The sequence below is a fragment of the Lactuca serriola genome, chromosome 5 (genome assembly GCF_051521515.1).
Source record: "Lactuca serriola cultivar US96UC23 chromosome 5, Lser_US96UC23_V15, whole genome shotgun sequence".
In the NCBI taxonomy this organism is placed as follows: domain Eukaryota; kingdom Viridiplantae; phylum Streptophyta; class Magnoliopsida; order Asterales; family Asteraceae; genus Lactuca; species Lactuca serriola.
This window is the reverse complement of record NC_136412.1, coordinates 331,946,110-332,018,198: the sequence shown is the minus strand read 5'-3', so window position 1 is coordinate 332,018,198 and position 72,089 is coordinate 331,946,110. Positions and strand designations below refer to the sequence as shown.

General features: G+C 39.7%; 4 protein-coding genes, 1 long non-coding RNA gene and 1 other non-coding gene across 6 annotated transcripts; 3 read left to right on the top strand and 3 right to left on the bottom strand.

Annotated features, from left to right (window-relative positions):
• Positions 1-39,905: 39,905 nt before the first annotated feature.
• On the bottom strand, positions 39,906-40,851 carry LOC145055226 (uncharacterized). The gene is made up of 2 exons (XR_013685108.1): positions 40,714-40,851; positions 39,906-40,556 (listed from the first exon to the last, which is right to left on the bottom strand). It is a non-coding gene; the product is annotated as an uncharacterized LOC145055226 (long non-coding RNA).
• LOC145055225 (UDP-glycosyltransferase 76H1-like) lies at positions 40,069-41,888 on the top strand. The gene is made up of 2 exons (XM_079003525.1): positions 40,069-40,552; positions 40,657-41,888. Exons 1-2 carry the CDS (start codon positions 40,069-40,071, stop codon positions 41,520-41,522), a joined length of 1,350 nt encoding a protein of 449 aa, XP_078859651.1. The 3' UTR covers positions 41,523-41,888.
• Positions 41,889-44,247: 2,359 nt separating this feature from the next.
• On the top strand, positions 44,248-45,579 carry LOC145050993 (uncharacterized). The gene is made up of 2 exons (XM_078999156.1): positions 44,248-44,882; positions 44,966-45,579. The coding sequence occupies exons 1-2, from the start codon at positions 44,321-44,323 to the stop codon at positions 45,577-45,579; spliced, it is 1,176 nt and encodes a 391-aa protein (XP_078855282.1). The 5' UTR covers positions 44,248-44,320.
• Positions 45,580-52,650: 7,071 nt separating this feature from the next.
• Positions 52,651-53,533, bottom strand: LOC145050992 (uncharacterized). Its single transcript, XM_078999154.1, has 3 exons — positions 53,174-53,533; positions 52,845-52,928; positions 52,651-52,737 (listed from the first exon to the last, which is right to left on the bottom strand). The coding sequence occupies exons 1-3, from the start codon at positions 53,519-53,521 to the stop codon at positions 52,651-52,653; spliced, it is 519 nt and encodes a 172-aa protein (XP_078855280.1). The 5' UTR covers positions 53,522-53,533.
• A 3,486-nt stretch (positions 53,534-57,019) lies between these two features.
• Positions 57,020-58,606, top strand: LOC145055224 (UDP-glycosyltransferase 76H1-like). Its single transcript, XM_079003524.1, has 2 exons — positions 57,020-57,563; positions 57,675-58,606. The coding sequence occupies exons 1-2, from the start codon at positions 57,080-57,082 to the stop codon at positions 58,538-58,540; spliced, it is 1,350 nt and encodes a 449-aa protein (XP_078859650.1). The 5' UTR covers positions 57,020-57,079; the 3' UTR covers positions 58,541-58,606.
• A 2,554-nt stretch (positions 58,607-61,160) lies between these two features.
• Positions 61,161-61,267, bottom strand: LOC145056016 (small nucleolar RNA R71). Its single transcript, XR_013685557.1, has one exon. It is a non-coding gene; the product is annotated as a small nucleolar RNA R71 (small nucleolar RNA).
• Between the last annotated feature and the right edge of the window lie 10,822 nt (positions 61,268-72,089).

Sequence of the window (72,089 nt, the reverse complement as noted above, 5' to 3'; positions counted from 1 at the left end):
CCTTGGTTCCTTGGCTAAGGCAACAACACTTTTACTATCAAAAAAATTTTCCATTGGCTCTTTAATAGTTGGTACAACTCCAAGGTATCCGATGAAGTTCTTCAACCATATCGTCTCCTTTGCTGCCTCGCTAGTTGCAATATACTCTGATTCGCAAGTTGAATCAGCCACTGTCTCTTGCTTGGAACTCTTCCAAGAAATTGCTCCTCCGTTTAAGGTAAAGACCCAGCCTGACTGAGAGCGAAAATTATCCCTATCAGTCTGAAAGCTAGCATCACTATACCCTACAACTCTCAACTCATCACTCCCACCGAGGGTAAGGACCCAGTCCTTAGTCCTCCATAGGTACTTAAGGATATTCTTTACCGCAGTCTAGTGTGCCTTGCCAGAGTTCCCCTGATATCTGCTAACCATGCTCAAGGCAAAGGCTACATCAGTTCGAGTACACATCATAGCATACATGATCGATCCTACAGCCGAAGCATAAGGTATTTGACTCATTTCTACTATCTCAGCCTCAGTACTAGGGATTTGTGTCTTACTCAATCTGGCGTTACTCTGGATGGTTAACTTTCCTTTCTTGGAGTCCTGCATGCTGAATCTCTTCAACACTTTATCCAAGTAGGTACTCTGACTAAGTCCAATTAGTCTTTTACTCCGGTCTCTAAAGATCCTTATCCCTAGAATATAGGCAGCTTCTCCTAGGTCCTTCATAGAGAAACACTTCCCAAGCCAGGACTTAACTTCCTGCAGAGTTGGGATGTCATTTCCTATGAGTAGTATGTCATCCACATACAATACCAAAAAGCTAACTATACTCCCACTAGCCTTGACATATACACAAGATTCATCTTCACTCCTAGAAAAAGCCAAATTCCTTGACTTTCTCATCAAAGCAAAGATTCCATCTGCGAGGTGCTTGCTTTAACCCATAAATGGATTTCTCAAGCTTACACACTCGATTAGTGTACTCTGTATTGACAAAACCCTCTAGCTGACTCATGTAAACCTCCTCAGCCAACTTTCCATTAAGGAAAGCGGTTTTGACATCCATTTGCCATATTTCATAGTCATGAAATGCGGCTATGGCTAACAGAACCCTAATAGACTTAATCTTGGCCATTGGAGAAAAAAGTCTCATCATAATCAACTCCCGGAGTTTGTGAGAAACACTTTGCAACCAGTCGTGCCTTATAAGTGTGTACCTTACCATCCATGTCATTCTTCTTCTTGAAGATCCATTTGCACCCTACAGTCTTACGACCTGGTACATTCTCAACCAAGTTCCAAACTTGATTGTCATACATGGATTGTATCTCGCTGTCCATTGCCTCTTTCCACTTGGTTGACTCAGGGCCTGCCATGGCTTCCGCATAACTGTTAGGTTCATCCAGACCTATCAGTGTCTCATCACTGATAAGTGTATCACCTTCCGCAGTAATATGGAATCCATAGTAATGCTCAGGTGCATTCCTAACCCTTGTGGAACGCCTCAGAGGTACAGACTTGTCAATTGGCTCAACATGAGTTTCCTCCTCAAGTTGAGTGTTAGGGTTTGAAGTTCCTTCACCGCTTGACTCTTGAATTTCTTCAAGGTCAACTTGCCTCCCACTGTTTCCTTGGCTTATGAACTCTCTCTCTCTCTCTCTCTCTCTCTCTCTCTCTCAAGACAACCATCCTTGCTACAAAGACCACATTTTCACTAGGTCTGTAGAGGAGGTAACTAAAGGTTTGTTGTGGGTAGCCGATGAGAATACACCTCTCGCTTCGAGGTTCGAGCTTATCATGAGTCTCGCGTCTCACAAAAGCCTCGCAACCCCAAATCTTGATGTTGTCTAGTTTGGGTACTTTACCAGTCCACATCTCATGAGGAGTTTTGGCAACTTTCTTTGTAGGGACTAGATTAAGGATATGGGTGGCAGTCTCTAAGGAATACCTCCAAAATGAGATTGGTAGCAAAGCTCGACTCATCATGGAACGAACCATATCCAACAAGGTTCGATTATGCCTCTTAGCCACACCATTCAACTGCGGTGTTCTGGGAGGTGTCAATTGTGAGACAATCCCACATTCCCTAAGATAATTGGGGAACTCTGAACTAAGATACTCACCACCTCGATCGGATCGAAGCATCTTAATGTTCCTGCCCAATTGATTCTCGACTTCCTATTTAAATTCCTTAAACCTTTCGAAATTCTCTGACTTATGCTTGATTAAGTAGACATATCCATATCTACTGTAATCATCAGTAAAAGTCAAATAATTAGCATCCCTTGTGGCATGTTTGAAGGGTCCACACACATCCATGTGAATAAGATCCAACAAACCTTCACCCCTCTCACAAGAACCTGTGAAGGGTGACTTTGTCATTTTTCCAAGTAAGCATGATTCGCAACTATCATCTGACTTTAGGTCAAATGACTCCAAGACTCCATCCTTTTGGAGTTGGCCTATGAGTTTCTTGCTTATATGTCCAAGATGACAATGCCATAATGATGCTTTATCCAAGTTATTATCATTAACAAAATCAATACACAATACATTATTTCCTAAGTTATCAACCACAGATACAGTTTCATACACGCCATCACAAGGTAATGCTTTAAAATAAAGAACATTACTAAAGAAAGCATTAATCGAACCAACTTCATTATCAAATGAAAAGGTAAAACTTTGTTTATACAATGCATGAAAGGAAATAATGTTTCTTTCCATTTCTGGCGAATAACAACACTTATTCAAATCTAAACTAAACCCACTACTTACCGATAAAGTATAAACTCCAATCTTGGTGACAGGTAAAGCTTTCCTATTCCCCATGATTAAGTTTACTCTTCCATGCTCCACATTCTCACTTCTTCTTAGTTCCTGCAAATCAGAACATATATGAATACCACAACCGGTATCAAGGACCCAAGAGTTAGAATGGGGTGAGTTATTAGATAAGATAGTGTAAATACCAGCATGGTTGGGTTTAACTTTCCCATCCTTCACATCTTGCTGGTATTTTGGGCAGTTCCGCTTCCAATGTGACTTTTCATGGCAATAGAAGCATTCAGCCTCTTTTGGGTCAGAAGAAGGAGTGATGAAACCTTTCTTGGTTCCACTTGAAGAAGATCCATCAAGGTTCCTAGCCTTGGTACCCTTCGAAGAGCTCTTCCTCTTCTTCCCTCGACTTTTCCGATTACCAAAACCAGGGTGGATTTTGGAGTAGGAGTGTTAACAACTGACTTCCCCTTAAGACCTATTTCTAGGGTCTTGAGAAGTCCCTGAAGTTTGCTGAGTGTGACCTCTTCCTTATTCATGTGATATGTCATGCGGAATTGATCATAGCATGATGGTAAGAAGTGCAAAATGATATCTATCGCAAGCTCCTCAGGAAATTTCACATTAAGCTTCAGCAACCGATCCACATACCTTTTCATTTTCTGCATATGGTTCGTAACGGATTCCACGTCCTTCATCATGGTTGTTATGATGGAGCAGATGATTTCATACCTCTCTTGTCTTGCACTTTGATGGTATCTTTCCATCAGATCTTGGTGCATTTCAAAGGGGTAGAAGTCCTCAAAGGACTTTTGGAGTTCCGCTGTCATGGTGGCCAACATGATGCATGCCACTTTTGTAGCATCCCTTTCATGTGCCCGGAAGTCAGCGATCTCCTAGGGAGTTGCAGTGGTCTCATCAATCTCCTTAAGCTCCTTGTCAAGGACATATTCTTTGTCCTCGTAGCGGGGTAATCATCCTGATGTTTCTGGTCCATTCATTGAAGTTGGATCCATCAAAAGTGACTTTCCCACACAAGTTCATAAGGGTAAAGGAGCCATTAGGATTAGAGCCAGAAGCAACAATGTTTGAAGACATCTGAAAGAAGAGGACGAAATTAGTTTAGATATTAAGAGAGTCCTTAATAAAACACCCAAATGTAATATTAGTTGGACAAGCATGATCATTACCATATCAAAAAACAGATTTCATGGTTCAAAAAACGATTTGGGGTAATGATCCAAATCCAATTCTAGTCAAAAACTCGAAATTATGCACATAGGAGCACCAACTCGGCGAGTGCATGAACTGGACTCATCGAGTTGGTCAGTTTCTGAGTGGACTCGTCGAGTCAGCCAGTGGAATCATCGAGCTCACTAGTCAGAATGCAGAAAATCAATGTTGGACCGAAAAGCGTTCCCAATGTCTATCTTTCAGAAGACAAGATACAATCCTGACCTTCACCTCCTCGGGATAGATGCTGGACTGAAAAGCATTCCCAATGTCTGCCAACCACCGTCTGCTAGAAATGGGTCCTTCTTCCTGAAGAACTCAGGATCTCCACATGCACGAAACTCTTGAAAAGTGAAAGAGCGTGCACCCACCATAGCCACCATCTCAGTACGGAATGCGCCCAGACACTCATCCATCAACTCCATAATGCCCTCCTTAATCATACCAAAGATCACAGGATCCTGCTCCAGAATCATGCGGTTAATCATAGACGAAATGAAATCTCGTATCTGGTCATCCAAGCTCCCTACTCCAGATCCCGAACTCGATCCCTCACCAGGACCTAAACTACCTCGAGTGACCACCGTACTGAAAATAAACAACACAGCCATCAGAAAACACTCGAAGAATTTCAATACATAGCGAGTCCCTTAGTATCCTCGTGACTTCTCTTGTCTCGAGTACGGATATTGTGCTTTCAGTAGTACGCGCCCAATACTACCTTCCACACCTATCCATGCTTTCCTCAAGAGCCATCCCAATTCCTAAGTGACTCCCTGCTACCAAACATTCTACACTACCGCCAAACAACACAACTGCTAAGCTAACATGCTTCATAGGTTCTCCTAGGATTCCTTCTAGCCACTCTCCACCATCAACTACAGAAGAAACTCCCAGTAGCACCCTCTAATTACTTTACGAATATAGTTACATGCAACAGACACTAGATAATTCTTTGACTGCAAGTTCTCACACTAAAACGATTGGATTCAAACAAGATTTGCACAATATTATTAAACCTAAACTTATCAAATTATCTAATTTCTGTAACATGTAACCTATAATATTCGCTTGATAGTTAACTAGTATTAATAGTATTTCCTAAAATCACAAAGCAAGCAACATTCAAGCATCGAGTTCTAGCTAGCGCACTGCCTAACATGCCATCCTATTATATCATCTACAATCAAAACTAGCATGTTATTCTAAAGGCTCATATAATAGGCATACACAGGCATCTCTTCTAACATACAATTCTGAGAAAACCCTTGTCCCTAATCTAACATGTTAATTCATATATTCACATACTAAATCAATAACCATGTATGGATATTTTGGGAAGACTTAGTTGAGCTCGGCTGATTTCATGCATCACAACCCACTTTATAAAAATCCTTTTTGAAAAACCTTTTCTTTTCATTTAATTCCCCAGTTTGAGTTTAGACACACACAAGAGTGTGCCTGAATCCCTCAAACCAAGGCTCTGATACCAACTTGTAACATCCCAAAAATACTAAGTAATTTTTTTTAAAATCAACCAATCCATCAACCATATATTTCAAAACCCATCAAGTATGTCATAGTAGAAAAAATAGGTATTCTAGTACAATCCCAAAATCATAAAATGTCAAACATAAGTGGATGCAATGTGATAATGTCATGCCCTTCCCTTTTGAACAGGAAGTGCATGCAAAACAATTAAACATAAACCGTAAGCACAAATATTAGTGAGTTCCCCAAAATACCACATACCATACATACACATCATAGAAACATATCATACTAAAGCATGTAACAGGCCTATTTCACCCCTGAGTTCCTTCTGACTCTCCGAGTCCCTTCCGACTCACTAAGTCCCTTCCGAATCTTTAAGTCCCTTCTAACTCTTTTGGTATCTTTCAAATGGTACGAGTCTATTTCACCCCTACAGCTAAGCTTACAGTTATACTAGCAAGAGCCACAAAAACAACAAACACATACATTCATATCAGTAAGTATCATGAAGACCATTACTATCCTACAACATAATCCAGTGGACCGGAATTGGAGCTTTCGACCCACAAGTATATTGTGGAGACTCACCTCAATCTGATGATAAACAAATCATACTCTCAGGCTGCTACTACCACGGCTCCCTACACTATACATATCCAAAAACAACCCTAATTAATAATCAGGGTAATAACCCATAATAAATGCCCCAGATTATATTCTATCATGCGAAGGGTAAAATACCATTTTACCCTTCCCTTACTTGACCCTTCTAACCATGGCCCAAACCTGTAATGACCCATGGCCTAAAAATGGCCCAAATGGCCTTCTGGCGAGTACGCCATGAGTACCACCCCATTACGCCCTGCGTACTAGGCTTCGATAGAAGGGGAATTCATACCATGAACCAAAACACCCAAGAATCGCCTTAAGAGACAAAGGACCTCACAAGGTAGCTAGGGTTTCGAAACGATGCTTTAGGACAATAGAGGTTGGTGATGTGGGAGGCCTTGATGGTCTTAACGTGTTTCAATATGATCCAAACCCCAAAAATTAGGGTTTGGGACCTACAAGAGTATACCATGCGTACCAAACACGTACACCTCACGTACTCACAAGCATCAACAACCCACTTTAATAACCTGCGCCTTACGTACTAATCAAGTACGCCCAGTGTAGGGACCAATTTGCAAACAATTTTATAAAATGAGCCTTTATGAAAAATACCTGGAACACGGGCGTTATAGGCTGTATGTATGTGTAAGGGTGTATTGCTAAACTTTTAAGAATACAACGTTTGAATCTAATTAATTGACTTAACTTTAAAAAAATTAATATTCAAAACAACTAAGATTAATATTATTTTATGAATTAAATTATCTTAATTAAATAATATTAATTCCATATATAACTCCCTTGATTTTCGAATCAGGGTTTATCTATTACCTAGATTTAATGTTTAGATTTTAATCTATTACAATAACAACTAATATCAAGTAATTATCCTATAATTTGAAAAAGTAAAGCAAATCTCAGATTTGGAAGAACCCAAAAATGCATCACGCATGGCGGAGTGGGCGGAGGGCGCCTGACGAACTTAATGGTTTTTTATTACCACTAATGGTTTTTCTAGGTTACAAAACAATTAACTGCACAATGGAAACATTATAAAATCTAATTTATGAGCACAAGAAACCTAGAGATCTGTCTTTTCTCATTATAGCAACACACTAATGAAACAATCATATAACCTAACCATGATTGAAACCCATAGATTAGAATACATACCTTTAATGTTATAATCATATGTAGCACTCTTGAATCCTCATATATGCTCTGGAAATATAGCACCAAAAATATAATTGCCTCTAATTTCTTATACCCAAACCCTAGAAACCCTATTATGAATTGGAGGAGAAAGGAGGGAGGAGAAAATTTTGCTCTTGCATTATGAAGGAGTAGGAACAATATCGACCAAGCATATGGTCCCTATTTATTGCTAGCATGTATATAGGATAAAGCCTAATTTTAATATTAAAATATTCATATTTAATAAGATGTCCATATCAACTAAAAGAGTCTTCCAAAACCCTTCTTCATCTCCCTAAAACCGTCCAGCTTAGGAGGGTTATAGAATTGTCTTCTTTGCTCAACTATTAAACAAATGCAATTGAACCCTTCCACCTTTAATTAATTCTAATTAATACAAAATTAATTTCTAATTATTTATGATTAATTTTGAATTAATCCTAATTAATTTATTAATTGTATAATAAATTAATAAATCATTTCCCCTCTCTCCTAATATCATTCCTAGCTATTTCTGGTTATGAGGGAAACCCCAAAAGGACTTTTCTTTTATTCATAAGATTATACCAATTTAATTAACACCTTAGACACCTTATCTATCAAGACCATGTTTTGATGAGCTTTGGAGGGTTATAGTTCATGTCTTGAAGGATTAAGACATTAGGAAAAAGGCGTTTGTTAAGCCAGAAGTAGCGGCCCAACTGGATAAGCATCGCATTGTGATTCAGAGGTGTTCCTGACTATTTTGTCGATTATCAACTCGTGGCGTGACCTGTAGAAGGTCATGGAATGGGTGATATGGACCATTGGATTTAGTTAACAATTGAATTTTTGGACCAGTTAACTTTCATTAACTTATGATTTCAGATTGTAGACTGAGGCTTGACCATTATTTAGGTTTGGTGGTGTATCTGATTTTGTGTAATCTGTTGTGCTTCAGCTTTAACCATGTAAGTCTTATCACTATACTATGTTGGAAACTAGGTGTCATGGTATGCTAGATTTTATCTTTGACTTTTGCACGAAAAACTATGAGGGGACTATAACAATTATATGAAAGACTGTGGGTAGACCATAACAAGGGGACTGTAGCAACGTAAGTGATTATAAGACTATGGGCGTACCATAAAATTCACAAGGGTTGAAATATACCTCTAGGACAGGGCCCATTTTTATGTGTTGTATGTGGTATTTTAACTAACTCACTAAGATTTAGGCTTATGATTTTTAGTTTTACTTGTTTTAGGTACTTTTAGTAACATTTGAAAATATGCTTGTTTGAGAAGTAGGGAAATTTTGCATGCTAATGATGTAAATGCTTTAAATGGGTGTGTTATGTTAGCATGTTTACATAATGAATACTGTTGTTATGATATGCCTTAAAATTTTATATAATAAATAAGCATAATTACATAATGATGAATGGTGACGAATGTTGTATGACCCTTGTGAGTGAAATAAAAAAGATTATTTAAAATGGGGAATACACTTAGATGGTCAAGGATAGTAATGTAAACTCAGGTTTGTAACATATCTAGATTTGGGGATATCCTAATAGATTGAAAGAATACCTATAGGCAAAGAGCTTAAGCTAGGGCAAACTCGAGTGGTTTTCTAGGCAACCATTTGATACATGGTCTCTCGAGGAGGAGCTGGAGTGATGTGGCAAAATGGTGATGCTATATCAAACATCACATCTGAGTGGGGGTATCTATGATAGTTTATACAGCTAATATCACTCTCAAACAACAACACATTGTACTTGTACATGCAAGTCATAGTAGCGAACACATCGAACCGGGGGTAATGTTACATGTGAGAATCACGCCTCACCTAGTGAATTGGGTCAAGTCACTCACGTTAGTAGTGAATAAGGTAATTTCCTTTGGGATTAGTGATGAGTTATACCCATATTAGCGACGAATAATGTGAAGAATCAACTGAAGAATTAAGTGAAGAAATAATGCGATGTACAAACGATGAATAATAAAAGTAGTAATTATTGCATAGAATAATAAACAATAATAATTGAAAAGAATAAAATTGATCTAAATCATAGATTAATATATGCAAAATATATTAGTAATGTTATGTGTGATGTATGTGAAGAAACGAGGTTTTAGGCCTACGCGTTGCGACAGAAGTTTAATGAATAATTTTTTTTTTTTGATATAATAAAACGTGCCTTGCTATTTTCATGTTTCAGTTAGGCATGATTCATTTAAATACTAAAATTAGATCGGATGTTATTCATAGAAAGTACGTCGGTACTTATAGAAATTTATAGAAAGTATGTTGCTATTTCCATGCCAAAATTATACTTGGTGCATTCAAATGCTAAAAGGGTTGAATGAAAGAAGTCGCAACTTACTTTCACTTAAAAGGGTTAAATGCAAGAAATCACAACTTATTTTCGATCATGACATTATATTTTGAAATCCCTCTAATTATAGAAATGCCATCTAAAATACAAAGCACTATTCATTGTTATAATTATGTAGATTTTTTCAAAATAAAAAAATCCGTTAATTTGGCAATTTTTTCAAAGTGCAATGTCATAATAAGAGTAAGACTGAAAATACCATCTGATCTATAATAGATGTTTTTGACAGAAAAGACACTTATCTTCAATATTTTCAATGTTTTCCCTAAAATAAAAGTATCAAGATTCGAAAGAATGTCAGAACCTGTAACACCGTAATTTTTCAAAACTAAAATTTTCATTTAAAATCGCTTAATTCTTAAACACTTTGCGTAAAAATCTCATTTCATTTATGTTACAAAGCAAAACTCCATATTCAAATAAATAATAACCCAGGATCCTCAAAACATAACTCTTCCTCTAGTGTGTACAATCGAGTCGGTGCCGTCCCGTGATCCTGAGAGAAACCTAAAACATATACACATAACACGGTAAGCACGAAGCTTAGTGAGTTCCCCAAAATACCACATATAACACATACTAGCCACTCGAGGCTATAACTATGTAGGCCCTTGAGCCCTAACTCTGTGGACCCTCTGGTCCTAAATCTGTGAACCTTCCGGTTCTAACTCTATGGACCTGCGGTCCTAACTCTGTCAAGCTCTGGAATACATCACATACATAGCATATGAGATACTCTATCATATAACTTTAATTACCACTCAAGGTAAAGTATAATGAGAAGACTCACCTCGGATACTCGGTAAACCTCGTGCTCTGAAATACTGCGCTAGCCTCCGCCTAATCACATAAATAATTTCTCTAATTAATACAACTTCTAAAGGCTAGGCTAATCCTCCTCTATAAGTCCTCTAAGAAGGGTAAAAGACCATTCTACCCCTCTAATGGCTCATAAGACCAATCATTGACCGAACCCTAAAAGTCAACGATGTCAACTCTAGTCAATGATCAAACTTTGACCAGACTAGTCGAGTGCACACGAGTGACTCGGCGAGTCCATGCTGGTTCTCTGAATCCTTTTTGAACCTCTCAGGCACGACGAGTTCCCTATCTACTCGTCGAGTTACTCAGTAACGAATCGCGGGACAACCCCGACTCGACTCGTCGAGTTGCTCCCATGACAACATTCATCTGACCTTCTGAGGTCAGATCCGTTCCTCTAATCCATAGATCTGACTTCCCTATGACCAATAACCACGTAAAGGTCGAATCTTGGTACACATGCAAGGCTCTCTATGCTTATTTTGGTGAAATCCTTCATATCATGACAACCCTAGCTCATAACTCCAAGGAAAAGGCATAAAGCAGAATGGAAGGGACTCTCTGGTCCTCTTAAGGTCCGGATCTAGGAATCATTTCACCATGGGACCTCTCATACTGTAGATTCAAGCTAAATAAAGCATGAAGAAACCCTAAATTCATGAAATCTACTAAACAAACGAAGATGGACATGAATCCTTACCTCTCACAGCAGCTCTGAATGAAATGATGGAAGATTTGAGTCCCACAAGACAGCCCAACTCGAAATCCTTCCTTCCCTTTGCTAAGACACTCCAAAGGATGATGAATTAGCCCTCCTCTTGCACTACAAGCTTCCTCTCTGCTCTCTATGGTGTCTCAGGGTGTAGTGGCCGCAAATGAAGGCCATGAGGACCTTTAAATAGGTCCCAAACCTGAGAAATTAGGGTTTCTCTGCCCAGCACCTACTCGGCGAGTCCCTCTTCTAACTCGTCGAGTCCACTCATTAAATCCGCGTGACAAACCCGACTTGACTCGGCGAGTTGGATCCTCAACTCGTCGAGTCTCTCCTTTAATCAAAAGATTAACCTACACAATAATAACCCTGAAAATCCGGATGTTACAGAACCCTTGGTCATCCAACCACGCATCATCCATTGCTTCTATACGACAAAGAAAATCATCCTCAAATTAGAGAAAGGAGCATGCCTCATTAAAATGCGTGATCGTTAAAAAAATTATTAGTTCATTCTAATACCTATTCAAATATCATTTACCTTTATAGTCTCATTTGTAATGAAATTCAATCTGAGAAGATGAAAGTCTTGTCATAATACCATATACACTCCTCAGAATACCTCCAGCCTTACCAACATCATTGGCGCTGAAGTCTAGTTGTGGTAGAGACTAACCAACAACTGATGCAACAACACATCTAAATTTTTTCTGAATTTATATAAATAACGTGGTCATAATTACCTAATGACAAAAATATTCTTCATCCAAGCACGAATGCTCCATCCATTTTATTCATGACCATCATTATTGTACTAATGCTCATACACTCAGCATATTACCAGTAGCATGTTATGAGTCCTGAACAATATATAGTAAATGTTAGAAAATAAATATTAACATATAGAAACCACTTCCTAAAATCATTATAAGACACTATATAAGAATAACTGTACAAATTAGCTTTGAGAAATAATATGCATATTGTAACTTATACTTTATCTTAAATTAAGTATGAGTATTTTAAAGGATGTTATAGTGGTTGCTATAAAAATGTAACGTTTGACCTAAAATGATGAAAAAGTTTCGTTAAAAAAATAATAAATATTGTATATCGACTCGAAATTTAAAAACACGTTTTATATGAAAAAAAATTGGATTTGGATTTCCTTGGAGTCTGCCTTTTATTCTACAAAGATTTCATAAAATTGATGGTGTTGACATACAACCTTGGAGTTGTCTCTTATTCTCGATGAGTAGATGTAAATGAATTAGCAACATAAACTTGATGATATTAACTTATACCGATTCTTTTGCTACCATTCAAACTTACAATTTTTTCATCACCACTTGAAGATCGACATTACCCATTGGCTGTTACTCGAGTATGCGATCTTCTACTGAAATAATACCATTATTCCCTTCCACCATAGCTTTAACTATAAATATACTCACCAGTCATCATGTGCTCTTTTTATGGATATTAATATATATGTTTTCGGAAATTTGAGATAATGAAAGTGAAAACTTGAATTTACTATCTAAGTCCCAAGGATCATAAGGATAAAGACCAAAAATTTGTGATGCTTTTAAACCAACAAAAAATTGATGAAGTGGCATTTACATAACACGAAAGTATATTACATACAAACATTAATCTACGGAGATTGTGTTCTCCTCAATAAAACAACAATTATGCCAAATCCTATTACTACATGTGAAAATCTTGAAAATTTTGCTAAGGAGTGGTCAGATAAAATAAATTCAAGCCGATGGTGGTGAGATTCAATGAGAGGAAAGAAGTGCACAGTCATCTAATTCCAAATGCAGAAACTGAAAAAAGGAAAAAAAAATGTCAAAATTAAAGATATCAGACCATAATCAAGAGTTTGGAGGATAAAAATATTAGGTACTCACCTAAGAAACATGATGTTATTGATGGTAGAAGTTAGTGTTGAATAGGATTGGACTTCTTCTAAGATTAAAGTTAGGGTTTAGTTTTGATTAGGAAAATTGAAAAAAAAAATGAACCATATTGTTTAAAAAAGAAGATAAACAATGATATCTTTGGCTTGTAATCCAAACGACGGTGTTGGTGTCGGAGAAGAATAGAAAATGTGGTAGTTAAGAGAGACGAAGGTGGAAGAGCAACGGTGTTGTGTGTGTATGGCAGTGATCCTAATAGTGCTATTGGTTTGTGTGTATGTATGTGTGTCGACAAATAGAGAGAAAACCGTGGTGCGGTGGGGGTAACTGAGGGGTCAGAGGAGTGAAGTAAAGAAATTTGGTTCAACATTTATCTTTTAGAAGCATAAGAAAATGGATATGTCATTGGGCTAAGCAATAAAGTAATGAACCTACAGTAAGAATCCTGTTACATGGATTTGATCTTAGGAACAATATCTAACATTTTGACAAATATTAATGTTGATAATGTGATACATGGTTTGGAAACATGATAGGTGTTAATCTATGATTGACTGAAACATATGAGTTTTGTATGTTTCATTCCTTATTGTACTTGTGATTGGCTCACTAAGTTTGTGTTGACACTTGGTCTTTGTAACACTCATATGTATCATGTATATTTTAGTTTGATCCTAAAACTCAAAAAGTTTGCATATTTGGTCCTTGTTAGCTTAGGCATAACTTGGAGTACACGTGACATACTCTCTTTAAGTCGGGCACATGGATACCTTAGTACATTGGGCATACTCACTCAGACCACAAGCCCTAATTCTTGTGGTGTTTTTAGGTACCTTGAAGAATAAGAAGCTTGGTGGTGAAGCATTGGTTGAGTTGGAGATTGAAGATCCAGAATCTTCAACATCTTATCAAGCCTCATAAGGTATAAAGCTCTACACTTAATGACTCTTTAGTCTAGATCTTGTATTTGGGTAAAATCTTATGCTCTTTGGTCCCATAATATGACTCTTGTGAGTAAATGCTACTACAGACGTCTTGAGTTGTTCTTTTGATCTTTTTGTGGTTCCTTGATGATAAAGTTTGCATCTTAATGGTTGAGGACCAACCATGCAAAATTTTATGGTCATTTTATGAAGAAAGAATGCTATGTCTAGTATTTGGACCTCTTTGAGCCATGCAAAGGTCAAAGCTTCCGACTTTATGGATTAAGACCTTATTTAGAAGTAGATATGAGGTTTGGACGCTAAGGTCTTAAGGGATTAAACCATGAGAATGAGAATGAGCCATTGACCAGTAAGCTAGGCGTACTTCTTAGTACGCTACGCGTACAAAGTTTGATCCCCGTTTCTTCCTCGTTGTTGGATTTGTACGTTGGGCATAATTTGGTGATCACCGGTTGGGCTTTTAGGACTTGATCTAGTTTGGGCCGTTGGTCCATAAGTCCTTATGGGTTTAGGTCATTATTGGGCCTTAGTATTTTATGGATTTTGGCCATTCTAAGCCTTAGGCCATTTTGGGTTGGGTCATGATTAGTTAGGCCTAATATAGGAAGGGTAAAATGGTCTTTTACCCTAGGATTCAGGATTAAGGATTTAGACTCTCAGTTTTGGATTATGGCCTAATTGTTAATTAAGGTTTTATTATTTGTGATTTAGTACGGGGATTTTTCTGGTTCAACATCCCGAGTGTTATTTGTTTATCAACGAATCGAGGTGAGTTCCTTCACTGTACTCATGGGTCTAAGGCAGCAATGTCATCCCACTGGATTATGTGTGTAGGATGATATTTGTCCTTGTAACACTTACTATTAAGCATGTATGTGGCTGTCGTCTTTGTGACTCTTGTTGATATGATGTGTTTGTCATCTTTGTGACTCTAGTTGTTGGTCAGTATGGAGCCCACACTCTCTCCTTCAAGGATTTTAGGATGTGGGGCATTGGAGTTCTTTGGGGTGAAGGACCCTATAGCCGCCAAATGATGTATAAAAGATATGGAGTGTTCTCAGATGACCTGTTTCTGTCCCGAGGGGTCGAAAGTGAGGTTCCTTGCAGACTGTATGAGGGAGTGAGCCTGGGATTGCTGGGAGGAGGGTGGTTTTTCTTTGGGAGACCCAGCCATTAAGGCCATGACCTCGCTGGATTTTGTGACTCGGTTCCGAGTGGAGTTTGCACCGGCTGTTGAGGTCCAACACCTACTGAGTGAGTTCCTAGATATGAGACATACGACTGAGACCATGGCGGAAATCACCGCCAATTTCCTAGAGAGAGCTTTATTGGTACCCCAGTATGTTGTATACGAGGATATGAGGAAGACTCAGTACCATGACATGCTGAGATCAAATATCAGGGAGTTTGTTAGCTTTTCAACATGTCCGACATTGGAGGACATGATATACAGGGCCCGGGAATGGGAAATTTATTTGGAGCACATCAGGAAGAGGAAGGAAGAGCAGGTACAGACAACTGGGGTTTCAACAAAGAAACCCAATGCTTTTGACTCTAGATCAAAGGGCCAGCAGGGTCGGGGCCACTGTGGCAAGTAAGGAAAGATGCATGATTGTAACATCCGGATTCCCAGTTATATTATTTTATTCATTTATTTTGGAGTTTGTGGAGGGACTCGGTGAGTTGGTGATTAGACTCGCTGAGTAGGGTCGCAAATTCTCATCCGGATTAATGACCGGACTCGGCGAGTTCATGAGTGGACTCGGCGAGTCCGTGTTGTTTAATGAAACCCTAATATCCCGAGTTTGGGACCTACTTAAAGGCCCTTAGGGCTGTCATTTGTAGCTACTAAACCCCATAGAGAAACCCTAAAAGAGCTAGAGCGTTTGTGAAAAGAAATGAGCCATTTCTTGATCTTTGTGGTTGATTCTTGCAAGAAGAAGGTGATTCTAACTTAGAGGGGACCAAGGAGGTTGTATATCTAGGGATTTCTAGCAAAAGACTTCATCTTTGAGGTATTATATCGCCCCTTTATCTATTTTGTTGAAGGAATCCATAGATGTAGAGTTTTTATGTCCTTTATTGGAATGAATTGTGAGAATATGGCCCCTATTCATATTGAGACTTCAGATTTGGACCCATAGTGGTCTAAAGAGCTGATTCCAACTTGCTTTATGTTGAGCTATGGAGGTAATGAGCTTAGGGTGTTGTTTTTGGGGCTAAATCACCAAGTGAAACCTCCTAGACGTCACATGAGTGTCAAGATCCAAGCTTTACGCGTTTACCAGGCTTGGGAAGGTCAGATTTATGGATCAAAGGAACAGATCTGACCTCAGGAGGCCAATTGAGTTTATGCATGGCATGAACTTGCCGAGTCCAAGGGCAGAATCGGCGAGTAGGGCTAGGGTTTCCCGTAAGTCACTCAGTGAGTAACTTGCCAAGTTAGGGGAATGACTCAGTGAGTCAGAGGGAGGATAGAGGACTAGAGTTCAAGGTGGAACTCGCCGAGTTGATCTTAAGACTCGACGAGTTGAGTCGGGGTGGCCCCGCGATTCATGCCAGGTGTAGCTCGTCGAGCAAGGGGAAAGACTCGACGTGCCAAGCGAGACTAGAGAGATAGTGGACACGTGTAAACTCGCCGAGTCGTCCAAGTGCACTCGACGAGTCGGGTCAAAGTTTGACCGTTGACTTTTGTTGACTTTTAGGGTTTGGTCAACAATGGGTCAGTTGAGCCAAAAGAGGGGTAAAATGGTCTTTTACCCTTCTAAGGATGTCAAGAGAGAGTTGATTCTAGTCTCGAGAGTTAAATTTATGAGAGTATTTACCTTATGTGAGCAGGCGGAGGCTAGACCATATTTCTACCGAGTCAGAGATTTACCGAGATATCTGAGGTGAGTCTTCTCACTATACTTTACCTTGAGTGGTAATTAGAGTTATATGATAGAGTATCTCATATGCTATGTATGTGATGTGTTGCACTGCATTATTTCTATGTGATTTATGTTGTGTGTATTCTAGAGCTTGACAGAGTTAGGGCCGGAAGGTCCACAGAGTTAGAACCGGAAGGTTCACAGAGTTAGGACCAGAGGGTCCACAAAGTTAGGGCTCAAGGGCCCACATAGTTATAGCCTCGAGTGGCTAGTATGTGTTATGTGTGGTATTTTGGGGAAATCACTAAGCTTCATGCTTACAGTGTTTTGTGTTATGTGTTCCAGGTTTTCTCAGGATCACGGGACGGCACCGAATCGATTGTACACACTAGAGGAAGAGTTTGTTTTGAGGATCCTGGTTTATTAATTGATTGAACAAAAGAGTCATGTATTGTAATTAAAACAAAAAGGAGATTTTTATGAAAAGTGTTAAAGAGATAAACTATTTTAAATGAAAATTTCGTTTTGAAAAATTCGGTGTTACAAGTTGGTATCAGAGCCTTGGTTTGAGGGATTCGGATGCACCTTCGGGTAAATCTGGACTCAATCTGAGGAAGTAAGAAAATTTTCAAATAAATGATTTTCTAAAAGTGAATAAGAGTTCAAAGAGAAAGCGAGAAAGAGCAGTGTGTACAATCAGCTAGAGCCCGAACGGTGATTTCCCAAAATACCCCTACTTTTGTGTTATGAGATATTTATGATACATTATATGAGATATTATGCATGCTAGAGACAGGCTAGGTATTTCATATCTTAGGACTAGAGTGGCCTAATTTGTGATGCCTTAGCCTAGCAGTTTCTGTTATATGTGATGTGCTTTTGAGTATGAGTGAGAGTATTCAGTTGGAATCCTTCTAGGGGATTTGAGTAGAGGAGTAATCTAGGAGAGACACCTAGATGAGTATTGTGATGCTTATCGAGAGAATAGTTAGAACCCGCGAGGGGTAGAGTTGCAGAGTTCGGTGGTACTTTGGAGAATGAGCAGAGCAAGCGGAGCTATCACCCAGAGTGAGTTCTATGTATTCTTTGACGCCCGAATGCTGCTTGCTTCGTGCTTTGTGGAACTCTCGATGATGGGAGTCAGCTACCGAGTGAATATGACGATATTCAGGAGGTAGATGGTTGGCATCATTAGGAGCTCTTCAGCAGCTGATGGCGGAGAAGTGGGAGGACCAAGGAAGAGCCTAGGGAGTAACCTTAGCCAGATGAGTACGCTGGCGGAGTAGAGCATTTCACTAAGGAGCGAGCACGCGTGACAGAATTAGTGAACGAGAAGGTTGAGCAGCTATCTGAAGATTCTAAGGAGCAGACTGAGGAGTGATGTTATGGTTTGTGTACCATACATCAGAGCAGATTAAGGAGTGATGTTATGGTTCGAGTACCATACATCGGAGCATATTGAGGAGTGATGTTATGGTTCGGGTACCATACATCGGGGTAGATTGAGGAATAATGTTATGGTTTGAGAGCAGATTGAGTAGTGATGTTATGGTTCGAGTACTATACATCGGAGCAGATTGAGAAGTGATGCCATGGTTCGAGTACCATGCATCTTAGCAGATTGAGGGGTGATGTTATAGATCGGGTACCATATATTGTAGCTGATTGAGGAGAGATGTCATGGGATGAGTACCATGGTTCTTAGCAAATGATGCTTGCAATTCTCTAGTTGTCCGGTCAGGATTGATTGGTGGAGTTCGGACGCGATGGGGTTTTAGGCCTAAGGGCCATGATTGAGTCTGAAGAGGCATCCCTTGAGAGGGAGGTCGAGAGCATTTCAGAGTATTATTGGTAAGATGTCAGATGTAGTCTCAAGACTCAGGGATTAGTAGAGAAGGCAATTATGGGGGATTGCGGTCTGAGTGAGCAATCAGTCGATGGAGGAGATGTCACATTTTGTGACCTGATGGGTTTTATTTATGTTTCTTGTGGGAAACAAGAGACACATGAGATTTCAGTTCTGGGTTTAGGAGTAAACCCTACGGGTTGACATTGATGTTGATTTTTCCTCTAGTATAGCAGGCAGCAGGTCTGCCGCGAGGAAATGATCTACCATGAGCAGGTAGTCAGTGGGGACTAAGATGGTCAAGGACCACATTACACCCTAATTGGGTATAATAGGGTGTGTGGTAGCGGTATCAGCGGATAATCTAGACGAGTATATCAGAGCGGTGGCTATTCTGTCTATGATATGGTATTGAGTATGGTAGTGGAGTCCCTATTCTCGTGATGATTCACATGTCGGAACAGGGGTTGAGAAGTCAAGGGTGAGGAGTATGATGATTTGTTATTTCAGTCTAAGAGTCAGTGATAGTACTGGACAGTTGAGATGTTTGGTATTAGGATGGTATGAGGCTCCGGACAGCTACGGGCAGTCGTGATGAGAAATTCCTGAGGATTTCATCGGAGATTTAGGGTATTTGAGGTTTCTTGATCCCTACGTGGGGAGATCATTGGGCATTGTGTGGCACCTTCCAAGCATAGGTGCGATGTTTCTGACGGAAACCGTCTGTGGGTAGATTGTAGATGCATCAATTGGTGATGGTTCGAACCCTAAGTGGGGGAGAACCGGGTATTTTATTGGGGGAAACCAGAGATTTGTGCAAGAGCGGTTATCGGTTGGATACAGAGACCTACGGCTCGAATTCATGAGACTAGGGTCATTGGTGATCAAGGAGAGGTGCAGACCGAGATAATGCATGTGGTGTGTGTCTGAGAAAGGATGAGTGTCTCCACGGCAGGTGGCCGATGGTCAAGAATCTGGTGGTGGTCAGGGCCGTTTCGAGTGGAAGGCTCGTAATGATGGTATGGGCAGTTGAGGACTTCTGGGTCGAAGTATGGATAGAAGATTATCGAGCAGCCAACTCCCGGACCGATATGTGTATTTCTACTTGGATTTTGAGCAGTAGGGGAAAGGGTTTCGAAGGATCATCAGCGTGTTCTGAAGCGTTAGCGCTTTCTTTGTATTCCAATTGAGTGTTTGGATACACTAAAGTTGCGCATTAGGTAAAATGAAGAAATATTTATGGGGTTCAGAGGAAATGTATTGTTGTATCTGTATGGTGCTGGGAGTAGGAGATCAGTGTTTGAGGCAGGACATTGTGATGTTCTGTAATGATGTTCCGTAATACCCGGGTATAATGTTCCGATTTCGGAGTTATTTGGAATTTTGAGTTTGAGACGACTAGTGGTGTATCATGTATCTACAGTTCCAGTGGGAGCCCTTCGGGTATTGGCATCAAGAGGGATTAATTAAGAAAGTGGATCTCCGCATAGGTAGGTATTTTGTTATAGCGGTTACCGCCAGAGTCTGTGATGCATATGTGGGACAAGGGTGTGTAGCTATCTATGATAGTCTACGGAGCATGGGTTAGTGGACGTAGTGTGGCGTTGTGATGAGAATGAGAGTATGGGGTGAAGCTACGGGGAGCCGTAGTATTCACTAGCCAGAGGGTGTTGTGATGCTACGGGGAGCCGTAGTACTCACAAGTCAGAGAGAGGGAGTCGTGGTACTGCGGGGAGCCGTAGTACTCACTAGTCAGTTGGTGTTGTGGTGCTACGGGGAGCCGTAGTACTCACTAGTCAGAGGTTGTCGTGATGTTGCGGCGAGCCATAGTACTCACAAGACGGCAAGAGAGTGTGATGATGGAGTGTTCTCCGATCAGTGTATGATGCAGAAGAGTTTTAGGCTTGAGTAGCCCTAGTATTGTGTTTTTGGAGCCTGGTGGTTGAACCAGGGGTGAGACTGGGGTCTCCGTCTCTGTCAGGAATCATTATATTTTGTTTTGAGTTGCGATTGTCGCAACATGAGGAGGTTGGAAAAGTGGTATTGCACCGGACGCACGCCGAGTCATGAGAAGAGTATCTTATTGGGTAGTGAGGTTCCAACTTTGGGTCGGACCAAACTCTCGAGTTGAGTTTGGCATTGATGGTGCATGGGTAAATGAGATGAAATTCTGGAATTCTGAGTTGAATTCATGGATGAAGGTATTGTTTTCGCCCGATGTCTAAAACCTGTATAGGTCAGTAATCGGGTACAGGAGATACCGCGATATGCACATGAGATATGCGCAACAGACATCAGAGGTCGGGGTTGAGTCGATCTTCGGTTGAATTGTAGTTTTCGTATGAGGTAAAGAGAATTTTGTGACTTGTGTGTCACTGGGCCGAGATAGTTGACACGAGGAGGAAGTTAGTGAGACATTCGGAATCATGTCATGGGTAACCATGGAAGTTCAACTATGGGGTTGAAGTTCTATGAGTTTTCCTATAACAACAACTATCCTTCGAGCATCAGTATGCCACCCTTTGAGCTGTTGTATGGGAGGAGGTGTCGGACCCCCAATTGCTATGGAGAGGTAGGGTAATGTGTGATGGGTAGTACAGAGATTACGCTTCAGACAACCGAGCAGATTCAGCAAGTCAGACAGAGGTTGTTGACTGCTTAGAGTCGCCAGAAGAGTTATGCGGACAGGCGCCGGTCCGAGCTCGAATTTCAGGTCAGCGATTTCGTGCTCCTGAAGGTCTCTCCTTGGAAAGGAGTGATCCAATTCAGGAAGAGGGGCAAGCGGGGGCCCTAATATATTGGACCTTTCAGGGTGACCGCAAGAGTAGGTAGGGTAGCCTACCGTTTGGAGCTACCTGCAGAGTTGGGTCAGATACATGACACCTTCCACGTGTCGCAGCTGAGAAAGTGTATAGCCGACGAGTCGGCAGTGGTAACATCAAAGGATATTCTGGTGGACGCGAGCTTGAACTATGTTGAGAGACCGGTGGCGATTAGGGATCGGAAGATCAAGGTTCTGAAGAAAAAGGAAGTGTCTTTGGTGCAGGTCCAGTGGCAGCATCAGAAAGGGTCAGAGTTGACTTGGGAGCCGGAGCGAGAGATGCGTGAGCAGCATCCAGAGTTCTTTGCAGAGTGAGACTTCGAGGACGAAGTCTGATTCTAGTGGGGGAGAATTGTAACATCCGGATTCCCAGGTATATTATTTTATTCATTTATTTTGGAGTTTGTGGAGGGACTCGGCGAGTTGGTGATTAGACTCGCCGAGTCGGGTCGCGAATTCTCATCCGGATTAATGACCGGACTCGGCGAGTTCATGAGTGGACTCGGCGAGTCCGTGCTGTTTAATGAAACCCTAATATCCCGGGTTTAGGACCTACTGAAAGGCCCTTAGGGCCGTCATTTGCAACTGTTAAACCCCATAGAGAAACTCTAAAAGAGCTAGAGCGTTTGTGAGAAGAAAGGAGCCATTTCTTGATCTTTGTGGTTAATTCTTGCAAGAAGAAGGTGATTCTAACTTAGAGGGGACCAAGGAGGTTGTGCATCTGGGGATTTCTAGCAAAAGACTTCATCTTTGAGGTATTATATCGCCCCTTTATCTGTTTTGTTGAAGGAATCCATAGATGTAGAGTTTTTATGTCCTTTATTGGAATGAATTGTGAGAATATGGCCCCTATTCATATTGAAACTTCAAATCTGGACCCATAGTGGTCTAAAGAGCTTATTCCAGATTGCTTTATGTTGAGCTATGGAGGTAATGAGCTTAGGGTGTTGTTTTTGGGGCTAAATCACCAAGTGAAACCTCCTAGACGTCACATGAGTGTCAAGATCCAAGCTTTACATGTTTATCAGGCTTGGGAAGGTCAGATCTATTGATTAAAGGAACAAATCTGACCTCAAGAGGCCAATTGAGTTTATGCATGGCATGAACTCGCTGAGTCCAAGGGCAGACTCGGCGAGTAGGGCTAGGGTTTCCCGTAAGTCACTCAGTGAGTAACTTTCCGAGTTGGGGGAATGACTCAGTGAGTCAGAGGGGGGGGTAGAGGACTGGAGTTCAAGGTGGAACTTGCCGAGTTGATCTTGAGACTTGGTGAGTTGAGTCGGGGTGGCCCCACGATTCATGTCAGGTGTAGCTCGTCGAGCAAGGGGAAAGACTCGACGTGCCAAGCGAGACTAGAGAGATAGTGGACACGTGTAGGCTCACCGAGTCACCCAAGTGCACTCGACGAGTTGGGTCAAAGTTTGACCGTTGACTTTTGTTGACTTTTAGGGTTTGGTCAACAATGGGGCCGTTGAGCCAAGAGATGGGTAAAATGGTCTTTTACCCTTCTGAGGATGCCAAGAGAGAGTTGAGTCTAGTCTTGAGAGTTAAACTTATGAGAGTATTTACCTTATGTGATCAGGCGGAGGCTAGACCATATTTCTACCGAGTCAGAGATTTACCGAGATATCTGAGGTGAGTCTTCTCACTATACTTTACCTTGAGTGGTAATTAGAGTTATATGATAGAGTATCTCATATGCTATGTATGTGATGTGTTGCACTACATTATTTCTATGTGATTTATGTTGTGTGTATTCCAGAGCTTGACAAAGTTAGGGCCGGAAGGTCCACAGAGTTAGAACCGGAAGGTTCACAGAGTTAGGACCAGAGGGTCCACAGAGTTAGGGCTCAAGGGCCCACAGAGTTATAGTCTTTAGTGGCTAGTATGTGTTATGTGTGGTATTTTGGGGAACTCACTATGCTTCGTGCTTATAGTGTTTTGTCTTATGTGTTACAGGTTTTCTCAGGATCACGGGACGGCACCAGCTCGATTGTACACACCAGAGGAAGAGTTTGTTTTGAGGATCCGGGTTTATTAATTGATTGAACAAAAGAGTCATGTATTGTAATTAAAACAAAAAGGAGATTTTTATGAAAAGTGTTAAAGAGATAAACTATTTTAAATGAAAAATTTGGAGTTACAATGATGGAGTTTGTAGGGCGGGTGCATCGGGCTGCTATAAGTGCGACACGACAAGGCACTTGAGCAGGGATTGAACTGCTACCACCACCATCCATTTTTCAAATCTGATATGTTTTCATTGAAATCAGAGGGGCCAAAAGAAGGTTGATTACCTGATTTTGACTGGAGGAGCAGTTGCAGCACCCACTCCGGCAACGTTGAGGATCACTGATGGTCGGGAGGGCAAGCAAGCAGCCTCTATAGTGAAGAGCAGGTATTTTCAGGTGACAACCGAGGAGGCGCATGCGACACGTGATATCATCACAGGTATGTATCTTCATCTTAGCTCTTTATTTATGTTGTATATCATGCTTATATATTTGTGTTTTTGTTTAGGTTCTTTCATTGTGAATGGTATTCTTGTTTTGGTTTTGTTTGATCCGGGGGCTACCGGATCCTTTATATCTCTTACGTTTAGAAAGAGGTTTGACGATGTTCTGGAGGAGTTGAAATATCTGTTAGAAGTGGAGATTGCCAACGACCATCATGTGTGAGTTTTGAGTGTTCACAGGGGATGTAATATGAAGTTATTCAACGAGCAGCACCTGATTGATTTGGTTGATATTCCCCTGTGCGAGAGCAAGGTCATTGTAGGGATGGATTAGTTGACCCCCAATGGGGAGATGATTGATTGTGGGATTCAGTTGGGGAGTGTTGGTGATACACTGTGAGGGTGCTTAGTGTGGATCAACTCTTTGTTCGGCAGCAAGGGATAAGAATTATCTTCAGCAGGGTTTCTCCAGATTTATGACCTATGTAACGAATACCCAGGAGAAGGATATGGTAACTTTAGATGACGTGCCGATTGTTCATGAATACCTAAACATTTTTTTGCTGGATTTTCCTGGAGTGCCTCCAGAGAGACAGGTGGAGTTTCAAATTAACTTGGTTTCACGTGCGGCTCCGATAGCTAATGCACCTTATCGGTTAACACCACCAGAGATGCAGGAGTTGTCCACCCAGCTGTAGGAGGTGTTGGACAAGGGGTTCATTCGGTCGAGTAGTTCACCACGGGGAGCATCGATCTTGTTTGTGAAGAAGAAGGATGGGTCGCATCGGATGTATATCGACTACCAGGAACTCAATAAGCTAACGGTGAAGAACCGTTATCCACTCTAAAGGATCGACGATTTGTTTAACTAGATTCAAGCTGCATCTTAGTTTTTCAAGATTGATCTACATCATGTTATCATTAGATGAGGTTCATAGAGGAGGATATACAGAAGACGGTGTTCCGAACTCGTTATGGTCATTACGAGTTCGTGGTGATTCCTTTCGGGCTTATTAATGCTCCATCAGCGTTCATGGATCTCATGAACCGTATGTGCATACCTATGCTGGATCGTTTTGTGATTGTGTTTATTGATGACATCCTGATGTATTCCAAGAATCAGGAGGAGCATGTAATATAGGTGTTGGAGACTTTGAGGAGGGAGAAGTTTTATGTGAAGTTCTCTAAGTGTGAGTTTTGGTTGTGCGACGTGCATTTTCTGAGGAACCTTCTCAACCAGAACGGTATCCTGGTTGATCCGGCCAAAGTTGAGGCAATGATGAGGTGGGGGGTTCCAAGGTCTCCATCCGAGATTCAAAGTTTCCTTGGGTTGGCAGGTTACTATTGGAGATTTATTCAAGATTTCTCCAAGATAACGGTTTCTTTGACTCGATTGACAAAGTAGACTATCACCTTTAGTTGGGGGCCTAAGCAGCAGGTAGCTTTTGAGACTCTGAGACAGAGATTATGTGAGATACCGATTCCGACCCTGTTAGAGGGTGTTGAGGATTTTGTAGCATACTGTGATGCGTCGATCACGAGTTTGGGTATAGTGTTAATGCTACGGGGTCATGTGATCGCATATGGTTCGAGGCAACAAAAGCCTCATAAAGCGAACTACCCTATGAATGATTTGGATTTGGGGTCGTGGTTTTCACCCTCAATATTTGGCTTTATTACTTGTACGGGGTCCATTGTACTATTTACACAGATCACAAGAGTCTAAGGTATCTGATGGATCAGCAGAATCTGAACATGAGGTAGCGTAAGTGGTTGGATATGGTAAAGGATTATAATTGTGAGATCCTTTACCACCCCAGGAAGGTAAACGTGGTGGCCAAAGCGCTTATCTTCAAGGTGAAAAGCGCACATATTCGAAATCAACACTTGAGGATGACGATGATTACCCCACTCTTAGAACAGATTCGAGAGCCTCAGGTTGAGGCTATGAAGGAGGAACACTGGAAGAGTGAGCGTGTAGTGTGCTAGGTGGCTTATTTTGATTATGAAGTTCGGGGATTGTTGACCCTTCATCGGAGAGCCTAGGTTCCATATTACGGAGGTGTACAACATATTTTGATGGGAGACGCACATAAGTCGATATTTTCTATTCATTCGGGTGCAACAAAAATGTACAGAGATCTCCGGTCTGATTATTGGTGTGCCTGCATGAAGCGGAATGTGGCCTGGCATGTGGAGAGGTGTTTGACTTTTGGAAAGTTAAAGTCGAGCATTAGTGACCTCACAGCAAAATAGAGCCGTTGGGTGTTCCCGTTTGGAAGTGGGAAGAGAGCGCAATTGATTCCGATTCAGGAAAGTATCTTTATGGAGAAGATAGCAGACATCTATATCCAGGAGGTTGTGGCGCGACATGGGGTGTTGGTTTCGGTTGTTTCTGATAGGGATGTTCGGTTTACTTCCAGGTTCTGGAATAGATTTCATGATGAGTTAGGTACTCGTTTTCATTTCAACACGACTTTCCACCTGCATACTGATGGTTAGATGAGCGAACTATTCAGACTTTGGAGGACATGCTTTGGGCATGTGTATTGGTTTTTGGCGGGAGTTGGGATACGTATCTTCCTTTGGCGGAGTTTTCGTATAACAACAGTTATCACGCTAGCATTAATCGACTTCCTTTTGATAAGCTCTATGGGAAGAAGTGTAGGACCCCGATATATTGGTGTAAGGTCGGTCAACGGGTTATGAGGAGTACGAAGGTGGTACTCGAGACGATGGAACTAATCCAGCATGTTCGCGACATACTTCAGACAACATAGAGTCAATAGAAGAGCTATGTCGATAGGCGCCGGTCAGACTTAGAGTTCCAAGTTGGAGACATGGTACTCCTGAAGGTGTCACCTTGGAAAGGTGTCATCCTGTAACGACCCGTCCCCGGTATGATGATTCCATAGTATTTAATTAGAAGTTTGCAAGAGGGACTCGGCGAGTTCATAGCCTGACTCGCCGAGTAGGGACGGGATTTCGAGCACGTGTTAGTCGGCGACTCGGCGAGTCCATATTCGGGACTCGGTGAGTCTGCCTGCCTGGAAGAAACCCTAAATCCCCGGGTTGCTCACTATTTAATCCACCTTATAGCCCCAATCTCGCCTCCTTCACCCTCAGAAAGCTGTGAGAAAACCCTAATCCATCCTTGAGTGATCTAAGTGTTCTTGTGTTAAATTTTGAAGGCTTGAAGAAGGAGAAGAAGAAAGGAGCAATGAGAAGAGGTGTAGAGCAAAGATCCAAGGGCAAATCAGAGTTCTTTGAGGTATTCTTCGGATTCCCTCTTGTTTTATGCTTTTAACCTCCATTAGAACTCTTCTAGATCTAGTTTGATGCTTCTCTCAAGCCTTATGATTGTATGGATGCCCTATTATGTCGAGATATCCTTAGATCTGTTCATTTAGGGGTTGTAGAGCCCAGATCTATTGCCTTTTTGAAGTTATCTTGCATGAAAACCCTAGATCTAGCCTTTATTATGCTATTTGAGCCATTTTAGCTTCATGGATGCATATGGGCACGTAAAGATAGAATCTTTACGTGCTAATCGAGTTAAGGGAGTCCAGATCTATTAGTTTTATACACTGGATTCAAGCAGAATCGAGTTTTGAGTTGCTGCACGCAAGCGACTCGGCGAGTCCCCGTTTTTCCCCTTTTTAGTGATGACGAGTGGAAGCCTATGAGTAGTAGAGTGGACTTAGTGAGTCGGAGAGCAGACTCAGTAATGGAGGGACTCGGCGAGTTGTTCATACAACTCGGCGAGTCCAAGGCAATCTTCTTAAGCTCAAGAACAACTCGTCGAGTTGTTCATATGACTCGGCGAGTCGGATGAAGATTGTCTGAGTTCTTGGATAGAAAGAGTACTCGTCGAGTCGATGCCATACTCGACGAGTAGCCACGAGTGGGGTTGCGAAATAGGATTAGAGACTCGGCGAGTTGGTGGCCCAACTCGGCGAGTCAGGTCAACTGTGGGTTGACTTTGACCGGGAGAGTTGACTTTGACCAAGGGTAAAAGAGTCATTTTACCCCAGTGCAGTGTTTAGTATTTAATTGAGTGTGTTTATGGCCTTGTAGCCGGGGAGATACCGGAGCAGCAGCAGTTAGCTTCCAGAGCCATTCACACAGCAGCCAGTTCACGAGGTGAGTGTTCCTTCCAGTAGTAACGGGTCTAAGGCCACAATGCCGGCCCGTTTAGCTAGCAGTCAGCTTCGGACCTCGGTCCGATGTAGTAGTTAGTATGTTTGATGCCTTCGTGGTTCAGACAGGGTTATGTGTTTATGCTAGAAGATATGTTTATGCTATGTTCAGTCAGCTTCGGACTTCGATCCGATGTAGGGGACAAGGTCCTAGTCAGCTTCGGACTTCGGTCCGATGTCAGCTTCGGACTCCGGTCCGATGTAGGGGACGTAGGTCCCAGTCAGCTTCGGGCTTCGGTCTGATGTCTCAGTCAGCTTCGGACTTCGGTCTGATGTCCTAGTCAGCTTCGGACTCGGTTCGATGTAGGGGACGAAGGTCCCAGTCAGCTTCGGACTACGGTCCGATGTTTCAGCCAGCTTCGGACTTCGGTCCGATGTAGGGGGCAAGGCCCCGATTAGCCGGACTTCGGTCCGATGCAGTGGGCAAGGCCCAGTATGTGCTTTATATGATATTGTGTGGTATGTGGTAGTTTGGGGGAGCTCACTAAGCTTCGTGCTTACAGTTTCAGTTTTGGTTTCAGGTACTTCCGCAAGCAAAGGGAAGGGCTCGGGATGATGGCATCGCACACACCACAGCCACAGTTTTTATCCTGGGAGTTGATCAGTTATCTTATATATGTTTTGATATAGTCATGACACCGTTTTCTCATTTGTATTTTAGTATGGTTTTGAGATTTGCAACGCATGGTTTTATTATGATATACTCCGTTTTATGATTATGGTCATATTAAAAATGAAATTTTCGGGCCGTATTTTTGGGTCGTTTCAAGTTGGTATCAGAGCCCTGGTTTGGGGGATTCGGATACACCTCCGGGTGCATCTGAACTCAAACTAAGGGAAAGATAAAAAGATTTTCAAAAAGAAAAATGTTTTCGAATTAGATTCTGAAAAGCACTTAGAAAGAAAAGATTTTTTTTAAACCAGATAAGGGTGTGCTGCATGCGATCAGCCGAGCTCAAGTAAGTACTCCCAAATTACCAATACAAGTTTTATTATTATGATTAATTGTTCCAGCTTCAGTAGAACAGCATGCTAGTATAGGACTAAGGATCTAGGAGGATGCCTTATGTGCCTGCTTTATGTGTTACAGCTTTATGAAAATTCCATGCTAGTATTGAGTAAATAGCAGTAGGATAACCTGTTTAGGTTATGCCTGGTAGCGCGAGCTTAGCATTGTATGCTAGAGTAGCTTCTCGTTATGAGAATAGTTTTGCCTGAGTATGTTTCCCTTATCCGAATGCTGCTTGCTTTGTGCTTTGTGGGACTCTGAGTGGTGGGAGTTAGCCATTAGGTGAATACGCCACATCACATGTGATCAGGGTTGAATAATCTCAGAGTGCTGGATTTGGCCCTATTGTGCAGCTCTTGTTTGAGTCCAACCGTTGTAGGGACGAGTCTTTTACTCGAAGGATTATCTGAGCCTCATTGTATGTGATGGTATTCAGGTGGTGGCTAATCAACATTACAAGGAGGCCTTCGGCAGCTGAGGACTGGTATGAGTGGAGTCAGCGATTTCCCTAGGGCCAGCCTAGGATGAGAGTAGCAGAGATCAGTAGTAGTAGAAGTGACTTGGTGGAGTCAAGGCGGTTCTTGAGGAAAGTACTGATAGATGTGGAAGGTAGTATGGGTCCATACTACTGAAAGCAGAGGATCCGTACTCAAATCAAGGAAGGCCGAGACAAGGCCAGGAAGCTAGTAGTAGTATCAATGATCCCTTGAGATATTTCAGTTTTCTGATATTGCTATGATGTGTTCCAGTATGGTGGTTTTGCGTCCGAGGACAGCAGTCGGCAGTGGAGGTGCCGGGGAGGGATCAGGATCAGGCTCGGGGAACGAGCACATGGATAAGCAGACCAGAGAGTTTCTTTCTTCAGAGATTACTCGTATCATTTTAGAGCAAACTCCTGTGATCTTCGGTTCGATCAAGGAGGGGATCCTAGAGCTGATGGATGAGAGATTGGGCACCTTCCGTGCCGAGGTGGCGGCCATGATGGGGTCGCGCACACTTATTTTCAGGGAGTTCAGGGCATGTGGAGCTCCATACTATCATGGGGCGCGGGACCCCATAGCGAGTACTAGATGGTTGGCGGATGTGGCCAACGCATTCCGCACTAGCAGGTGTCCCGAGGGGGACAAGGTCAGATTGGCGTCCTGTCTTCTGAAGGACAGGGCACGGGATTGGTGGGAAGAGGTCGGACATACTATGGGAGATGATGCAGCATTGGATGCCATGACCTGGGCTGATTTCTCTACCAGGTTCAGGGTTGAGTTTGCACCAGTTATTGAGGTGCAGTAGTTAGCCAGAGAGTTTCAGGACCTCACCCAGACTACGGAGACCGTGGCGGAGATCACCGCCAAGTTCAGGGAGAGGGCTCTTCTTGTTCCTCAGTATGCAGCCGATGAGGAGATGAAGAAGGCCCATTATTATGAGATGTTGCGGAGCAATATCCGCCAGTTTGTGAGCCGGTCCAGCTGTAAAACGCTGGACGACATGATTGCTAGGGCTCGAGAGAGGGAGATTGATCTCGAGATGGAGAAGAAGAGGAAACCGGAGGCGGTTTCGGGTTCAGGAGGTTCGAGCAAAAAGCCCAAGGTTTCAGATCACAGGTCCAGGTCTCAGCCGAGCCACAGCCGATGTGGCAGGTGTGGGAAGATGCACGATGGGGTGTGCAAGGCAGGGAGTTCCGGCTGTTTCAAGTGCGGTCGGACTGGGCATTTGAGCAGGGATTGTACGGCCCCTGCTACTGCTGTTGCAGCATCAGATCTGATTTGCTTTCAGTGCAATCAGAGGGGACATAAAAAGTCCCAGTGTCCGAGTTTAGCTGCAATAGGGAAGGTGGTTGCACCTGCCCCTGCTACCTTGAGGATTACAGATGGCCGGCAGGGCCGAGCTGAGGCGCCAATGGCGAAGAGTAGAGCGTTTCAGATGACAGCAGAGGAGGCGCGAGTGACTCCTGATGTGGTGACGGGTATGTATCTTCCCTTCATCTCTTTATTTATTGACTGATTATTGCTTATGATTGTATGTTTTATATAGGGTCGTTCTCTATGAACGGCATTTCTGCTATGGTATTATTCGATTCGGGGGCTACCCGATCTTTCGTATCGCTTGCGCTTAGCAAGAGATTTAGCAGAGCTCCAGGGGAGCTGGATTGTCCATTAGAGGTTGAGATAGCAGATGACAGGACCGTGAGGGTCGGCAGAGTGAATAGAGGTTGTTCTCTTCAGTTGTTTGATGAGCAGTTCTCAGTGGACCTGGTTCCTATTCCCCTGCGAGGTAATAAGGTTATTGTGGGCATGGATTGGCTAAGCCCCAATGGGGCGGTGATTGATTGTAAGCTTCAGCTAGTGAGGGTTCGCACTCCCAGTGGGGGAGAGTTAGTGATTCTGGGCGAGAGGCCACAGCACGGACCGACCTTTTGTTCCGCCGCAAGGGCGAGGCGCTATTTTCAGCAGGGTTGCGCTGGTTATGTAGCTTATGTCTTGGATGCCTGGGAGAAGGGCAAGACGACAGTTAATGATGTTCCGATAGTGCGAGACTTCCCGGATGTATTTCCCGAGAATTTACCGGGGATACCTCCTGAGAGGCAGGTTGAGTTTGGGATCGACCTGATTCCTGGTGCGGCTCCGATAGCCAAGGCACCGTATCGCCTAGCTCCCCCTGAGATGCATGAGTTGTCTACGCAGCTGCAGGAGCTGCTAGACAAGGGTTTCATCCGGCCGAGCAGTTCGCCTTGGGGAGCGCCTATCCTGTTTGTGAGGAAGAAGGATGGGTCGCATCGTATGTGTATAGATTATCGGGAGTTGAATAAGGTGACGGTGAAGAACCGTTACCCACTTCCGAGGATAGATGATTTGTTTGACCAGCTTCAGGGAGCGTCTTGGTTCTCCAAGATCGATTTACACTCCGGGTATCATCAGATGCGGGTTAGGGATGAGGATGTGCAGAAGACTGCTTTCAGGACCAGGTATGGTCATTATGAGTTTGTGGTGATGCCATTTGGGCTCACCAATGCCCCAGTCGCGTTCATGGATCTCATGAACCGCGTGTGCAGGCCGATGCTGGATCGGTCAGTGATAGTATTCATAGATGATATCTTGGTATATTCCAAGACGCATGAGCAGCACGAGGAGCACCTGAGGGAGGTGCTGGAAGTTTTGAGGAGGGAGAGACTTTTCGCAAAGTTCTCCAAGTGTGAGTTCTGGTTGCGCGAGGTGCAGTTCCTTGGTCACCTCGTCAACCAGAAGGGTATTCTGGTGGATCCGGCCAAGATAGAGGTTGTGATGCAGTGGGAGGTCCCGAAGTCTCCATCTGAGATTCGGAGCTTCCTAGGGTTGGCAGGGTATTACCGGAGATTCATTCAGGATTTCTCCAAGATAGCAGTGCCGCTCACCCGACTGACCAAGAAGTCGGTGGTATTTAGTTGGGGGCCTGAGCAGCATGCAGCGTTCGAGACCCTCAGACAGAGGCTGTGCGAGGCTCTGATCCTTACCTTGCCAGAGGGAGTAGAGGACTTCATAGTCTACGGTGATGCCTCAATCACAGGTATGGGAGCAGTGTTGATGCAGCGAGGCCATGTGATAGCTTACGCCTCGAGACAGTTGAAGCCTCACGAGGCTAACTATCCTACCCATGATTTAGAGCTGGGGGTGGTTGTGTTTGCCCTCAAGATTTGGAGGCATTATCTTTATGGGGTCCGTTGTACTATCTACACGGATCACAAGAGTTTGAGGTACCTTATGGATCAGCCGAGTCTGAACATGAGGCAGAGGAGGTGGTTAGATGTGCTGAAGGATTATGATTGTGAGATCCTTTACCATCCAGGGAAGGCCAACGTGGTGGCCGATGCCCTAAGCCGCAAAGTGTCGGCAGCCCCTGTCAGAGATTTGTGTTTGAGGATGACAGTGATTACTCCGTTGTTGGAACAGATCAGGGAGGCTCAGGTCGACGACCTCAAGGAAGAGAGGCAGAAGTGTGAGAGGATAGTGGGCCGAGCATCTTCGTTTGATTATGACAGTCGGGGATTGCTGACACTTCATGGGAGAGTGTGGGTACCGTACTGGGGAGGAGTACGGCAGGTGTTGATGGATGAGGCTCATAAGTCTCGATTTTCTATCCACCCAGGGGCGACGAAGATGTATAGAGATCTTCGACCCGATTATTGGTGGCCTTGCATGAAGCGGGATGTCGCTTGGTATGTTGAGAGGTGCCTGACCTGCAGGAAGGTCAAGGCGGAGCACCAGAGGCCTCACGGCAAGATGCAGCCGTTAGATATTCCCGTGTGGAAATGGGAGGACATCACCATGGATTTTGTCACCAAGCTTCCCAGGACCGCACGAGGAGTGGATTCGATATGGGTAGTAGTGGATCGGTTGACGAAGAGTGCTCATTTTATCCCAATCCAAGAGAGTATATCGGCAGAAAAGTTAGCCGATATCTATGTGCGCGAGATCGTGGCACGTCATGGAGTGCCGGTATCGGTGGTGTCAGACCGAGATGTCCGCTTTACATCCAGATTCTGGAAGCGGTTTCACGACGAGATGGGTACTCGTCTTCATTTCAGCACCGCTTTCCACCCTCAGACGGACAGGCAGAGTGAGAGGACGATTCAGACTCTCGAGGACATGCTCAGGGCATGTGTTCTAGACTTCGGTGGCAGTTGGTATACGTACCTTCCGTTAGCGGAATTTTCGTATAACAACAGTTATCATGCGAGCATTGATCGACCTCCCTTTGAGATGCTATATGGGAGGAAGTGCAGGACCCCAATTTGTTGGGGCGAGGTAGGTTAGCGAGTCATTGGAAGCACAGAGGTGGTGCTCAAGACGACCGAGTTGATCCAGCAGGTCCGTAGTAGACTGTAGACTGCGCAGAGTCGGCAGAAGAGTTACGCCGATAGGAGGCGTTCAGACTTGGAGTTCCGGGTGGGTGATATGGTCCTTCTAAAGGTCTCACCTTGGAAGGGTGTTATCAGGTTCCGGAAGAGGGGCAAGTTGGGTCCCAGGTTTATTGGTCCTTTCAGGGTCTTGGCCCGGGTGGGTCGGATTGCTTATCGGTTGGATCTTCCTGAGGAGCTTAGTCAGATCCACAACACTTTCCATGTATCTCAATTGAGGAAGTGTTTGGTGGATGAGTCAGCAGTCGTTCCCCTAGAGGATATTCAGGTTGATAGCAGCCTGAATTATATTGAGAGACCGGTCGCGATTCTGGACCGGAAGACAAAGACCTTGAGGAACAAGGAAATTCAGTTAGTGAAAGTGCAGTGGCAGCACCGGAAGGGGTCTGAGTGGACGTGGGAGGCTGAGGAGGAGATGAGAGAGCACTATCCGGAGATATTTGCAGATTCAGCCGTAGCAGACTTCGAGGACGAAGTCTGAGCCAAGTGGGGGAGAATTGTAACGACCCGTCCCCGGTATGATGATTCCATAGTATTTAATTAGAAGTTTGCAAGAGGGACTCGGCGAGTTCATAGCCTGACTCGCCGACTAGGGACGGGATTTCGAGCACGTGTTAGTCGGCGACTCGGCGAGTCTGCCTGCCTGGAAGAAACCCTAAATCCCCGGGTTGCTCACTATTTAATCCACCTTATAGCCCCAATCTCGCCTCCTTCACCCTCAGAAAGCTGTGAGAAAACCCTAATCCATCCTTGAGTGATCTAAGTGTTCTTGTGTTAAATTTTGAAGGCTTGAAGAAGGAGAAGAAGAAAGGAGCAAGGAGAAGAGGTGTAGAGCAAAGATCCAAGGGCAAATCAGAGTTCTTTGAGGTATTCTTCAGATTCCCTCCTGTTTTATGCTTTTAACCTCCATTAGAACTCTTCTAGATCTAGTTTGATGCTTCTCTCAAGCCTTATGATTGTATGGATGCCCTATTATGTCGAGATATCCTTAGATCTGTTCATTTAGGGGTTGTAGAGCCCAGATCTATTGCCTTTTTGAAGTTATCTTGCATGAAAACCCTAGATCTAGCCTTTATTATGCTTTTTGAGCCATTTTAGCTTCATGGATGCATATGGGCACGTAAAGATAGAATCTTTACGTGCTAATCGAGTTAAGGGAGTCCAGATCTATTAGTTTTATACACTGGATTCAAGCAAAATCGAGTTTTGAGTTGCTGCATGCAAGCGACTCGGCGAGTCGAGTCGTGAGTCCCCGTTTTTCCCCTTTTTAGTGATGACGAGTGGAAGCCTGTGAGTAGTAGAGTGGACTTAGTGAGTCGGAGAGCAGACTCAGTAATGGAGGGACTCGGCGAGTTGTTCATACAACTCGGCGAGTCCAAGGCAATCTTCTTAAGCTCAAGAACAACTCATCGAGTTGTTCATATGACTCGGCGAGTCGGATGAAGATTGTCTGAGTTCTTGGATAGAAAGAGTACTCGTCGAGTCGATGCCATACTCGACGAGTAGCCACGAGTGGGGTTGCGAAATGGGATTAGAGACTCGGCGAGTTGGTGGCCCAACTCGGCGAGTCAGGTCAACTGTGGGTTGACTTTGACCGGGAGAGTTGACTTTGACCAAGGGTAAAAGAGTCATTTTACCCCAGTGCAGTGTTTAGTATTTGATTGAGTGTGTTTATGGCCTTGTAGCCGGGGAGATACCGGAGCAGCAGCAGTTAGCTTCCAGAGCCATTCACAAAACAGCCAGTTCACGAGGTGAGTGTTCCTTCCAGTAGTAACGGGTCTAAGGCCACAATGCCGGCCCGTTTAGCTAGCAGTCAGCTTCGGACCTCGGTCCGATGTAGTAGTTAGTATGTTTGATGCCTTCGTGGTTCAGACAGGGTTATGTGTTTATGCTAGAAGATATGTTTATGCTATGTTCAGTCAGCTTCGGACTTCGATCCGATGTAGGGGACAAGGTCCTAGTCAGCTTCGGACTTCGGTCCGATGTCAGCTTCGGACTCCGGTCCGATGTAGGGGACGTAGGTCCCAGTCAGCTTCGGGCTTCGTTCCGATGTCTCAGTCAGCTTCGGACTTCGGTCCGATGTCCTAGTCAGCTTCGGACTCGGTTCGATATAGGGGACGAAGGTCCCAGTCAGCTTCGGACTATGGTCCGATGTTTCAGCCAGCTTCGGACTTCGGTCCGATGTAGGGGGCAAGGCCCCGGTTAGCCGGACTTCGGTCCGATGCAGTGGGCAAGGCCCAGTATGTGCTTTATATGATATTGTGTGGTATGTGGTAGTTTGGGGGAGCTCACTAAGCTTCGTGCTTAAAGTTTCAGTTTTGGTTTCAGGTACTTCCGCAAGCAGAGGGAAGGGCTCGGGATGATGGCATCGCACACACCACAGCCACAGTTTTTATCCTGGGAGTTGATCAGTTATCTTATATATGTTTTGATATAGTCATGACACCGTTTTCTCATTTGTATTTTAGTATGGTTTTGAGATTTGCAACGCATGGTTTTATTATGATATACTCCGTTTTATGATTATGGTCATATTAAAAATGAAATTTTCGGGCCGCATTTTTGGGTCGTTTCACATCCGATTCAGGAAGCAGGGCAAGTTGGGCCCTAAGTATATTGGTCCTTTTAGGGTTTTAGCTCGGGTGGGCAGCATTACGTATCGTCTGGATCTACCCGAGGAGCTCAATCAGATTCAAAACACATTTCATGTCTCTCAGTTGCGAAAATGCTTGGTTGAAGATTTCGTAGTGGTCCCATTGGAGGACATTCAGGTGGATGATCGTCTGAATTATATAGAGAGACCGATGGCGATCCTCGACATGAGGAAAAAGACTCTATGAAACAAGGTTGTGGATTTGGTGAAGGTGCAGTGGCGCCACTGAAAGGGTTCAGAGTGGACATGGGAGCCTGAGGACGAGATAAGGGAGCATTATCAGAATTTATTTACAACAGCGGACTTCGAGGACGAAGTCAGATTTAAATAGGGGAGAGTTATAACACTCGTTTATTAGGTATATTTCAATTTGGTCCTAGCATTCTAAAAGTTTGCATTTTTTTGTCCTTGTTATGCTAGGCATAACTTGGAGTATGCATGGCGAACTCTCTATAATTCGGTCACGTGGATTCCTTAGTACGTTGGGCATACCATAGCGTACGTTAGGCATACTCGCTCAGACCACAAACCCTAATTTTTAGGGTTTGACCCGTATTTAAGCAACATTATGGACCTTGAGGTTGTCCCCTCATCAACCTCATTACCCTAAAAAGATCCCCACAAAACTCTAGCCTCCATTTGAGTGCTCTTGAGCCTTTATTGAGATCTTGTGGTGTTTTTAGGTACCTTGAAGAAGAAGAAGCTTGGTGGTGAAGCATTGGTTGAGTTGGAGCTTGAAGATCCAGAATGTTCAACATCTTTGCAAGCCTCATAAGGTATAAAGCTCTACACTTTATGACTCTTTAGTCTAGATCTTGTATATGGGTAAAATCTTATGCTCTTTGGTCCCATAATATGATTCTTGTGAGTAAATGCTACTACAGACGTCTTGAGTTGTTCTTTTGATCTTTTGGTGGTTCCTTGATGATAAAGTTTGCATCTTAATGGTTGAGGACTAACCATGCAAGACTTTATGGTCATTTTATTAAGAAAGAATGATATATCTAGTATTTGGACCTCTTGGAGCCATGCAAAGGTCAAAGCTTCCGACTTTATGGATTAAGACCTTATTTAGAAGTAGATATGAGGTTTGGACGTTAAGGTCTTAAGGGATTAAGCCATGAGAATGAGAATGAGCCGCTGACTAGTACACTAGGCATACTTCTTAGTACGCTGCACGTACTAGGTTTGAGCCCCGTTTCTTCCTCGTTGTTGGACTTGTACGTTGGGCATAATTTGGTGATACGCACAGCATACTCACCAGTTGGGCTTTTAGGACTTGATCTATTTGGGCCGTTGTTTGGCGATAAGTCCTTATGGGTTTAGGTCATTATCATGCCTTAGGTCTTTATGGATTTGGGTCATTCTTGGCCTTGGGCTATTTTGGGTTGGGTCGTGATTAGTTAGGCCCAATAAGGGAAGGGTAAAATGGTATTGTATCCTAGGATTCAGGATTAAGGATTTAGACTCTTGTTTTGGATTATGGCTTAATTGTTAATTAGGGTTTTATTATTTGTGATTTAGTGCGGGGATTTTTCTGGTTCAGTAACCCGAGTGTTATTTGTTTATCAGCAGATCGAGGTGAGTACCTTCACTATACTCATGGGTCTAAGACACCAATGTCGGTCCACTGGATTATGTATGTAGGATGATATTTGTCCTTATAACACTTACTATTAAGCATGTATGTGCTTGTTGTCTTTGTGACTCTTGCTGATATGATTGTATGCTTAGCTATACGGGTGAAATAGACATGCTACCGGTTGAAAGAGACCGAAGGGGGTGAAATAGACTGAGTACCGGTTGATATAGACCAATGGTGGTGAAATAGACTCAGTACCGGTTGAAAGAGACCGAAAGGGGTGAAATAGACCTAGTACCCGTTAAAAGAGACAAAAGGGGGTGAAATATACCCAATTATTTTTTTACTGTTATTTATGTATGGTATGAGGTATTTTGGGGAAACCCACTAAGCTTTATGCTTATAATTTTATGTTATGATTTCAGGTACTTCCAGCTCGAAAGGAAAATGTTCGACATTATCGTCCCGCATCCACCTATGTTTTCTACACTTTTATGATTTTGAGAATTGTACTCTGATGACTATTTTAGTATGACTTACTTTTGGATGTTTTGAAATGAATCTTTGCTGGTTTGGGAATTAAAAATGAAAATTTTATATGATTTTTGGGATGTTATAGTCTTGTTTTGTTTTTATTATATTGATACTATTTGAACATGTTTTGTTAGTTATCATTGTAGTTTGATTAAACACACTTTAACGTTTTTTGATTTGGGTTGTTTTGGTTTTAAAGGTAACATTGGTAGGTGATTGATTTGAAAATAGATGTTTAAAGTCTTTCATTGCTGATTTCTGCTAAATAATGTTTTAAAGAAAAAGATAAAAAGTATATATATATATAAAAAAATGGTGAAAATCACTAACGTTAAATAAAATAAAGTGGAAATGGGATTCCTTTTAATCGAGTTTAAATGGAGATCGGCATGAACAAGATTGATAATATTGAGAGTGATGTTGTCAATGCAATAGTTTGGTGGAGTCAAAGTACACATCAGTACTGTAACCAGAAACTTGATAATTTTGAGTATAAGTACATTTTAGTCTGATATATTTCAAGTTTAATGGTCTAATTCTAATAGGTCCAAAAAAAATTTAAATGGATAGCTAAATCTAAATGTGAAACTTTCGTATGTTTTTATGTGAATAACCTTATAAAATTATTGTTTAAACCTTGGTTGCAACACGTATACTTAAACCTCGTAGATAAAATTAGTGAGATCCCAAGTTTGAGTTTCATTGTTGATGATGTGTTCGCATTGGACCATGTTCGTCTTTCCAGTTTGGATGTATGTGGAGTAATATAATCGTGTCATGGACCTTATCTTATCTTTGTAGTATGGTAACAGAAGGTATTCATATTCTCTTTTTCTCTACTCTCTTTCTCTCTTTTTGATGGAAGAATTGTGGCGACGCCTCTTTGGAAAGAGGCTTGTGTTACCTCGTAGCCTAGAGTTAAACCATCTACTTATGGATACTCAAGATTGTGATTAATTACAGAACTTATTTAACTGAATCTTCGATTTCATTTTATTCACCAATAAAATAGTATTTCATGTTTAAGAAAAATTAAGTCAAACATTGTGGGCAGAACAATCAAAGACGAACCCAGGATATAAAAAAATGGCCACCCACTACAGAAATTAGACATCCAATCTCTCGAGACATGACGGAGCACGGCGGAAGTCGGTGGCGATTGGTGCTGATATCCAGTCCACTTCAAGGCCACATGACCCCCATGCTTCAGCTTGGCTCATACCTTCATTCCAGAGGGTTCCCCATAACCATTGTTCACTCTGAGTTAAATCGTCCAGATCCTTCTAATCACCCCAACTTCGTCTTCTTCCCTCTGCCGAACAACTTATCCGGCACAGGCGTCTCTTCCGGCGTCATTCAGTTCTTGCAAGCTCTCAATGATAACTGCAGACCCCATCTCGAGAAACACCTGATTCAGATCATAAATACACAAAAGGCAACATCTGAAAAGGAATCTATCGTTATCATCTATGATAACCTCATGTTTTTTGCCGGATCCCTCGCCGCCGATCTGCGTCTACCCTCCATCATCTTGCGCAGCAGCTGTGCAGTCTTCCTTCCTGCTTACAAGATCATCCCTCAGCTTCATCAGGAAGGTCGATTTCCTATTCAAGGTAACTGCAAATCCAAAACCCATAGAAATAAACTATAGATCTAAAACTAAATATTATAAAATTACGGATTATAGATAGTTAGATACTAATACTCTGTTTTCAAGATTCTTTGTTACAGGAAATAATTCCAGAACTCCATCCATTCAGATACAAAGATCTACCTTTTAATGGCCTCCCAATCCAACAAATCCTTCAAATGGTAACCATGATAACCCCCAAAACACCCCCTGTTGCTTTCATTTGGAACACCATCGAGTTTCTTGAACAATGGGCACTGACCCAGATCCACCATCAATACCAAGTTCCTATTTTTACCATTGGCCCATTACACAAAACATCTCCAACCCTTTCCACTAGCTTTCTTGAAGAAGATACCAGTTGCATGTCATGGCTAGATAAACAATCACCCAAATCGGTAATATACGTAAGCTTAGGAAGCTTAGCAACCATGGATGCGAAAGTATCAACTGAAATGGCATGGGGTCTAGCTAGCAGTAACCAGCCGTTCCTATGGGTGGTTCGACCGGGTTCGGTTCATGGATGTGATTGGATCGAGTTTTTGCCGGAGGATTTGGTAAGTGAGATGAAGGTGAGAGGTTTGATTGTAAAATGGGCACCCCAGAAGGATGTATTGGCACATTCTGCAGTTGGAGGATTTTGGAGCCATTGTGGTTGGAATTCGACCTTGGAAAGTGTATGTGAAGGGGTTCCGATGCTGTGTCAGCCGTTTAATGTGGATCAAATGTTGAATGCTAGGTATTTGAGTTATGTGTGGAAGATGGGTTTGGAAATCGTTGTGGAGAGGGGAGAGATCGAGAGTGCAATTAGAAGAGTTTTGGTGAGCACAGAAGGAGAAGAGATGAGGCGTAGGGCTATGGAGATTGAAGACCAGGTTAGAATTGCAATTAGCCCTGGCGGTTCTTCACGGAACTCTATGAATGATTTGGTAGACTTCATTTTGTCATTGTAATTAATGTTTAGAAAGTATCAACGTATCATAGGAAGTTGCTAGAAATGGTCAATTTTTTGTGGGGTTGTTATTATGGTTATATACAAAATTAGAAAATTAGATAATGTATTTTATTGGGCTGAAGAGGGGGGGGGGGGGGGGGGGGGGGGTGTTCTTCCGACAAAGAGGCGTTTATTGGAGTCGGAGCCGAGGTGGTCTCAGTCGTCTTTATGTATATGCATGCCAAAATTTGGTCTTTTCTCTGTATGTTTCTGACGTTCGGCAAAGAGGAACAAAGGGGTTTGGTTGATGTGGAGCTTGGTGAGTTCGAAATCACTACCTCGTTCTTATTTAAAACTTTATATTTTAGTAATAATTTTGTGTTTTTCTCTTGCATATAAAAAACAACTTGTATTTTTTATTTATAATTATCATAAAAACTACAGCCTTAAATTGTTAGCACAAACATAAATTTAGGCCATGAAAAAATAATTTATTAATAAATTATATCAAACTAGTTTATCAATAAGATTATTAAATATGAGCTATTATAAACTGCTTTTGTGATTTTAAGAAACACATAAATTAAAATAAGTTAATTTATAGGCTAATTTATTTCCACGAAACTCGGTTTTATATTTTTCTTGATTTTGTGTTATAAAAGTTTGCATAAGAGTTTGTTATTATAATATTATGGATGTATTTGATATAACTAGTTATTCACCGAAAATTAGAAGTTGGTTGCTGGACTGCCAAGTTGCATATTGTATATTTTATTTATATAAAAAGAGAAAATGACAAAAATAGCCAATTACACTAATTGCATTACAAAAATAGCCAAAAAAAATCGAGATTACATATATAGCCACCCATTTCGCAGATGAGAAGGTCCCATCTGCGAAATGGGCTTCTCATCTGCGAAAGTACAAGTGCCTAAAGCACAGTTGTGCTTTAGGCACTTGTACTTTCGCAGATGAGAATTTTTTTTTTTTTTTAATTTTTTCGGTATAAATAGGGGTAATTTCGCAGATGGAATAGGTCCCATCTGCGAAATCCTCTGATCCTATCTGCGAAATGATGCAATTTTTTTTATTTTATTTTATTTTTTTTAAGGTTGACTACGAAATGAATTGGTTTGACTACGAAATGGGTTTTGCTATATAAAAACTTTTGTAGAAAAAATATCATTTTGGTTGTTATTTGGTTTGTGAAATACTCTCTATCTCTACAATTTGCTCAAAAAATGATTGAATATTTGGTTTGTCTTGTAACCGGTGGGAGATGGCAAGTTAATGGAACTAATCTGGAATACATATGTCCACATGGAGGTATTTCTGAACTTGCTTTGATATTTTCTGAGTATATTAGTTATAGTGATTTTGTATCTATGGTAAGAAGCAAAATTGGTTTGTTAGACAAATATAGAATTAGTCTTCGTTTCCACCATCCTGAATTAAATTATTATATAGCTATAGTTGAAGACGTGGATGTTAGAATGTTGATAAACGTAATCAAATGTAGTGGAGGAAGGGCTGTGAAAGTGTTTGTGGTGGTTGATGAAGTTGAGGAGGTTAATGGGGGCGGTGAAATTGGAAACGAAGTTGTTGGTAATTTATGCAGTTTTAAAGGGAGCAACGATCCGATAGGTACTTTCAATACTCCTAGTGTACCTCAGTTTCACAATGTTGCTGAAAATGTTAATGTTAGTTATTCACCTATTCAATATGTGGATCCCGAGAATTACAAGTATGTTGGTGATGATGATGTTGGTACATATCTTAATCATGTTGGTGGTCGTTGTGATGATGTTGCCGAACAAGAAGTTAAACTTATGAATAGGCGTGTGGTAGATAAAATTAAAAAGAAAAAAAACTCAACTCAAAAAAATGAAAAAAATCATGTTTACGGGCATTATGTTGATGTTGGTGATGTATGTTTAGATATAACCGAGCTACAAAGTAATTCCGATAGAGATGAGTTAGGTGATGAAGTTAAAGCTAAGTATCCCGATAACCTTTTTCACGGTATGCCCCCTGTACCAGCATGGCCAGTTGATAATAATGAAGATATCCCAACACAGATGGTAGACATTAATCTTCAAAAGATTCAATGTGAGAGTATATTTAAAAACAAAGAACTTTTAAAGCGGTGTATTGGTAAAAAAAATGTCTTCGAGAAGGTTTCCAGACGAGGACAAGTAGATCCACCAAATCAAGGTATGAAGCTGTGTGTGTTTCGAAAAATTGTTCTTGGTTACTAAGAGCAAAAGCAATTAAAAATACTGATGGACTTTTCCAAGTGAATAAATTTGTTGATGTACACACATGTTCTTCAACATTGTTGCAACCTAATCATCGACAAGCAAACAAATATGTTTTGGGTGAATATGTTGCTGATGTTTTGGCTGAAGACTATAGTAGAGTTTATCGGGGAAAAGAAATTGTTAATGATATTAATGCTCAATTGAATATCAATATCTCATACCATCAGGCATGGCGTGCGAAGCAATATGCATTGTTGTCGTTAAGGGGTACGAAAGAGGATTCTTTTACCAAACTTCCGGCGTATTGTCACAACTTGGCCAAACATAATCCGGGTACTGTCACACATATTAAAACAGATGCTGATGATCGGTTTGAGTTTTTGTACGTCGCACTCGGTTGTTCGGTTAGTATTATCATGTCCTAATTTTTTTTAATATTTATTTTGGTGTATTTGAATAGATATACAATGTATTGTAGGTACGAGCTTTTGTCAATTTTTGTAAGCCGACCCTAGTAGTAGATGGAGCTCACCTAAAGGGCGAGTTCAAAGGTACCATGCTACTTGCAGTTACTAAGGACGGAAAAAATCAAATATTACCGGTTGCATATGGTATATGCAAAAATGAGTGTACTGATTCTTGGACATGGTTTTTTCAAAAACTACGTGATTGCATAGGAAATATGCAGGAGCTTACAATTATATCTGATAGGTCTCCATCTATAGCAACATCCGTTGCCAACATTTTTCATCACGCTCATCATGGAATATTAGGTGTCCATTTGTATTTCAACATAGTATCTAGATTCGGCAAGAGTAAGACGGTTAAAGGAATTTTTTGGGAGGCGTGTAGGGCGTACACAGTTGATGCTTTTGATGCTGCCATGGATGTTATGAAAAAGACAAAAGAACCAGTATGGGAGTACTTAAAAAGTATAAATCCAGAAACCTGGTCAAGGGCACATTTTAAAGGGAACCGATACAATCTTATGTCGTCCAACAGTGCGGAGTCTATAAATGCATTATCTAGACACGCACGTAAGGTGCCAATACTTATGTTGATTGATTTTTTTCGTGCTACAATGCAACAATGGTGGTTTCAAAGACGTAACTTTGCAGGTATTACGTAAATTTGTAATATTAATGTTTTATTAGTTTCGATGTTATTGATTTTAACTTCTTCATTTTGGCTGTTTTTTTAGCGGAAGCAACAACAACACTTACCCCTTGGGCGGATGAAGTTGTAAAAGAAAACAAGAAAATTTTTACCAAATGGGATGTTCGCATGATCTCAAATACGAAATGCGAGGTCAAAAAGGGGGCACAAAATGTGATTGTTGATTTTCAACATATGACATGTACATGTAGGCATTGGCAACTTGATGGGATACCTTGTGGTCATGTCATAAGATGTTTAACAGTGAACAATTACCAAGACTGCTCGAGGTTTGCATTAAATGCTTACTTTACCGAAACACTGAGGAAAACATATGAGGAATCAATAAACCCTCTGCCGAAGCCATCCGAATGGGAGATCCCCGATGATTTGATGATTGTTAAGCCACCTATAATGGATAAACGTCAGCCAGGCAGGCCAAGAAACACAGACCGCATTCCATCCCAAGGCGAGGGTCCAATTATAAAAGAGTGTTCTACATGTGGTCAACTAGGACACACGAGAAATAATTGTACTGGAAGGGCGTCTGGTAGTAGAGCAGGTCACATAATTTCTACTGCAGAAATGGCATATAATATTGGTGGTTCAGCGGGTTGCTCACAAACCCATAACGCTGATTTTGATATAAAACAACCTTGACATTAAGAGTAATGACGAGTTGTTAGCTTATTATGTATTGTAATATTTTTATTAACTCTTACAAGACATTGCTATGCTTTCATATTTTAGTTAAGTTTGTTGATTATAACAATGAATGAAGCCTTTATATTATAAAATATAGTTTGCAGATTTATTTTAACAGTTACAACATGTTATTTAAAAAAAAACAACAAACGATCCTTTGGCAACCTAATCTGTTTCATGATAATATTACAACAACTTTATAACTAATTTTTAAACTCAGGGAACTACAACGGGTACTTCTCTTTCTCCATTGTTATATAGTCATCCCTAATTCTCATTTTGTCTTCGAAACGATCCTTTTTTACCATAATGTGTATCAACTGCTCATCCTTCTCAGCAAGCCGTTTTTCAGTCGTTTTGATTGCCTTCTTACTCTTTTTTATCCAATCTTTATGCTCTTTGATTTTGTTTTTATTGAGGTCAATCCATTCTTCAGCTTGTTTGCATTCCGAACCTATATCATTAGCAAGTTGAGTGAGAAGTCGAGATGACTCTTTGTCCTCTTCTTGTTGTGCTTCAGCCTTCTTTAATTCTTCAAAATTTTCATGTGACATATATGACCCGGCTGAAGAGGGTGTAAAAAAAGTGTCTACCGAATCACAGTAGTAACAATCTACTTTGTTGCATGAGCAAATTTCGAATTTGTGTGAGGAACTCATAATAAAATCGATGTTGTATTAAACTGGAGCAATAAGTGGTATTTATACATACTAGACAGTAATGAGAAGTCCAACTTTGAAATGACTAGACAGTAATGACAAGTCACTGTAGTAACCTGCACATCCCAGTGGGTCCCTTAAGGGACAAGAGATAAATGACAGTTTGACATGACAAAACACTGCATAAAGCTGAAATTCGTAGTCCAAATATAACCATTTCGTAGTCAAAGTATTATTTCATAGTCTATTTATTTATATAAATAGATGTTTAAGATCTATAAACCAAACACCCAAATCACCTAAACGAAACGAATTCCCATTATTAGAAATGTCGTCGAATGCAGCAAGTTCTTCGAACGAAGTACCTGGTTCCAATTCTGAAAGGCCATGGACGACAAACGAGGTGTTAGTTCTAACACGGTGCTGGCTAAGTGTTAAGGATGGTGAACCGTTACTTGCTCCCCCGCATTGCCTAATTGGTGATGAATGGAGTCGCATCACATCTTTGTTTAACCATGAGATGGGAGAAGGGCAAAAAAGAGAAAAATCAGATGTTGTTACTAAGTGGACGGATGTAAAGGAGGAAGTGACATGGTTCAATCGAGCATGTAGTTATGCGAAACGTAACAATGTTCGTTGTCGTGACGAAGAAGAGTTCTTGGAAGTTGTTACAGAGTTTTACATCTTTGAGCATGAAGGCAGAGACTTCGAATATGAGGAAGTTTGGAAGGTTGTTAGAGATAAACAGTATTTCAAGTAGACCGCTCTAATTTGTGTTAAGAATAAGCCATGGACTTGTGTTTTACGTTAATGCTTTGTTCGTATTATGTCGTTTTTTTCATGTAATTGTTGTGATGTTTTAATGGTTCATGGAATCTTGTTACTAATGTATTCTAATATATTTTGATAACTAATGCAATGACCATTTATTAACTCAAGTTAATCATACGAGTTTCTCACATAATAAACTAAAATATATATATTAACTCAACTTAATCATACGAGTTTCTCACATACTAAACTAAAATATATTTTAAACATATGAAATACATACGAATTACATACGAAATACATGAAAATAACCTAGTACTCACATAATAAACTAAAATAGATTTTAAACAAACGAAATACATACGAAATACATAAGAAATACATGAAAATAACCTAGTACATGAAAATAACCTAGTACTCAAATAATAAACTAAAATAGATTTTAAATAAACGGGATATATTTCAAAATATTCCAAGGGGCTTCAAACTGGAATTCCAACCCGTTACTTAATGACTTGTATTCCTCCTTAGCAGCTTCCAAGATGACATCCTCAGTAGCATTTAAACGGGTGTCGTCAATTTTGGTATAAAGATCGTTGAATAATAGAACTTCGGTTTTCATTTCATACCATCTTGCTAAGATGTCTAGTTCGTCACGATCGTTTCTTGTAGCCATTCGGTTTTCAGCATTGAAAATATTTGTTAGACGGCTCCAAAACATTGGATCATTCAACTTGCTTGTCTCGTACACATGAATATAAGCATGTGTAAGAACCAAGAACTCTTCATTGCTCCATGATATAGAAGTCATTTGGATTGAAACAAAGAGGGTAGAATCTAAAAAACAATATTTGAACAACTATATTGGTTAATTTAATAACGTTTTTCATGTAACTTAGGGTCAATTTATAGTAGTTTCTACACAAAATCGCAGTTCAAACTTCTAATATGTCTGCAATTCATAGTCAAAATTAACTGACGAATGCAGTGTACTATACTTATAACACAACAGATCACTGTTCGAGTTGACAATTCATCCCCGGTTGAATGACAACACAATACATTGCTGTTTGAGTTGACAACTCATTGCACCAGGAAAGTAAGGAGTCGTTATAAATAGATTTCAATATCCGTTGTAATTGTATTCTATTACTTCCCTCCTTGCAATTATGGACTCACCACATATATGGAGGAACGCAGAGGAGGTCGCTTTGGTTCAAGCTTGGATTACAACTGTAGAGGTGGATTTTCCACCGGGTCCCCCACAAGTTCGTGCTGGATCATTTTGGTCTCGTGTCTGTCATTTGTTTCACCATTTAATGAACTGCACTCAATATCGAAGAAGAAGAGATGTCAAAGCGAAGTTTCTGGATATGAAAATGAAGGTGAAACAATTTCAACGTATTTATAACGAGTTGGATAACGAACATGCAAATACGGATGAAGACATTCTACGGCAGGTGGCTTTGGAACTATACCGCTTTCAATACGATGGTAGCGAGTTTACCCACTTAGATGCATGAAATGTTTTAAAGAATGTCCCTTATTTTTAATATGCATGTTGGTTAAGTTAATTGTTTTTCGTTATTTAAGTTGCTTGTTGTTGTATGTATCTAGTCGTTACTATTTAATAAACGTCCATTTCTTTTAATGTATGTTGTTCCCTCAATAACCAATATTAAGAAAGCAATAAAATAAAACCGGGGTACATAAATAACTAACACATAATACGACATAAAAAATAAACTGGGTACATGGATAACTAATACGTAACACAGCAGTAAAATAAAAACGGAGTACATAAAAAACTAATACATAATACTACATAAAACATAAATGTGCTACATGAATAACTACTGCATTGAGGGAGGTAACAGGACCACCGTTTCATTTGGTATTTCCCAATGCTCATATGATGGTATACCATTCACCAACTCAGATCCATATGCAACTCGATACACATAATTAGTGAACTTGTATTCAACCATTCTCTGAATGGACTCAGATGTACGGGTTCTTAGACATGCTATAGCGTGGCCACATGGTATACCGCTTTTTTGCCATTTACCACAACTACATACCCTTCGTTCAAGTTGTACGTTGCTGGTGGCAAAAGTGTCATGGACTTCAAATGTATCCCCATACAAACGTTTTGCATTACAATTGTAAGACTTGCTGAGACTTTTTTGAACCTTACTCTCAACGTAAGGGGTCAACCCACCAGACAACCTCCCTGTAAAATTTGATATTTTAATAAAAATAGCAGCACAATAAAAAAAAACAAAATATAACAATCTCCCTTACCAGCCAGTTCGGCCCGTTCAGCATACTTTGATTTTATCGACGTGGTGGTTAACTCAATTATCATTGTTATAGGAAACTCACGTGAGGATATAATTTGCAAAATTTCAGGGACGTCAATCGATTTAACATTGTAACGTATTTTTGGGAAAAATGCTCTTGTCCATTTTGAAATCGGTATATCGTCAAGCCAGTAAATTGGACTCATAAGCAAGGTGCAGAAAGGTGGTTGCCTACATGTACTTTGCAACCTTTCGAAACACAAGTAAAAATCATCAACGCTATATGCATTGCATGACTTCCGAAACAACGATTCGACTTCCGTATTGTTATGTCCGATAGACTCACGTATCTTTCGAGCTATATCTTTAGGACAATATCCATGATAGGAATCCGGGTAGGCACTGTCAACACCAAAGTCTATGTTATCACACATGTTGCTTATGAAACCAACCTCTGTGTCCTCACCTAAACAATCTCTTAACCTCAACATGAACCATCTCCATGATTCTTCACACTGTAAGGTTCCCAAACCAAGTGCTAAGAGTAGTGGCTCATGATTTCCATCTAAAGCCACTGCGAAGTACATTGTTGTCAGAAAGCTCCCAAGAAGGGGTAAATAACCCACATATATCAGCGGTATCATGCACCTAAGGAAGGTACGAATCTACATAAAAACGAACACATATTAGTGTTATGTAAGAACTAATCGACATACATTACCATGAAATATTGTATAACTCAATAAAAGAAGTATGTTATACCACGCAACCTAAAGCCACAAAACAGAATTGAAAGCGGTTGTTATCGGTTTTCGTAATGGCTGTGAAGGTATTAGGATTTGTTCTTTGAAGGTTATGCAAGAAAATTGGTAGTTGAGAAAAGGTTCTTTGGCTGTGACTACTTATTTTCGATACCGATAATTGTGCTCTACAATGATCACACAAATGGAATTATAAATAGAAGTTATTGTATCTCTACTGATCAAAATTCATAGTTTAACCCTTTAAATTCGTAGTTGAACATTTTGAATTCATAGTCAAACCAGTTCATTTCATAGTCAAATTTCACTGACCGACATGACAATACTACAGAATGTACTTGTCTTCATTTCATAGTTGACCTTTTTGAATTCATAGTCAAACCAGTTCATTTCATAGTCAAATTTCATTGACCGACATGACAATACTACAGAATGTACTTGTCTGCATTCCATAGTTGACCTTTTTGAATTCATAGTCAAACCAGTTCATTTCATAGTCAAATTTCACTGACCGACATGACAATACTACAAAATGTACTTGTCTGCATTCCATAGTTGAACTTTTTGAATTCATAGTCAAACCAGTTTATTTCATAGTCAAAAAGAATTGTCCGTAATATGATTTATTCTATAAATGGGTGTCACTCATTATGAAAAAATTTAACTGAGAAAGTAACTCCGATTTAAAAGAATAAGAAGGCTAATGGCATACTGCAATTGTGGAGGAGAACATATCGTTAGGATTTCGGGTACAACTAAAAACCCAGGAAGATTGTTCTACGCTTGCCCGTATTTGGTATCATGTTCTTACCGTCATTCAAATTTAAACCCTCGTGTTTACATGACACAAATTTATTTTCTTACTGTGGATATTAAATTTAACAGGGACCAAAATTCGGGTTTATCAGTTGGGTTGATGAAGAGAAGGACCAATCTTCTATGGTAATAGCTAAAGTAGCTAACTCTAATAAGCTCTTTCAATCAGAAAATAAGAAGTTAAAGATAGCGTTGGTTTGTAGTTGGGTGTTGTTCTTGGCAGTTCTTGTTTACAAGTTGTAAGCTTTTCAATATTGTTTTTATGGTTTTGAAGTTGTTAGGTCAATAAATTGTTGTATTTGTAACGTTAAAACAAATGTTGTGGTCGTTCTTATGTTGAATTTATTGATAAGTAATTAGTAGGTCATTAAATTGTTGTAATTGTCGTAACGTTATATTTTTTGTCATCCGTTGAGTAAACTCTAAAGATAAACTAATAATGAAATCCAACATTAATTTGTATATACATTTATATAATCCAACTACAGAGGAGCAAGACTAGACCCCCAAATAATTTTTGCCATCCGGAGACGGAACTCTAAAGCTGCGTTCTTTGGGTCAATAAGAACACGTATTGGTTGACCTGAAACCAATTGCTCCATAAACATACAAAGAAAAACACCGCAATCTCCCAAATGACTACTTTGTTGGGGAACGTTTTCTTCATAAATGAATTGCATATTCAATGGAATCCTTGGGATGTTCCTCCGCGCCCAATACTTAATCTTGTCCAAATAATTTGCCACCCGACGTTCAAATTTGGAAAAGATTCCTTCGGATTGGAATTTTTCATAAGCACCTCTACCAAGACTGTCATAAATATGCACTTCCATTGACGCTAATCGTAGTTCCCCAAATACCCAATGATTAGGGGATGAATGAATCGGCAATAAGACCTGTATAAGGATCAGAAAATAAAATTATGTTTATTTACATCACAATACAAAAACATCACAATACAAAAACATAACAAAAAAACGATATTATTTTCAATATAAACTATTAAGTTTACCGTATCAACATCCCACCAAGCAACCATGAAGTTGGGGTATGTAGCAATACCAGCCATAAATGCCCTCCAGTCCTGTCCTTCTTCCAAAGCATGAGAAACAAAAAAATTTGGAGGCATTATTGTATGTCGGTCGCTCTCAAACCGTCTCTCCATCAAAAGTCGGTACCAAATGGTTATATGCTGCACACATGATACTTTTGTTATTGACTAAAAAACAATTAACTTTTAAAAGAATTAATTAACAATTTATTTACCGCTGACTCCAACCATCCGTCGTGTGTATGCCCAAACAATGAGCTCCAAAAATCTCTATCTAACACGAAATTAAACAAACGATGCTGCACATCGTATGAATGCAATACATAATTTTGGATGACATCCTCACCGCCTGCTACGTAAGGTTGCAGGTGCAACCTGGAGAAGTCATGAGCAACACCAAAAACTGGAGGAGGAACGGGGCTTGTTGATTTCATACCAACCTTCTTTTTTGTTCTTCTTTTTTGTTTCGGTGTCGTGTGCAACTAAAAACAATATTCAAATGTTTAAATGTATATCTTTCAGATAATTCACATAAACATAAAATCAACAGTTTATAAATAAAACGAATACCTCGGTGTAAGGAGTGCATAAAAATTATGATGGTTTTCGACTTCTAGGTTTATCGGGTGTAACTTCTTTGTCATCATCATCATCATGAAAATAATCTACATTTCCATTATTATAAGTTCGTCTTCATCCGACACATCATCATCAAATTTGTTCCCTGCATTGTCATTCCTCTCCTCCCACTCCTACATTAAAGATAATACTTTATACTTAATAACGAAATACACATAATTTAATAAGCAATAATATCTAAATAAACAAAATATTAATATTAATGTAACTATATAATAACCTCTTTAACTTCACTATAATCGTTTACATCACACACATCATCATCAAATTTGTTCCCCGCATACTGAGTACTCTCCTCCAACACCTACATTAAAAATATAACTTTTTACTTAATAACAAAATACACTTTATTAAAAAGTAATTATTAAAATCGTAAAGGTAACATCTATAACAACCTTGTCGTCTTGAGTATCACCAAAAACATTTTGAGTTGTATTGTTTTTATTCATCACTTCATCTTGCACAACCTATATTTTCAAATATAAAATATGAACACAGGTATTCATATATGTTAATAAAAGTTAATAAATAATGTAGCGTGTAACTAACCTGTTCATCATAATTTCTTTGTGACACTGTCGGTTCCTCAAAAATAATGTCGTTCCAAAATTGTTCATTATTCACTTCTTCAACAAAAACCTCTGTAGGTTTTTGTTGATTCATAAACACATGCTGCTCCAGTGCATGTACCCGTTTCAACAACTCGTCTAGCTTGTGTTTCCCACTGCCCCGACCTCTACCATGAGAGCGACCACTGGACGACATACTAGACGAAGATTCGTCTTGTCTCCTAAAATGGTCCCGTACTGGGGATGGAACTGCTTTCCCTTCACCATATACATACTCTTGAAATGACATATAATAAAAAGATGTCATCTCACCATCACCCGGTAACATGTTTTGTCTTGGTGGTAGTCCCTCCTAAAAAATTAAACATATTAAAAATGCATATAAAACTATAATAATCAACTTTATTAATAATAAACGAAATATTTTTAAACCTGCATCTTTGACCAAATCTTGTTCACGTCAACCCATTTCAATTTTTTTGTTCCGCTCCATCTTTTCATCCGAGGCAAGTCTTTATTTTTTCTCAATGCAAATCCACATGCACGAACAGCCGGAATCATCTCATATATCCATATCTACAATTTTGTACAATAACAGTAATAAAAGTTAAAATTAAAATAAAAAATATAACAATAAAACAATTTAAATATAAGAAAATTTTTATACCCTAATTGGAGCCGTAAATCCTGAGACGGAATACTTTAAAGTTTGACCACGCTGAGGAAGTGATAAATAATGATGTATCTTATTCCACGTATCCTCAAGGTCAACAAAAGTAAAATCCCATAGATAGCTACCCCAAGAGAAGCTAACAAAACAAAAAAAAAACAAAATTGATTATTATATAAATTATAACTTTAATAAAATAGAACCTTTAACGTAAAGAAAATATACCTATTCCAGAGATCCAAATTCTCAGCCAAAAAAAACCAATCTTGTGGCACCCGATCGTTAACTTCTTTGCCCAAAAAACCTTCACACAAAATGTATATCAAACATACTCTAACTGCATCAAGGTCGTCAAGTGCTAGGAATGTTTGATTTAAAATTAAACTTTTCAGGTCGCCGATTTTCACCGAACTATTAGTATGGTCCGGAAATAGCCGTTCACGCAGTAAACATCTTTTTTTACTGCTTATTAATTTTTCCGACCCTTTTCTCCCAATGTTTTTTGGATACTCCCCAAAATTGAAGCCGGTAATCAAACAAAACTCTTCCGGCCCATAAACCATTTTGGTATTGCCTACTCGAAAATATAAACGTTTTATTCCATCTGGAGATAAAACAGGGTCCGGCCGGATCTGATGAAGGAACATTTTATGAAACAATAAAGCGTCCCCTTGTAAACGAGGGACATCAATAAAATAGTCAAAGACGGTATTTCTGAAAATAGCACGTCGGGCATCATCTAAAACTTCAAAGACTTCCCATATGTTACCGCCAGAGCCTTTTAGGTTCGCAAAGGCTTTCGTATTCATTAAACTAAAATCATGCTGCAAAAAAAAAACACAAAAACAAATTAGATAACTAAAAAATATTTTTTTTTTAAATATATGATTACGAACTGCAAATACTTTCTTAATTACTAATATATATATTTCCCCGATAAAAAACAATAACATACACATATATAAACAATTTTCCAAGTTATACAACAAATATATTTACGATAGAAAACAATATCATACATAATTATATAAATATTTTCAACTTAAACATATTTTCAACTTAAACAAATTTTCAACTTAAACGACAAATATATAAACAATTTTTATCTTTCTAATTAAAACTAACATTATATAACCATATAAACAAAAAAATTTAAAAATAAAACGACAACCAAACTAACAATTTTGCAAGTTATACGACTACTTTATACAAATTTTTCAACTTATACGACAAATAAAAACAATTTCTAACAATATATATACGACAAATTTTCAACTTATACAAATGTTATACGACAAATATATATACAAACAACTATTTTGCAGTTTATATAAACAATTATAGGATAAAAATTTACAAGATTTCAGGTTATACAACAACTAAAAAAACTACAAAAATAACAAATTGTAAACATTATCTACGCAGTCTCTACTTGTCTCTACTTGCATTTAAACTTCAAGTATACTAAAAATATACTAAAACTATCAAACACAACAAAATTACCCTTTTTTAACACTAAATAATACAACAATTGATAAAAAAAAAATAACTTTAAACATTAAAAGAGTTAAAATCTAACCATATTTGCGGGATTGTTGACATAATCCTCCATTTTCTTCAAAAACTAGCCAAAATTCCGAGAGAAGTCCAAAGCTAGAGAGAGTTTTTGTGTAGAGAATGGTGAAAATGAAAAAAAAAAAAAAAAAAAAAAAAAAAAAAAAAAAAAAAAAAACGTTTTTATACCTAAAAATCACCCATTTCGCAGATGAGAAGGTCCCATCTGCGAAATGTGCTTCAGGCACTTGTACATTCGCAGATGAGATGTCCATTTCGCAGATGGGACCTTCTCATCTGCGAAATGGGTGGCTAAATATGTAATCCCGATTTTTTTTGGCTATTTTTGTAATGCAATTAGTGTAATTGGCTATTTTTGTCATTTTCTCATATAAAAATACCCGTCAAACTAATTAGAAGCATTTAAATTTACAAAATACCTAACTAAGAACTCTCATAATCTACTTGAACTTGAAAAAAAAAACATTTAGCAAGAAGTGAAGAAAATATATTCAATTAGTTAAAATAATATATGACTTTTATTAAAATTTCAAATTTAAGATAACTATTATTTAATAATAATAATAATAATAATAATAATAATAATAATAATAGAATATGTTGTGTAGATATTAAGGATTCTAAGGTAAGGTTTGAGAAATATATCATCCTTAATAAATAAAGAACTGTTTTTGCCATATGATATGTTCTCCTTCAATTTGATAAATGTCAATTTGTGGTAATTTTGAATTAATTTTTTTTCTCACATGTCATTTTATGGGGTTTTCTATTTTATTAAATTTCGTATAATATTTTAATGTAATAATTGCAATAAATATAGTAATAAATGGATATCAATTTCATTAAATGAACTTACCATCTATTTTCAAAAAATTTAAATTAAAGTTTATTAGTTTCTTTTTGTTTATCTATTTAAATTATTTGTTTAAATTTAAAAGATATAAAACATTTCAATTTTAATAAATCATTATTTTTCTTCTTTTCATATAAATTCAAACCTCTCAATTATTTAGACCTTTATATTTAACTTTTTTTTTAAATTAAATCATATAATATATGAGTTTCACAACTAGTATATAGAATAAACTGTAAGTTTCTCTTATACTAAAACAATGTTATTTTATGCTTAATATGTGATAAATTACCAAGGCAAAGTAATTATTAAACTTTGAGTTCACAACATGGAGTCATGGGCAAAAGTTGAAATTAATGGTAGAAGACTAATTAGTCAAGCGTATATGAATTAAGAGAAATTAAATATTTTTTTACTTTTTATTCTTATTATTCTCTAATTTATTTTATCTAATTTATTTTAGATGATGATAAATGTTATTAAATTTAGTTGAGATATTAAATTTATATATTTGTTATCATCATGTTAAATAGATAATAACAAAACTTGGAAAAAATAAGAAAATATTCTTAAAAAAACAAATATCACCTTGTTTCTTTAAATACTTGGGGCATTTTCTTTTGAAGGGATGAAAGGAATATTCGATCATTTTTGGTGGGTTGCTTCAAATTAAGTTGATAAAATAAAATAAAAAATCAAACACAAAACACCACGTGTTAAAGGAGGAACCCATAAAGATTAGGCATCCACTCTGAGAGAGAGAGAGAGAGACAGAGACAGAGACAGAGATGGCGGAGCAAGGCGAGAAAAGAAGGAGGTTGGTGTTGATAGCAAGTCCCCTTCAAGGCCACATGACCCCCATGCTCCAGCTTGGCTCATACCTTCATTCCAAAGGGTTCTCCATAACCTTTGCTCACTCTGAGCTCAACCCACCAGACCCTTCTAATCACCCTGACTTCATCTTCCTCCCTCTGCCGGACAAATTATCCGACACCGGCGGCTCTTCCGGCTTCATTCAGTTCTTGCAAGCTCTAAACGATAACTGCAAACCCCATCTTCAGAAACACCTTATCCAGATCATAGATGAACAAAAGGCCTCAACTCAAAAGGAATCAATCGTTATCATCCATGATAATCTCATGTTTTGTGCTGGATCCATCGCCGGCGATCTGGGTCTACCCTCCATCATCGTGCGCAGCAGCAGTGCAGCCTGTGTTCCTGCTTACAGAATCATCCCTCAGCTTCATAAAGAAGGTCGATTCCCTGTAGAAGGTAATTGCAGATCAAAAACCCACACAAACAAGACACAATCTAAAAGGAAATCTGATCACAGATTAATGGATTATAATTTATAAATCCAGATAATAAAATTCTGTTTTAAAGATTCTTTGTTGCAGGAAATGGTTCCGGGACTCGATCCACTCAGATACAAAGATATACCATTTATTAGCCTCACAACCCAACAAAGCCTGAAATTGACAACATTGTTCGCCTCAAAAACACCCCCGATTGCTTTCATATGGAACACCATCGAATTTCTTGAACAATCGGCACTGACCCAGATCCGCCATCGCTACAAAGTTCCAGTTTTTACCATCGGCCCATTACACAAAACATCCCCAACCCCTTCCAATAGTTTTCTTGAAGAAGATACCAGTTGCATTTCATGGCTAGATAAACAATCACCCAAATCAGTAATTTACGCAAGTGTAGGAAGCTTAGCAACCATGGATGCAAAAGTGGCAACTGAAATGGCATGGGGCCTAGCCAACAGTAACCAGCCCTTCATATGGGTGGTTCGACCGGGTTCGGTTCATGGGTGTGATTGGATCGAGTTTTTGCCGGAGGATTTGGTAAGTGAGATGAAGCTGAAAGGTTTGATTGTAAAATGGGCACCCCAGAAGGACGTATTGGCACATTCTGCAGTTGGAGGATTTTGGAGCCATTGTGGTTGGAATTCGACCTTGGAAAGTGTATGCGAAGGGGTTCCGATGCTGTGTCAACCGTTTAATAATGATCAGTTTTTGAATGCGAGGTATTTGAGTCATGTGTGGAAGATGGGTTTGGAAATCGTTGAGGAGAGAGGGGAAATCGAGAGTGCAATCAAAAGAGTTTTCGTGAGCAAAGAAGGGGAAGAGATGAGGTGTAGGGCTATGGAGATTCAAGAACAGATTAAAGTTGCAGTCAGCCATGGAGGTTCTTCACAAAACTCCATGGATGATTTGGTAAAATTCATTTTGTCATTGTAATTGATTAACCATGCACATTAATGTTTTTAAAGGTTCCCCTAAAGAATAGAGAGCATTATTATCGAATTAGTTAAATTAAAATGAAATTTCCAACTTACATAATAATTAACATAATCAGAGTAATTAGATATTATTATAGTATTAAGTTTTACTCTTCAAATGTAATTTACTAAAATAATAATAAAGTAATTACATACATTTTTTAGTATTGAGTTATATCAAGAAAATAGTAATATGCTTTATTAATTTAAGACAATCTCGCAAATAGTCCTTGTAAAAAAAAAAATAGCAACCTAATGATCTCCATTGTCCCTTATGATTTTGAAATCTTGCATGTTTGGTTTCTCAATCTTAAATTTAGATAAATTTTCATGATTGGTCATGAGGTATCTAAGCCTCTAAGAGGAGTTATAACACTTTTTTAACATTTTATCATGTCAGATTTTAAAATGTCACCTCATTTTTTATCATTTAGCACATAATCTTAACATTTGGTAGAGAGTGGTAACCCTTCTAACATTCTATTTTTTTATTTTCTTTTTCTACTTTAATTAAATTACTTTATTTTAATATAGAAACATTTTTTATGTATAAATATTAAACAAATTTTATTCTTTAAAACCACAAACAATTAATATAATATCAATTATGTTTTTTAAACCACAAACAACTGGTCTTCTTCTGAATACTGGTCTTCAATTCGTCTTCCGATGGCATATGTTTTTGTTTTTTCTACTACCATCATTTATATAATAATAATAATAATAATAATAATCGAATTATATATTTTCTTTGGATTAAAATAACACTTGAGCAACTATGATCTCAATATACTTTTGTAATGTATGTTTTCTATCCAAGATTCTTTCAAACTTGCAAAGAACTCCAGCCTAATGGTTTGAACACATCACCTTCTTTCAACAACTTTCTCATTTTCATAGCATCATCCCATCTCCCCGCATAAATGTTTGATGAAAGAACATAATTTCCGCTATTATCAGGATCCAATTTAAGTAGTCTATTAGTGGCAATCTCTCATATGCTCTTTCAACATCCCTTGACCGAATCAACATATCAACTACATTAACATCTTGGAGAAGAGGTCAAGGGCGTAATTGGCATTTCCATTCACAACAAGTCCTGAAATAACTAAGGTCCAGGAAACCGGATCTTTGTGTTCCATTTCTTCAAACACTTCCAATGCATTCATTGTTGAACAACATTTACAGTACATATCGATCAAAGAGTTCCCAATGTATAAATTCTGTTTTATGTTGTTTTTACAAATGTAGTCATGGACGGATTTGCCCATATCGATTGAGCCCAGATGAGCACAGACAGAGAGCATGCTAGCAACTATGATTTCATCAGGTTTAATGTTTGAGTTATTCATATCAATAAAGAAACTTAATGCATCGGAGAATTGAGAACCTTGAGAGTAACAAGTGATTTCAATGGTATTATCTTTAATGTACTTAGCTGTGGACAATCTACTGTTCTTGTCACTGAATCAGTGATCAGATAAGCTTCTTGAAGAAGATCAAAAATAATTAAAACCTCTTTATATCTGTTAGATTGACTATACCCACAAATAATGGAGTTCCAAGAAACCAAGTCTTTATATCTGAATCAGCGGTCAGGTTATTTACTATCAATCATCGGTCGTGCATTTCATCAAACAAATGGAGTGCAAAAACGGGACTATCGCTCTACGCAAAGCATCTGATCATAATGTTCCAGATAGACAAAATGGGTCTTTCAATTTGGTCAAATACGAAAAGGATTATTTGCATCTGTTGTAACCGGTACAGGATGGGTACTCCCTTCGTTCTGATAATATTCATCAAGAGTAACAAATTGAAATGTTGATTGTATCAAAGAAACACAGAAAGCAAATAGGGGTGATAAGTGGTTAATGAACCTAATTAATTGAATGGTAACTAACAGGTTCCTTCAAATTTTAATAGTTCAATGAAGTAGTCGATTACCTGAGGAAGCACTGAAGCAAATTGCGATGATTCGAGATGAAGCAGATAAACCTTATGCCCCCGTTAAGCAACGAAAAAAATAAAGGGACTGATTCAACAAATTCAATTTCCCAATAAAAGGGATAAAGAAAAACGGGACAATTTCAATTTTCAAAAGTAAAAGGAAAATGGTGTTTTTGGTTTGAAATTTTTTCGTGTTTTATAGAAAAAAATAAAAAGCTAGAAAACATGTTTGGTTCAATATCACAATGGCTAACATTGATGAAATCCCCATTGGAGAATGGAAGAAGAGGATGCGCGACGACACTGGCCCGGGACTTGTGCAACCCGCAATTCCCGCAACTGCTACTTTCGAGCTAAAGGGTCATATCCTAGCCTTACTTAAAGAAATACCGTTTTATGGAAAAGACCATGAAGATGCCTACAAGCATTTGGACGAAGTCAATGATGTAGCTGATTACTTCAATGTTCCAAATGTGCCCCGCGAGACTCAGCTACTTCGTATGCTTCCGGTGACATTCAAAGGAGCTGCAAAAGACTGACTCAAGTCACTTCCCCCCGGATCAGTCACCACTTGGGCCAAGATGAAAGAAGAATTTATTGATCACTTTTGCCCACCTTCCAAGATAGCCAAGTTGAAGAAGGCCATTGCTAACTTTGAGCAACAAGCTGGAGAGTCGCTATATGAAGCATGGGAGAGGTACAAGAGCTTACTAAGAAACTACCCACACCATGACCTAAACAGCCAACAAGAAGTCTCCAACTTCTATGATGGAGTCAATGTCACAACCAGGCAGTTACTATACTCGCAAGGCCTGCTCACAAAGAAGCCACCCCCGGTGATCAAAGAATTGATTGAAGAATTCTCTAAACACTCTAGAGAATACCACAACCCTAGACATGATGTCACTAGGGGAGCCGCTTATGCAACTACTGAAGACTTATCCGCGGTCATGGCTATGCTGAAAACCATGGATAGGAGGATGGATAAAATGGATCAAACAATCCATGCTATTCGGGTGGGTTGTGAAAACTGCAATGGGCCTCACCTCACTAGAGACTGTGATTTAGATGAGAATGGCAACAAGAAGGTGCAAGTGTGTTACTCAAGTAGAGACCGATATGATGAAGACGGGCGCAAACAAAAGAAAGAATGGCTCCCTTATGAAGAGTACAAGAAAGCCAAGGAGGAAAGGTTTAGGCAAAAAGGGAGAGGGTTCTACCAAAAGGAGGAGCCGGTGCAAGAAAGGAAGCCAAGCTTGGAAGAAATGCTCACCAAATTTGTAGCTGCTTCAGAAAAAAGACATAGTGACTGATATGTGCATATTTAGTGTGTATTTAGTATAGTTTTTTATTCATATATTGGCTAAATTATCGCATATTATGGACAAAAGGTACTTAAAAGTGTTAAATTATGTTTTTCAGTCCAAAGATGAAGCTCGGAAGTAAAAGGAAGCAAGAGAAGCGGTTAGAAGATTGAGAGTGGAATGAAGAAGGAAAACACTGAAAAAGAAGCTTCTACTCGTCGAGTCATATATCTACTCGACGAGTCCGGTCGAGGAATCAGAAGGATAATGACTCGGGATCCCAGATAGTTATCGCAATACGTAGAATGTGAGAGGGACTCGACGAGTCACCACTTGACTCGACGAGTCGGACCGCTTATTTAAAGATAATTCCACAGATCGAGAGGGAGAAGTTCTGGGACGATTCAGAAGTGCTTAGCTGCGAATAAGAAGCCAGAAGAACCCTAGAAGTCGACCAAGGAAGCTAGAATCCAATTCCGGAAGTAATTAAGGCATAATTCCACCATTCTACTTATTTCTTTTGTTTTGTCAACATGATTAAGCAACTTGAACTTATTTGTTTGCTGTTATTTACCTTAGTTATGAACTAAATTCTTTAAACTTCTATTTGGGGATACGAAATTGGTAATATGGTTTGATTCTTGGTAGGATTAATTCTATGTTGGTTAATTTAGTTATTTTAGCTTGCTAAAGAACCTTGTGTATGAATGATAATTGATTTTCTGTTAATAGGGAGATAATTAATTAGCATGAACATCTATTAGTTATCAATCTCATATGCTTAGTGAACACTTTTTGTCATATGTCTAGTGTAATGAACATGAAACTAGGATTAATAAGGAAATCAAGTAAATTTATGTGCAAGCTTGTGAGATGACCATTAAACAAGAAGTTAATTAAAAGATAAATTAATTAGCTATTGCAAGTCTAACTTAACCCGAATATTATATCTAGTAAATTTAATTGAAATAGACAACTGGCCATTGTTTAAATTGATTTATTTGCTAAGGATTAATGAAGTGAATACGGAACTAATCAATTGAATCGGTAACTAGCAAAAGAATTAGTCCATTGCACTTTTACCTTGAAATCAACCATAGGATCAATTAAGTTGAACTAAATAGAAGTACTTTTCCGTTATTGAATCTAGTCAAAGTCTTCGTTTTCTAGTTTAACAAGTAATCATTAGTAAGTTTCTAGTCTTGTAAAACTAGAGAAAACCCCTACTTATTAGTTAAATTAGATAAATTAGTTTTTATTATTTAATTTGCCGTTCCCTGTGTTCGATACCCTACTTGCTTGAACTATACCACAATTGATAGGTTCACTGCCTTTTGTGTGTTATTTGATAATTAAAAGTAGGTTTAAAACTAGTGGGTTTTACACACATCAAGTTTTTGGCGCCGTTGTCGGGGAACGGTTCTAAAATTAATAATAAAATCTAGTTTAATCGATCCTTTGTGTGGGATTTATCTTACACAAAGTTATTTATAAAGCAAATCAGTAAGTAGATTTAGTTTTAATAAAATTTCGTTTTTAGAATAACTAGAAATATTTATTTTCTGTTTTTGCCTTGAACTCGCCGAGTGCATTCGAGCAGACTCGGCGAGTCCATCGCTGTTTCAGTCTTTATTTTTTTATTTCGTTTTTATTCCTTTTACGCGTTTCGTTTCTTTTGTTTCGTTTTTTTTAGCTGTTTCATGACCCGAGGATCGGACACACCTCTAGTACCACCTTTGGAAGACCCGGAATCCGCACTAAAGAGAAGCAAGGGAAAAGCCGTAGGAGAAACCGCAACTTCAAAGAACTCACCACTCAAGAACTTGAAATCCGTTTTCAGCAAGAAGAAAGGCAGCAAATCAGGAGTATCCAGTGCCTCATTAACAATTGAAGAACCAATTCACGAAGGTAGCGAGTACGAGACCGAGGAAAAAGAGCATATTTCCGAGAACGAAACCGATTCCGAATAAGAGTTAGCTATCACTATGGCTAACATCGATGAAGTCCCCATGGGGGAGTGGAAGAAAAGGATGCGTGATGACATCGGGCCGAGACTTGTGCAACCCGCAATTCCCGCAACCGCTACGTTTGAGCTAAAGGGCCATATTCTCGCTCAACTCAAGGAGATCCCTTTTTACGGAAGAGATCATGAAGACGCTTACAAGCATTTGGACGAAGTAAATGATGTGGCCGACTACTTCAACGTGCCTAATGTTCCACGCGAGACCCAGCTTCTTCGAATGCTCCCGGTCACGTTTAAAGGCGCTGCGAAAGATTGGTTAAAATCACTTCCTCCCGGATCGGTCACCACATGGGCCAAGATGAAAGAAGAGTTCATTGACCATTTCTGCCCACCTTCCAAGATAGCCAAGCTAAAGAAAGCCATTGCCAACTTCTAGCAACAACCCGGAGAATCTCTTTATGAAGCTTGGGAAAGGTACAAGAGCCTACTTAGAAATTGCCCACACCATGATCTTAATAGCCAACAGGAGGTCTCCATCTTTTATGATGGAGTTAATGTCACCACAAGGCAACTACTCGATTCACAAGGCCCGCTCACCCGAAAGCCACCTCCGGAAATAAAGGAATTAATTGAAGAATTCTCTAAGCATTCTAGAGAATACCACAATCCGAGGAATGAAGTGAGTCGTGGAGCAGTAAACTCGGTAAACGATGGCATGGCGGCGGTAATAGCTAAACTCGATAGCCTAGACTGAAGAATGACAAAAATGGATCAAACGATCCATGCTATTAGGGTAGGATGCGAAAATTGTGGCGGCCCCCATCTTACCAAGGAATGTTATCGAGACGAGAATGGAAATAAAAAGGCTCAAGTATTTTATTCCAGTGGCGATAGATACGATGAAGACTGGAGGAAACCAAAGAAGGAATGGCTCCCATACGAAGAGTATAAAAAGGCTAAAGAGGAGAAATACAAATAGAGGGAGAGGGGATTCTATCAAAAGGAAGAGCCGGTGGCGGAAAAGAAAGCAAATTTAGAAGATATACTCACAAGGTTCATAACCGCATCCGAGAAAAGACATAATGATCACGATGTAGCAATGCAAGAAACCAGGAACATGTTGAGGAATCAGCAAGCTTCCATTATCAACATTGAGAAACAGTTGGGACAGCTTGCACATCAAGTGAATGAAAGAAGACCGGGTCAACTTCCGAGCAACACCGAGCCCAATCCAAGAAAGGAGAATGTGAGCGTAATAACCTCCAGCAGTGAAGAAGAACTTATAGAAACACTAAGAGTCTCCAAGAAGAAGGCAGGGAAGGAAGAAAAACCAGAACCAGAAAAACCCGACCAGACTCGACGAGTCACTCTCATGGACTCGACGAGTCCAGTCGGGAATGAAGATACTGCCAGTCTCCTAAAGCCATACAACCCTCCTTTGCCATACCCAACCAGAGCCATGCCTGCAGAAAAAATTCAAGCCTATAGAACCTTCATGGAGCATGTTAAAGCTTTACAAGTCAATATGCCATTTGTGGAAACAATGCTCCAAACTCCTAAATACTTTAATTTGCTTAAAGGCCTTTTTGCTGCTAGGAAGGATTTGGCTGAAGTCGCAGAGATATTGATGAGTGAGCTGCCTGAGAAGAAAGGTGATCCGGGTAACATAGTAATTCCATGCCAATTTGGTAATGAAGTTTCTACACGAGCATTGGCTGATTCAGGTGCAAGCATTAATTTGATGCCCTACTCATTCTTTAAGAAGCTAAATTTACCAGCACCAAGGCCGGTAAATATGAGAATCCATTTGGCAAACAAAACGATAATTAATCCACAAGGCATTTGTGAAAACCTCCTTATCAAAGTGGACAAGTTTATTTTTCCAGTAGACTTCGTAGTGGTGGAAATGGAAGAAGACCCCGAAATACCAATTATTTTGGGAAGATCATTCTTAAACACCGCGTGTGCCCTAATTGACATATGTGAGTCTACATTGACATTAAGAGTGGGGAATGAGTCGGTGATGTTTAAAGCTATTCCAGAAGTCAAGCAAGAAGAAGAAAAGAGAGAAGAAATCTCATTTATCCAATTGGATGATGAGGTATTACAAAAAGAGCTTGAAATTTTACTAAAAGAAGACCCAAGTAAGTTCACACTATACTCTGAAGGAGTTGAAGATGCTAACAAAGACTTGGAGGAGCTAGAAAAGCTACTGGAAGGAGCCAACTCAGAAAACACTCCAGGATTGATCGAACCCGATCCGACCCGCCGAGTCGTCATAATGGACTCGACGAGTCCAGTCGATTTGGATAAAAACTTGACCAAAGCTGATTTGTTTGTTGATAGTTCTTCACATACACTGGGTTCAGTTACTGTTTTTGATTCTTTGGAAGAACAATCTGCAGAAGAAGTAAAGGGAATGGAGGTCCAACACGCCAATGTGGCATGCCTTGATGCGATGCCATTTGGAGAAGGGTTAAGCACGGGAAAAGATGCAGGAATAAAGGAAAGGAAGGAAGAAGCTGATCACCAATTCACCACTAAACCTAGAGCACGGACCATCATGAAATATGAAGTCATTAAATTTAAAGAAAAGGATGTTCAAGAATTGGTGAAAAAGAAAAGGGTAAAGCAGAAAAAGAGAAAAAGGAAAGACCAAGCAGCTGAAGATGAGGCAATGAAAAGGAGAAGAGACGAATCGAAGAGGGCTTACAAGAAAAAGATTCACGCCTACAAGACCAAGTATAAACCACAAAAAATGAGGCGTACATCCCCGATGCTTGAAGATGACAAAACGTAAATGGGAAGGAGTCTAGCTCATGACTCCTCAAAAAGAAGCGCTTGGCGGGAGGCAACCCGTCGTTCGAGTTTGCTTTCTTTTACTCTTTAGTTTTTTTTTTGTTTTGTTTCTTTTCACAATTTTAATCTTCCAAATCATCGGACATGTCTGCTTGAGAGTGTGCCTAGCCTAAGTGTGGGGTGAAATGATTCATAATAAACAAAAAAAATTTTGAAAAATATGCAAATTTTTAAAAGACTCGCTGAGTCTGACACTGACTCGACGAGTATATATTGATTACTGAAAATCTTTGACTGCGCGACTAGACTCGCCGAGTCTGACCCTGAATCGACGAGTCGGTTTTATTTACAGAAAAAAAAAATAATTTCGAAATTACTTTTACATCTGGTAAATAGGGTTTTAACCCTAAAAATTCAGTTTCCACACCATACTCGCCGGGTACCCCTTTCGCAAACGTTCTCTCAAGCATTCAAAGAAATCTTAAAATCTTCTTCCAATTTCTCAAGGTTTAAACTCAAAAGGTAACAACTTTATTCTTGATTTCTAGAAAGAATGAGATTATAAGGCCATCTATACCTGCAATTGCATGAAAAAACCCATTTTTGAAAAGTAATGAAATTCTAGGGTTTCGATTTTTTCATGAATATTGTTGTTTTGAACGTTTATTTTGGCCTTATTACTTAGTAGGAAGTCCTTGAACAAAAACCCTTGACAGAAATTACAAGTTTTATGGGCCAATTTTATGCGACCCGTCGACTGACTCGTGCAGGTTGCGCGACTCATCGAGTCGAGCATGGACTCGACGAGTCCAGTCGATTTACAGATACATTTCAGTTTTTAATTATATTCTGTGTTTCTGGGTTTTGTGTGTCTATTTTGCAAAAATCATGTTTAGAAGAGGACAATCTTCAACTGATAGCCAAGGGGAGTTTCCATGGTTAAACTTCCCGCAAATTGAATCCGCTTCAACAATGAGGAAGTGGAAGAAGAAGCTCTCCGACATTAAGAAGAAGGAGGTGTATGTACCGAACAAAATTGATTGGGAATGGCTGCAAAGTGTTAGCTATGAAGAAGAACTAGCTCCTTACCTTTTGAAGGAGTTCCAACATGAAGGCGACAGTATGGTGTGTGATGGGTGGAGCCGGGTCTTCCGTATTCAAGAACCGGTTTATTTGGAACTATGTTTAGAATTCTTTTCCACGGTGTCTTTCACCGGGGGAGTGGATGTGTATCACCCGACGAGCTTTACTTTTTGTCTTGGGGGCGAGTATCGTCAATGCTCGGTGGTGGACCTTGCCTGCCGACTAGGGATCTATGATCAACCCTTGGTGACAACAAACATCTTTCGGGCTTTCTTGGCAAACACTCATATGGCATTCCCCGATGGAGTCACAAGCACGGGTTGGTGGAATACCATAGGAAACAAAGTTTACATCCCAAAGTCTGCACAAGAAGGGAGCATCCGATCCCCGACTCACCGCCTTATTTCCTCCACCATCAACCAAAGGAAAGACGATGACAAGGTCTCCAACCTTGACGTTTTCTACTTATGGAGCATAATAACACCCGGCGTATTTTGCAACATCCCATGGTGTATTGCTTCATACCTTTCGGAGGGTGCGGTCAAAGATCGCAAAACCTCCCGTATCAATGGAGGAATGTTTGTCACTCGATTGGCTAATTCATTCGGGTTGATGAACCGCGGAGCCTGGAACTTCATGACAATGATCCCGACGCCCCCGTTTAATCCCATTCTTTTCCAACGAGCACGGATAATTGAAGACTATGGTGGTGGCCATTATGCCATTCCAAATGATGACCCCGTTGTTGGTCCCGATGCACCGGGAAGGAGGGTGAGATCGAGAAGAGAACGGGATGTGGAGGACGAGCTGCCAATGATTCCGGTCGAAAATGAAGATGTACCAATGGATTGGTACAATGTAGAGATGAGGCGGATGAAGGATCAATTGGCGAGGGGGCTGAACTTTAGTAACCAATCCCACATTAGACTTTTTGACCACTTCAATATCCCACATATTGATGGTAGGAATTACCCATTCATTCCATCTTGGGATGAGAGGATTGCTGCGAGACGAAGCGGAGCCGGGGGAAGTGGAGCCGCTAATGATGATGAGGAAGATGAAGATTGATGTTTTTGTGTTTTTAATCAAACAATTTTAATTTTTTTTTATTTGGTGTGTATGCTTTGAGATTTTGTTATGTTTAATGGTTGTTTGCTTTAGTTATTTTCAGGAGTGAATTATGATTGCTTGCTTAGGATGGTTTAGAGATGTAAAGCATAGATGTTTTCTAGAGTAAGAGCGAGTCAAGGAAGCGAGTTTTTAACATCAAAGTGTCGAGTCCGGTCCTAGGGGGTATGAGCAATTGAGTCCAAATGTGAGGAAGGGTTAAAGAAGTTTTTAGAAGCTAAAACAGTTGCAAAATACCAAGTTTTTTCGTTCAGTGGCCTACTCGACGAGTGCACTAAGCAGACTCGCCGAGTCGCCTTGTATTTCTACATATTCTGAGAAGGCGCGCTGGTACTCGACGAGTCGATCATTTTTTTTACCGATGGACTGCTGATTTGATGCTGCTACTGGTCCCACTTGCTCACTTATTCTTCCATTTCCATTCTTGAAGATCTTACACTGATTTCCGCGTATTTGGAGCAACCCACACGAGTTTTGACACCCAAGGCATGGATGAGATGTTACCATGTCTAAAGTTGATTGAAGTTGGAGCTTAAAATGGAAGTGATCAGCCTATCGACTGCTATCCCATGGGAGTTTGTTCCAATTCCCTCTTTAGTTTCTTTTTTATGTTTTTTATGCATCATATGCAATGAGGGCATTGCATCACATAAGTGTGGGGTAGGGGGTTGATTACATAATAGTCAATTTTCAAAAATTTTGCATACCAAAAGTATTATTTAGGATTTAATTAGAAAATTTTGGTAAAAATTAGGATTCCATATTAGAATTGTGTTAATAATTGCATGAAAACCCAAATGTTTAGTTGAGCCTATACACGTTCTAGTGCATTTGTGGCTTCCTTATTCCAGTGAAATCATGGGACAAAAACACGACCCTGCTCAGCCTGAGGGATGCAATATGTTTAGCAGCCTAAACCTGAAATGTATCCAGGAAAGTTTTTATCATTAGCCAATAAAGGTTGAGATTGAGCGCCCCTGCTTAAGCATGTAGGGATTTGAGTGAAAAAAAATGTGAGTTACATGTTTAAAAAAAAGAGAGAGAGAATGTATCCAGGAAAGTTTTTATCATTAGCCAATAAAGGTTGAGATTGAGCGCCCCTGCTTAAGCATGTAGGGATTTGAGTGAAAAAAAAATGTGAGTTACATGTTTAAAAAAAAAAGAGAGAGAGAATTACAAGAAAAGTTATAAGAGTTTTGGAGCAATTAAGTATGAAGTTCAAAGATCGAAAATTCCAAAAATCCAAAAAAGTTGAAGATACCGAAAGTCAATACAAGTTGGTGAATTCAAAGATATCAAAGATGAAATGTCAAAGAAGTGAAGAATTCAAAGAATTCCATAGTGGTATCGAAAAGTTGTAATTTTCTAGAATATGTATGCTTGGGTTGCTCAATTAAAAATACCTTGAGGTTAGGAGGTTTTCTGCGGATGGATTCGGAGGGTTGCATAAAATGAGCATAGTTCGGGGTGAGTGGGTGAATGTTTATGAGGATTGTGAGTATTTGGAATATGGGGGGTTCTTTAGGAAAAATTTTAGACACAAATGCATGCGTTGCGGTCTTGGCATAATGGTTGGGTTAGATTGGAGTTGTTATACATAATTCTAATATGATTAAAATTCAATTTTGCTTGGGGGCAAGCAAAAGACAAGTGTGGGGTATTTTGATATGTGCATATTTAGTGTGTATTTAGTATAGTTTTTTATTCATATATTGGCTAAATTATCGCATATTATGGACAAAAGGTACTTAAAAGTGTTAAATTATGTTTTTCAGTCCAAAGATGAAGCTCGGAAGTAAAAGGAAGCAAGAGAAGCGGTTAGAAGATTGAGAGTGGAATGAAGAAGGAAAACACTGAAAAAGAAGCTTCTACTCGTCGAGTCATATATCTACTCGACGAGTCCGGTCGAGGAATCAGAAGGATAATGACTCGGGATCCCAGATAGTTATCGCAATACGTAGAATGTGAGAGGGACTCGACGAGTCACCACTTGACTCGACGAGTCGGACCGCTTATTTAAAGATAATTCCACAGATCGAGAGGGAGAAGTTTTGGGACGATTCAGAAGTGCTTAGCTGCGAATAAGAAGCCAAAAGAACCCTAGAAGTCGACCAAGGAAGCTAGAATCCAATTCCGGAAGTAATTAAGGCATAATTCCACCATTCTACTTATTTCTTTTGTTTTGTCAACATGATTAAGCAACTTGAACTTATTTGTTTGCTCTTATTTACCTTAGTTATGAACTAAATTCTTTAAACTTCTATTTGGGGATACGAAATTGGTAATATGGTTTGATTCTTGGTAGGATTAATTCTATGTTGGTTAATTTAGTTATTTTAGCTTGCTAAAGAACCTTGTGTATGAATGATAATTGATTTTCTGTTAATAGGGAGATAATTAATTAGCATGAACATCTATTAGTTATCAATCTCATATGCTTAGTGAACACTTTTTGTCATATGTCTAGTGTAATGAACATGAAACTAGGATTAATAAGGAAATCAAGTAAATTTATGTGCAAGCTTGTGAGATGACCATTAAACAAGAAGTTAATTAAAAGATAAATTAATTAGCTATTGCAAGTCTAACTTAACCCGAATATTATATCTAGTAAATTTAATTGAAATAGACAACTGGCCATTGTTTAAATTGATTTATTTGCTAAGGATTAATGAAGTGAATACAGAACTAATCAATTGAATCGGTAACTAGCAAAAGAATTAATCCATTGCACTTTTACCTTGAAATCAACCATAGGATCAATTAAGTTGAACTAAATAGAAGTACTTTTCCGTTATTGAATTTAGTCAAAGTCTTCGTTTTCTAGTTTAACAAGTAATCATTAGTAAGTTTTAGTCTTGTAAAACTAGAGAAAACCCCTACTTATTAGTTAAATTAGATAAATTAGTTTTTAAATTTGCCGTTCCCTGTGTTCGATACCCTACTTGCTTGAACTATACCACAATTGATAGGTTCACTGCCTTTTGTGTGTTATTTGATAATTAAAAGTAGGTTTAAAACTAGTGGGTTTTACACACATCAGTGACCATGATGCTGCAATTCAAGAAACAAGGACCATGCTTAGGAACCAGCAAGCATCTATCCACAATATAGAAACGCAGCTTGGGCAACTTGCTCAACAAATCAACCAAAGGTCACCGGGCGAACTTCCTAGCAAAACTGAAAATAACCCATGAGGCGCGCACATAAACATAGTAACAACAAGAAGTGGGAAAATAATCACTCCCCTGGCACCTATTCAGATTGAGTCATCCAAGAAA

Coding starts and splice junctions, on each gene's coding strand:
- LOC145055225 (XM_079003525.1), top strand. CDS start 40,069: ATGACGGAGCACGGCGGAAGTCGGTGGCGATTGGTGCTGATATCCAGT. Junction 40,553..40,656: donor AGGTCGATTTCCTATTCAAG/GTAACTGCAAAT, acceptor TCTGTTTTCAAG/ATTCTTTGTTACAGGAAATA.
- LOC145050993 (XM_078999156.1), top strand. CDS start 44,321: ATGCTACTTGCAGTTACTAAGGACGGAAAAAATCAAATATTACCGGTT. Junction 44,883..44,965: donor TCAAAGACGTAACTTTGCAG/GTATTACGTAAA, acceptor CTGTTTTTTTAG/CGGAAGCAACAACAACACTT.
- LOC145050992 (XM_078999154.1), bottom strand. CDS start 53,521: ATGTTACCGGGTGATGGTGAGATGACATCTTTTTATTATATGTCATTT. Junction 52,929..53,173: donor AAAGAAATTATGATGAACAG/GTTAGTTACACG, acceptor TTTTTAATGTAG/GTGTTGGAGGAGAGTACTCA. Junction 52,738..52,844: donor ATTATAGTGAAGTTAAAGAG/GTTATTATATAG, acceptor TCTTTAATGTAG/GAGTGGGAGGAGAGGAATGA.
- LOC145055224 (XM_079003524.1), top strand. CDS start 57,080: ATGGCGGAGCAAGGCGAGAAAAGAAGGAGGTTGGTGTTGATAGCAAGT. Junction 57,564..57,674: donor AGGTCGATTCCCTGTAGAAG/GTAATTGCAGAT, acceptor TCTGTTTTAAAG/ATTCTTTGTTGCAGGAAATG.